General features: G+C 34.7%; 1 long non-coding RNA gene across 4 annotated transcripts; it reads left to right on the forward strand.

Annotated features, from left to right (window-relative positions):
- The first annotated feature begins 24,869 nt into the window (after nt 1-24,869).
- On the forward strand, nt 24,870-60,575 carry LOC109505652 (uncharacterized). 4 transcript variants are annotated; one of them, XR_012139450.1, is made up of 8 exons: nt 24,870-25,465; nt 30,462-30,532; nt 38,256-38,345; nt 49,408-49,457; nt 56,753-59,394; nt 59,969-60,027; nt 60,115-60,187; nt 60,347-60,575. It is a non-coding gene; the product is annotated as an uncharacterized lncRNA (long non-coding RNA). The 4 variants fall into 4 exon arrangements; XR_012139451.1 differs by having other exon boundaries at nt 38,270-38,345; nt 56,750-59,394; nt 60,115-60,575; XR_012139449.1 differs by having other exon boundaries at nt 38,270-38,345; nt 60,115-60,575.
- Nucleotides 60,576-63,932: the final 3,357 nt, after the last annotated feature.

The raw sequence follows: 63,932 nt of genomic DNA on the forward strand, positions 1-63,932 counted from the left end.
ATTGCTTTTCTTTTGGAAACTACCTAGCCATTAGAAATAAAATTAACTAACGTCGGCAAATCCCTTAGGAGAAACCTCTGCCTGGTAACATATTAAAGCATTCCCCAACATTGTGCAGTAAAGAAACATGACACAATAACATGCTGAGAATCTTTCTATACAGCCTCACACAAGTCATAGAAGGTTTGGGTGGCTAGTAATATACCCTTGCGGTGAAACATATGCGTACATGGCAAGCAACTCCAATATAAACACCACCAAAAATGCTTGACTTTTCTAGACACAATAAGCTTCCACATCCAAGAGACACTACAAAAAAATTAATTATTAGTGATGGCTAAACGCCATCACAAATGGTCGAAAAGCCATCGTTAATACTATTAATAACGGAACACTGTCACCAATAAACTATCAAAAAAAAAGTTAGAAGCTGAAAACTATTATTAACGACGATGAAAAAAATCATCGCTAATAAAAGTTAGATGCTGAAGATCATTATTAACGATGATGAAAAAAAATCATTGCTAATAAAATACTAGCGACAATAATTAGCGACGACAAGTTCATTGCTTATAATAATTTTTTAGTTATTTACTAATTTATATTTAAAAAATTTAAAAAAATATATTAGTGATAGATTACATCCATCGCTAATAAGCTATAGCCGTCACTAATAGTTAGCGACAGATTTAGCCGTCACTAATAATAATTTTTTTTTTAAAATTTTAATAAATATATTTACTGAAACCTACTATAGTTAAATTAACAACCAATATATATTTATAAACACTATAACAACTAATAATTAACTATCACCATCATAAATAAAAAATTAATATTATATAAAAAATATGAATTATTCAATTGTATAAGATAACATTGTTCAAATATCAAAATTAAATATATTACATCAAAATTAAAAATAATCAATGAAGATGTTCCTCCTCCTATACATCATCTGTAATAGTAGGTGGATGAAAGCCGGATGTTCTAGCATTCTGTAATGAAGAAAAATAAAATACTATTGATAACTTTACAACTAAATTAATTAAAACTGTAAAACTAAATTAATTGGTGTGCCTTAAGCCTAAACCTTTATGAAGGAATATATTTTGATATACTACTTTGATTCTTGAATGGATTATTTCTACATATTTTATTTGATACTATACAAAATTATAGACACCTCCAGCCAGTCCATTAGATAGTTAGATTAAATTTTAACCCTCTGGATACCCCTCCATCCCTCTTGAAGTCTAAACCGATATGAAGGGATATATTTCGATATACTCTTTCAATTTTTTAATGAATTATTTTTATATATTCTATTCGATAATATAGAGCTATAGACACCCCCAACCTATCTATCAGATAGTTAGATTGAATTTTGATCTCTGGGTACCCCCTTCCTCCCACTTGAAGTCTAAACTGGTACAGAGGGATATATTTTGATATACTCCAATTCTCAAACAGATTATTTCTATACATCCCATTCGATGGTGCAGACGTATCTGTACCTCCAGCTTATCCATCGGATAGGTAGATTGACTTTTGATCCTTAGATCCCCTTCTCCCAACTCAAGCCTAACTATGTGAAGCTTCTAAATATAAAAATTTAAAATAAGAAAAAGATTTATTCATACTGCTTGATTTATCTGCTGTAATGGCTGTGACAACAAGCTTAGCTGATTGTATAGATACAGATCTCAGAGAATCTCAACAACAAGCTCAATCGCGCTACGACGTATTCTATGTAATCTGTCTATACAGTTTAAAAATTCATTAGTGCTATTATATATATCAGTATATATAAAAATATAATAAATAATATTTTAAGTTAATGTGATTTATCTGGATCTAGATTCTAAATAATCCTCAATCCTCCTGACTGATGTATGGCCTCCCACAACTGTAGCTGCTCTGGTACATGACTCAGTTATCGTGTCTATAATAAATAAATAATATAATTAAATTAATAAAAATATACATATGATCAACTAAATATGAGATTAATATAAGTTTAGAAATTTTACCTGTCAGAAAATGTGGTAGTTTCATGCATATATTTCAAAAATTTTTGAATGTAGTAGAAGAGATCTAGGTTAAGCCCTTTTAACTCAACATGTATTAATTAAATCTATAAACTACCCGTGCCTAGATCCATGACATATATAATATGAAATTTAGAATAAGTATCTGAGATCAGATCTCAATAACTTAGCATGGGTTGAACTTCACCGTAGCTGATGATCGTGGATTTGAAGGTTTCTTGAGCAACACATGTATCCGATCTCTACATATACCCACACGAAGCTTCGATCTGATCAGAGGCTTGACGATCTTCCCGAGATGCTAGCTCCTTTGTAGAGATCTTCTCTTGATAGCTGATCTAACTTCTTCTTCGGATCTCACAGACTCTCTAGAGATGAAGAAGAATAAGAGGAGGAAGAGGAGAAAAAGAGTCTCGACTTATAAGAAGAATTTCTCTCAACTCCTTAGGGCATCCAACCTTTGGACTTTTTAAAGGGAGACGAGGTGGTGTGAGAAAGAAATCAAGAGGGGGCGCATCCAAAATTTTGATGCCAAGAAAATAGGAGTGGCATGAGAAAGAAATCAGATCTGATTTTTTCTCACACCAAGTTCTTTCTCAACGCACAAGGAGAATAGGTTGGCGCCACCTTTAATTCTTATTATCCCTTGATTTGTTTCCTTCTTATCCATCTCTTAATTCGAATCAAATTCAAATTAGTTATGGGATAAGGATCATGAGTCATGATGAGATGCCGCCCACCCTTTTGCGCCCTCTCTTTCACACAAAATATTTCATGCCAAACATCATTAGCGTGTGATGCTTTGGTGTGGTAATTAGGGCATGCGCAAGGGAGAAAATCTAAGTTATTTGGGACACTAAGAGTTTTAATTTTTATCTCAATCTAAATCTGATTTGGTTGGACCTAAGGAGAAGAGAGAACCTAATCTAATTAGGAACTAAATCTCCTCAATAAAATCCTAATCCAATTAGGATTTAACTAAATCCAAGTCTTGATCAAATCAGAAATTAATCTCTCTTGCAATTGGATTATCTCATAACTCAATCTGGCTTAATCCAATCAAATCAATTCCAAGTCAAATTGAATCCAATTCAATTAAATTTGATCCGAACCTCATTACTCAATCAAATTGAGCCAATTAATAATTTAATTATTAATTAATCCTCCTATAATTTACTAATACTTAGCGGATTACTTAATTATAATTTTTGCTTAGGATTAATGATCAATCATATTGACGATTTTATTCTTCAACGATTCATAATTATTTATTAACCATCTGATCAGATAAAAATCTCTTTTGTGTATAACCCCATAAGTTTCACTCTGTCTGGTAGTGAGATATATTATGATCTCCATCACAATATCATCGAAACTCTTTTCGATGGATTGGAATAATTTTAACTCTATCCTTCGAGAATTATCGATTATCAAGACGATGCTCGATGAGTCTCACAATCTACCAGTGACACCTAGCAGTATGTAGTGACAATCCAGTGGAATGAAAGTGTTGAACCTATAAGTGTAGTTATCATATGATTCAGTCCTTCTATCATGAGTTTTGACTTGATAAAGCTTATGGAGAACTTGTCAAACTTCCACATCAGTCATATGTCAGATTGGCTCGACTCGAGTTCACTCATGAATCTCATGAAAACTCTTTTTCAGTATTCACACTTACTTTGGCCAAAGACTTTCTTAACTCAGTCTCGCGAATCGTATAGAACTTCTCTTTTTGTACCAAGGTCAATAGATTTTATCTAAGTATATCCTACTCCTAACAGCGAACCTAAATCCACTGAAGCCAACATACAATGCAGGGACTCAAATGGCTAAGAGTCCAAGTTTAGGTGTACTCAAACTCAGCAGTCTCACAGTGAATAGCCAATGCATCACAGGTCAAAGGACCACTCATACCACAGTAGTATCGAGAAGATCACTGACGCATGAGGAAGATCACTGACGCGTGAGTAGACATCCAAGTGATTTCTCATAATGGTTACGCTCAGTGTAAGTTATTTTTTAACAACCACCTGCACTCTCATCCCAGTGTCCCCACACTACAGACTCGAGACTTATTTATCCGGAAGGGAGGTGATCTGTGCATCGATCTAATTGGATCGATCACTGTTCTCTATGATGATCCTCCAATCGAGAGCATTTAGAAATCAACCACTAATAATATGTCTCAAATTTCCAATACCTTGAGGATATACAAAATTATATGTTAATTTTTAAGACAAATCATGGACACATAACACATAATTGAAAATAAAAATTATCTTTTATTAATAATAAATATTTTACAAATACAAACTTATGTCCTAAAATTTCCAAATGTGACAGCCAACAATTGGCTTTTAAGGCACACATTTAACAAACTCTAACTTGACCTAAATCAACTGGCTATATACCTAAGATCCATCTTCTTAAGGTGAGCTTTGGTCTTCTGCTGGCTAAGAGGTTTGATCAGCAAGTCCATTACATTCTATATGGAGTCAACTCTCTGCACCTTGATGAACTTCTTCTCGAGATATTCACATATGATATGAAACCTCCACTCTATATGCTTGGACTTCTGGTGAGACTTGAGCTCATTAGCGAGGGCTATGGCACCGTTATTATCATAGTGCAGTACAATGGCATTTGATGGCATCACACGTAGCTCCGTAATAAATTTTTTTAACTAGAATACTTCCTTAGTAGCTTCAGAGGTGGCGATATACTCGACTTTCATAACCGAATCTACAATGATCAATTTTTTGAAACTCTTTCAGCTAACCGATCCACCATTACATAGAAAAATATACATCGATGTAGATCTTCTATCATTGACATCAGACATGAAGTCCAAATCAATGTATCCTTCCTCTTTCAGCTTCGATTTTTCATCAAAGATTAAGAATAAATTTTTAGTCCTTCTCGAGTACTTAAGAATATTCTTCATAGCTATTTAGTACTCTTCATCTGCATTCGATTAATATCTGCTCATGACGCCCACGACAAGAGCTATATCAGGTTGTGTACACAGCATGGCATACATCAAGCTCCCTATTGTCGAAGTATAAGGGATCTTGCTCATGCGTTGGATCTCCTCAGATGTGTCAAGACATATTTTCTTGGAGAGATGAACGCCATGCCTAAGGAGCAAGAGACCCCTCTTGGAGTTTTCTATGCTGAACCTTTTTAGCACCTCCTCTATGTACATCTTCTGTGAGAGTCCTATCATTCTCTTAGATCTATCTCTATAGATCTTTATATCAAGAATATAGGAAGCTTCTCCTAGATCTTTCATAGAAAATTTCTTTGACAATCATACTTTGATCGATGTCAGCATGAAAATATTATTTCCAATCAGAAGGATATCATTCACATATAATACGAGGAATGTGACAACACTCTCACTAATCTTTTTGCACATATATGGCTCCTTATTTTTGATAAAATTAAATATTTTGATTACATCATTAAAGTGAGTGTTCCAACTGTGAAATGCTTGCTTGAGTGTATATATGGACTTTTACAACTTGTAGATTTTGTGATCACTATCACTGGATGTGAAACTCATAGACTGCTCCGTATAGATATCTTTCTCAAGATATTTATTTAGGAAAGTAGTTTTCACATCTATCTGTCATATTTCATAATTATGATAAGCTGTGATTGCAAGCAGAGTTTGAATGGATTTTAGCATAGCCACGAGTGAAAAGATTTTCTAATAGTCAATGCCTTTGCATTGACTATAATCTTTCACAATCAGTCTTATCTTATAGGTCTCTATTTTACCATCCGAACTAATTTTTCTTTTATAGATCTATTTACACCTAATAGGTATAATACCTTTAGATGGGTCTACTAAGGTCCAAATCTAGTTGGAATGCATGGAGTCAATTTCTGACTTCATCGCTTCCTTCTATTTCTCGAAGTCTATATCTAACATCACTTCATCATAGATTTTGGAATCATTCCTAATGTCCCTATCTCCCATAAGGAATGCTTCCTCTAGATCCTCTATAAGTATACCTAATTATTTTTCAGGAGGATGGAAGATCCTACTTAATTTACGAGATGGAGAAGGTACCACATCTACTGACTCACTACTGGATTCAGTTTTTTAGACTTGATGCTTTTCCAAGATTTTTTTTCGAGCTCAATCTTCCTCCCACTGCATCCATCTTGGATAAACTCTTTTTTCAAGAAGATAGTATGACGGCTCACAATCACCTTGTGATCCTTTGGAAGATAAAAATAGTATCTCATGAATTCCTTAGGATATCCTGTAAAACGAGCCTTAAGTGACTTAGCCTCTAACTTATCCATCTGCTGTCGTGAGGTAACCAAGAGTTGGCTTTTTACCATGCCATAACTCATATGGTGTGATAGAAACGGATTTTAAAAAAAATTATTCAAAAGATAAATAGCAGAAAGTAATGCATGTCCCTAGAGAAAAATAAAAAGATCCGTGAAGCTCATCATAGACTGGATCATATCTAATAGGATCCGATTTCTCCTTTTGGATACCTCGATGAGCTGAGGTATCTCTGAAGGCATCCATTGTGAGACTATATCCTTATCTTTGAGATAGGTCTAGAATTTCCTACTAAGGTATTCTCTTTCTCGATCTGATTGAAGAATCTTTATAGATTTTTTGGTTCGCTTCTCCACTTTATGTCCGAACTCTTTGAACTTTTCTAAAGTCTCAGACTTGTATCGCATTAGGTATATAAATCCATATCGTGAAAAATCACCGGTAAAGATTATGAAGTAGAGATAGCCACCCCTGACCTATACATCGAATGGACCACATACATCGGTGTGCACCAGGGCTAATATCTCAGTGGTCCTTTCTCCATATCCCACAAAAGATAGCTTGGCCATCTTTCCTTAAAGACGAGACTCACAAATTGGATAAGACTCAAAAATTAATGGCTCGAGAAGGCCATCTTTATCGAGTTTGTTAAGTCTATCCTCTTCTATATGGCCTAGCCTAAGGTGATATAGATATTTCTGGCTAATCCTATCTTGAAGTCTCTTAGACCCTATGATATTCACTAGTTACTTATTAATGTTAACACTTACATCCACAAGCAAATGATAAAGACCATCAATCAAAAAAGCACGTGCAATAACTTTATTTTCAAAATAAATTGTACATAAATCTTTATTGAAATGAAAATTATAATTATCCTGTGCCAGCATAAATACAAAAATCAAATTTTTACTGACTACAGATATAAAATAATAATTTTTTAAAATTAAATTAAGTCCTAATGGTATTCGCAGAGGGTAAATCCCGATGGCCACAGCAGTAACTTTTGCCCCATTGTTGACTCAGAGAGCGATTTCACCTTCTCTGAGCCCTCTAACTTCTTTTAGATCCTGCATAGAAGTACACAAGTGAGCACTTGAATCAGAATCTAAAATCTAATTAGAAGAAGAGAAAATCGTTAGATTAGTTTCAATTATGAACAAGTCAGATGTACCTTCAGAAAGCATATTCTTCTTCTTATTCTTCACACTTGCCAAGTACGTAGGACAGTTCCTTCTCAGTATCTTTCGACATTATAGTGAAAATACTTTTCTTTGTCACTGGCCTTCTTTGGAACCCCCTTCTTCGGCCTGCTCTCAGTCCTCTGGTTCTTCATAGACTTTTTCTTCTTCATCCAAGTGGACTTTCTCTTGGAGGAAGCCTGCTACACAGTAAGAACTGTGCTTTTTGAACCTTTCTTCAATGTGCCCTTAGTTGTCACCAACATATTCAATAATTCGAACAAGGTGGTATCAATCTTATTCATATAGTAGTTTATAATAAACTATCCATATGAATCAGGAAGAGATTGCAAGATCAGGTCTACTTGGAATTCCTTGTCCATCGTCATCCTGAGCTTCTGAAGCTCTTCGATGTCCTTGATCATTATCAAACAATGATCATTGATGAACTGTCCATCATGCATCTTTGCTCTGAAAAATCTCTTGGAGACCTCAAAACGAGCCGTGTAACTCTACTCACCACACAACTCTTGCATGTGAGTCACCATATCCTTGGCAGTTCTCATATCCTCATGCTGGTGCTGAAGATCATTGGACATGGACGCAAGAATATAGCATCTAGTCCTATTGTCTTCATCCATCCACTTTTCAAGTACAGTTTGTTGATCAGGAGATGGATGAGCCGGTAACATAGATATTTTCTGATCGAGGATATGGGTCAACTTGTTGAAACTGAGAATGATTCTCAAATTTTTTAGTCAATCTTTGTAATTTATCCCGATCAACTTATTGAAGTCGAGGATATGGGCTAGAGGGTTGGAACTCGATATGATTTTCTGCAAAGAGAATAGTATCAAATGTTTGTACTTGATTAATGTTTGTTCTAGAAATTTTAAAAATAAATAAGGCTACTACTATTTTCTTGAATCTCTCACACTCTTAGGGTGGAGAAATAAAAATTTATATGCGATCGATTTCAAGTGGGTACTACAGTTTCATTGATCTATACATACCTCACATAACAGTTATTTATAAGCACAGACCAATGAGTGGACAACACAATATCCATTACTTCACTAAGTAAGATGCAGCGAGTTCGATCTCTAAGTCCTGTGGCCTCACCTAATAGTTATAGACACATTTCTTAATTAAGTCAGACCCATTATTCACTAGTGGATATAGAGCCATCATTGGATCCCTTACCTAATAGTTATTGGATCCAACTCCATCTCTATCCTGGGATATTTAATGCTAAAAGAGTAGTTATACTTTTTCCATGCAATTGAATCACTGTAACCAGTCGAGAATGATCAACGCCAGAAAGGCACCCGCATCTGTATAATGATGAAAGATCGCTAGACTTAATATTTAGTGAGAAGATTTAGATTTAGGTCTCATCTAAATCAACCATCTGATGTCTAACTGATCAGGTTTAGATCAGCACAATCTCATATTTGATAAACCTAGTCAGCATGGGTAAACTCGAATCACCAAGCAATCTAATTTAATTCTTAATCGACCAAATTGGCCAAATAAATGAGATCGATGGGAGGGTATGCTGATGCTTACCTTAGACACCATTGAAATGATCAAGTAAACATGCTTCCAATTAAAAACTATCAGTCAAGCTGTCAACTTATCTTAGACACTAATTGGTCAATTAAAATTGAACAGGTCGGTCTAGTGACTCAGACTCGGACCATTGAGCCAAAATTCAATCTTGAGTCAATCAATTCATATCAAAATATGAATCGATACGATCAACTATAACTAAACTCGATTTAAGCCTCTTTAACCTAATCTTAATCAATCATTGATTAGGTTCAATCAACAGCTCAAAATCGATAATAGATTCTAATTTGATCTAATCAATGATTCTAATTGTAGTCTAATCACAAGACCCAATTATTCAACCCATACCCTCATGCATAAACATAAAATTTAAATTTTAAAAATAATTTTTAAATTATGTTTCATCACATGAATTAGTGGTTTATGGTCTCAAAATATTTTTAGATCTAAACCTAAAATCATATATCTCATATATGCTGTTTTAGATCTAAACTACAGAATATATATTACATATATAATTTTTAGATCTAAAACTAATATTATACATATCTAATATATGCATAATCAGATCTAAAATTATGATTAAAATATTTTTAAAATATTTTTTAAAAAATTCGTTCATATCATACTAAGACAACCTTTTTAATATAGGGGTTAACCCTATATCAGGATAACTTTATATCAATTCGATGTAAAATTTTAATCATTTTTAATTTCAAATCTAACATCAATGAAGATATATCATATACATCTAAATTTACATCTAAAAAGATTGATTTATATGATTTAAAAATTATTTTCAAAATCAATCAATCTTATACTAGGATAATCTTTTTAATATAGGAGGTTAATCCTATATCAGAACAACCTTATTTCAGTATAAGATTAATTTTAATCAACTCAAACTTTTAGATCTAAATCAAAAATTAGATTATACATATCAAAAAAAATCTGTGGCTCTAATATCACCATTAGAAAATAAGGTAGTTTCATGTATGTATTTCAAAAATTTTTAAATACAGCGGAAGAGATTTGGGTTAAACCCTTTTAATCTAGCATGTATCAGATCAAACCTGTAAAGTACCCATGTCCAGATCCATGATATATATAATCTAAAATTTAGAATAAGTATTTGAGATTAGATCTCAATATCTTAGTACAAGTCGAACTTCATCACAGCTGATGATCATGAATTTGAAGGTTTCTTGAGCCGCACACGCGTCTGACCTCCATAGGTATCCACACGAAGCTCCGATCTGATCAGAGGCTCAATGATCTCTTCGAGATGCTATTTTTCTTACAGAGATTTTCTCTAGATGACTGATCTAACTTCTTCTTCAGATCTCACAGACTCTCTAAAGATAAAGAAGAACTAGAGGAGGAAGAGGAGAAAGAAAGGCTCGGCTTATGAGAAGAATTTCTCTCAACTCCTTAGGGCGTCCAACCTTTGGACTTTTTATAGGCAGAAGAAGTGGCATGAGAAAGAAATAAAGAGGGGGCGTGTCCAAAATTTTGATGTAAGAAAATAGGAGTGGCGTGAGAAAGAAATCATATCTGATTTTTTCTCACACCAAGTTCTTTCTCAATGCACAAGGAGAATAGGTTGGTGCCACCTTTCATTCCTATTATCTCTTGATTTGTTTCCTTCTTATCCATCTCTTAATTTATATCAAATTCAAATTAGTTATGGGATAAGGATGATGAGTCATGATGAGATGCCACCCACCCTTTTGCACCCTCTCTTTCATGCAAAATATTTCATGCCAAACATCGTTAGCATGTGATTCTTTGGTGTGGTAATTAGGGCATGCGCAAGGGAGAGAATCCCAATTATTTGGAACTCTAGGTGTTTTAATTTTTATCTCAATCCAAATTTGATTTGGTTGGACCCAAGAAGAAAAGAGAATCTAATCTAATTAGCAACTCAATCTCCTCAACAAAATCTTAATTCTATTAGGATTTAACTAAATCTAAGTCCTGATTAAATCAAGAATTAATCTCTCTTGCAATTGAATTATCTCATAACTCAATCTAGCTTGATCCAATCAAATCCAATCCAAGTCAAACTAAATCCAATTCAATTAAACTTGATCCAAACCTCATTGCTTAATCAAATTAAGTCAATTAGTAATATAATTACTAATTAGTCCTTCTATAATTCACTAACACTTAGTGAATTACTTAATTACAATGAATTCTCCTATAATTCACACCACTATGATATCGAGAAGATCACTAATGAGTGAGTAGATATCTAAGTAATTTTTCATAATGATCATGTTCAGTACAAGTTATTCTCTAATAACCATCTGTACTCTCACTTCAGTGTCTCCGTACTATAGATTTAAGACACATCTGTCTAAAAGGAAGATGATCCATGCATGGATCTAACTGGATGGATCACTATCCTCCGTGATGATCCTCCAATCAAGAACATTTAGAAATCAACTACTAATAATGTATGTCTCAAATTCTAAACACCTTGAGAATATACAAAATCGTCTATTAATTTTTAGGATAAATCGTTGACATAATAAAACATGATTGAAAATAAAAATTATCTTTTATTAATAATAAATATTTTATAAGTAAAAACTTATGTTCTGAAATTATAAAATGTATCAACCAACAATTGACTTTTAGGATACACATCTAACATTACCAATCGATCACTTATCCTAGGTTGTTCTGTCTCAGCATCTCATCATATTGCCTATACATACATAAGATAAGTACAATATAATAAGTGGTTGAAGAGTTGGAATTGTAATGGATACTTACTCAATATAGGTTTATCAACTGGTGTCGATCCTCCATCAGAGGGATCAGACTCCACATAATATCGAGCATGAAAAGCAGCCACATGTGCATAATATGCTAGGAGAACTGCCCATAAAAAGATGATATGTAAGAAACTAGACAACTACGAGAGCAGACATAAATTAGCAAGTATAAAACTTACCGACTGAAATCGAATGAGTACAGTGAGCATACTTGCAGTTCACAAGCAAATAGTCATGCAAGTTTACCAAAGATAAAGATTTATGATAAAAATAAAAATCAAGAAAAGCAGATAATCTAAAAATTGATCCGAACAAGATATCTGTCAAAACATAAGAACACGTTCAAAATTTAACTCACATGTAATAAAGGTTGTTACTTAGCATCTATAATGTATCAGCAAAAAAATGATTCTCATCCAGCAGTACATGATAATGTGCTAGTTTGCTGGTTTTTTGAATGAAAACAAATTATGGGTAAATTGATAAAAAATTATTTTGAAAACTAAATAGAACTAGATTGTGCAAATTCTTAAAACCCAGAAGATTACCTACAAAAACTATATCACCAGTTGCCACTCATTAGTATAGGATAGAAAAGGTGGAGATTAGCCCCTCCTAGTCTAGAAAATAAAATAAAGAAGAAAACAAAATAATAAAAAAATAAAAATAAAAAAAGAAAGAGGAACTAGCACAAAAAATGTATTACCTTTATAGCAACAAAGATAGAAGTCAAACTCCGTCAGGTGATAAATATTTGTGTCGACCATAGTACCTAATCAGACTTCATCGAAGGTGGCCCCCTAGCACCCCAGCAGGACATTCAGACAAATTCCACCTTGGGGATTCCAAATACCGAGCAGCATTGCAAATGGGGAGGGTCGAGATGCACATCCCGCACACATAGGCTTCGATCGTAGGATGATCGGGCCATGTGATCCATGCACCAGGGACTATCGCCCAAAGTAGTCGGATCGTGCATCCTATGCTGATGGGCTGAGCCAGGCATCCATGAAGGTGGCACCCCCTACCACCTCTGCAGAGCATCCAGGCAAATCCCACCCCGGTGGTTCCAAAGTATCGAGCAGCATTACAAATGGAGAGGGCTGGGATGCATATTCCATGCACAAATTAAATTCAAACATCATAAATTTAAATTCAAACATAAAAAATTGAAAGAGGGGAGAACGACGTGCGGCAACAGCTCCATTGTCATCGCTAATACTCACTAGGGGATGAGAAAAAGATAAGGAAATGATGAGGGTGTGGGGATGGCCGATCCGATGTGGGAACTGGAGATCCAATGTAGAGATTGGGGTAATGTAGGGATTGGGTGTAGAGTTCTGGTGGCACAGCAGGGGAAGAAGGGAGAGGTAGGGGAAGAAGGGGGAGGCAGGGGCGTGGGGACGATGGATTCAGTGCAGGGATGATAGATATAGTGCGAGGACAATGATGGGCAGACTAGGGCGGGGGGATGGGGGCTTCGGTAGGGTCCGACGGTACGATGGAGGAAGAAGGGGGGAGGTGGGGAAGAAGGGGACGACAGATCTAATGCAAGGATGGCAATCCGATATGGGGATAGTGGTGGGGGGACTAGGGCAGGGGGATGAGGGCTCCAACAGTGTCCAACGGTGCGGCAGGGAAAGAAGAAGGGAGGTGGGGGTGCGGGGATGGTAGATCCGACATGGAGACGATGGTGGGGGGATTGGGGCAGGGGGATGGGGGCTCCGACAGGGTGCAGTGGTGCGACTGTCGAAGAAGGGGGGAGGCGGGGAAGAAGGAGGGAGGTGGGGGCACAGGGATGGTGGATTCGATGTGGGGACGGTGATGTAGGGACTGAGGCGCAAGGATGGGGGCTCCGATAGGCTTCCGACAGTACGGCGGGGGAAGCATGGGGATCCAAGGTGCGGGGGAAGAAGAGGGGAGGCAGGTCACGGTGGAAAAAATTCGATCGGAAATGTAGGGTTTTAGAGGTACTATTTTAGTGATGGCAAAAGTGACGTCACTAAAACCGTCACTAATAATTTAAAATAATTAAAATAAATAAATAAATAAAATTTAGAGTTATAGCGATGGTCTTGCCATCGCTAATAACAAAATTTTCATCGCTAATAGATATTTAACCCTTTAATGATGATTTTCTTTTTCGTTATAACAATTCATCAGTAAATATCACTATTAGTGATGGCTTCTTAGCCCTCGCTAATAAAGAATATTCTTGTAGTGAGAAAATATTAGATAAGTCATCCTATATAGAAGGATGAAGAAGTGAATGAACATTGAAAAAGGAGACTCGAGACTATCCCAACAATGCTAATCAACCTAGTTTCCTCTTGCCAAAAGGATACCTTTAATTTGGGTCGTCATTTCAGCCAAAAATAGAGAAGCCAAAACAAATATATCCCACTGCCTACTTGAATCGGTTTAGTTTTAGTTGGTAATATTTAGGCAGTTCAGGCCCAACTCTAATAATTTTTTTATTGCTCTTCTTCACATTCAAATAGCTGCCCATCACCCTCTTCTCTACAATCGTTTCTTCTCCTCACCACCATAGCCGTTAGAACCCCTCATTTTGTCAGGTCATTACAATTCTTCTCTCATCAAATCTCATCTTGCTTTATCTCTTCTTATCCTCACCACCAATGTCTAAAGACCCTTTATCTTGAATCCAAGGACAATAAGCCAATGGTGTCGTTGCTCAGAGGTTGGAGTGGTTGTGATGCACAAGAAAGATAGTCTATCATGCCTTGTAGGGTGTCTCATCTCTTTCAAACCCCATTAACTCCTTATGAAGATTACTTCTAGGAACCTCCTCATCAGGCCCTCACCACATTCTTTCCTCTTTATTATTATTTTCTTAATATTTTCTCATCTTTTAAGTTGATCCCTTCACTTCCTACCATTCTTTGGTCTACCTTGATGGTAAATCCCATTTTCTCTCTATCTCCCCCCCCCCTTTTTTTTGAGATTTATAGTTCTTTTATATGGATTTTTCAAATAAAATCATCAAGAGAACTATCATCTACCGACAATGTCCAAATCTTTTCAACCTAATATAACAAACCTAATGTTGAATCTTCTTAACCCGATAAACAAAATCAAACCAAATTTCTTGGATAAATTTCATTTTGAATTTTATATATTATTAGTTTAATTTTGACTTCGATTTTAGGAAACCAAGTTAAATCAATTTGGTTTCAATTTTATACCAAAATTGGACCAATTAAATGCATGCACACTCCTATTTTTTTGCCTATAAATGAGAACTGTAACTATTTTTTAGTTGCATTATCAATCAATATTAATTATATCTCCTTGAGGACTGAATGTGTTGGTTTTTAAATCCAACATAAAGATGCTTCTAAAGCTTTTTTCCCCTTAATTTATCTTACAACCAATTTGGGCGGACTATAAAAGGTTCCAAAATGTAATTTGACTCAAAGGATTTAGTTGTTTTTTTTAATATTATTTTTTAATATTTAATTCCAAAGTACCGTCGGTTAAAAAATATTTTCAATCTACCGTGCTGAATGTACCATACATAAAATCATGGGCTCAATCCATGATTTTCATGCCAAGTCGGTTAAAACGTGAGTTGAACCCATAATTTCAATTCATTTGGCCAAAATCATGGGTTGAAATTCATGGCTTCAATTTCAACCCATAATTTTGGCTCAATAACCTGACAGTGTAAAATCATAAGGTGCAACTGAGATTTTATTTGAACCCATGATTTCAGGTGAAATTATGGCTACATCCCATGATTTTATTTGAAATCATGTCCAAATAGTGAAATTGTGGGTTCAACCCATGATTTCACTTAGTCTTCGAATTTCTTTTAAATCCCAGTTGAGCCCCTCTTCTCCCTACTTATGTATCCACAAAATCTTCCCAATACATCTATCCCAACCCCAAACCCTCATCCCCACCCTCAAATTGACCTAATGGCTTCAAGAAAAGGTAGAGGCATATCAAAGAAAATAGGCTTCAACTAGAAAAGAAAAACAACCTTCATGTAAGTACGAGAAAGATTTGTTTTGGAATAATAACTGTATTGAAAATTTTAGGTCTAATTTATCTTAAAAAAAATTGCTGGGGGGAGAATAGTTGATTTAAATGGTTTGAGTGATTTTTGAATTAATTTTTTATTTAAAAGAATGGGTTGGCTATCTCTGATTATGCTGAACAAGCTAACCTATCCTAGTTTAGTTAAATATTTTTATAGTAATTTTAATTTTAATAATTCAACTTGTTCTATTATATCGTATGTGAAAAGAAAAATTATAGAGTTTGACTGTATTAGAACTGTATCAAATCTTGGATATTCCATCAAACGATGATAGATATTTCAGTAGTACTTGTTGAAGTCATAGATGTTTAGACTATATTACCTGTAGTAGAACTATTTTTTAGAATGATAGTTTAACTCAAACTGCTAAACCTATTGCATATCCATTACCACTTAAAAATAGACTAATTCATCATATTTTTATATTTAATTTTCTACCTAGAGGAGGTTACACAGATAATGTATCACGCATGGATATTTATTTCCTCAAAATGATTCTTTCAGGTGGTAGAGTTCATTTGCCATATTTAATGATGAATTATATGAATAAATGCTTTTAAAGTCTCAAAACATGTTTGTCCTATGTAGTTGTTATAATTACTATCTTCGAGGCATTTGGTGTCCCTATCACTAATGACAATAAAGTTATTAAGTTCAAACCCACTGACACCTTCAATCATTTATCTCTGAGGCATATGGATATATATTTACCAGTGGGGTATGAAGGTGTATGCCTAAGATACATGAAGAAAAAAGTGATAGTGAAGAAAAAAATCAGCCTACCAACAGAGACCAGCCTAGACATCCCACTCATCATATACAACCTATACAGTTTGATCAGTAATCTTTTGATCTGCACACATTGTCTGCTCAAGTACATGCACTGGAGATATCTCTCACTACATGGGCTGACAGTTTTGAGGTGCGATTGGATGAGGGATTTGCACTGATCGATGCACTGGCTGATAGTATCGAGGTATGATTGGATGAGGGATTTATATGATTTGATTAGTTCGTATCATAATTTTATCATCAGTTCTCTCCACCTCTACAGGACCTTGCAACAGATGATTAGGCTCCCACTTCTGGCTGCAATATTTGAGGCTCCACTCAATGATGCATCATTTTTTTAATTTACTCTTCGAGTAATATTATTTGATCTGTTGCAAGCATATTTTTTTTTTTTTTAGTGCTCACTTAGTTGTCAAATGAAATCATATATTTTGATAAGTTTTATATTGAACTTAAGATTTCTTATAAATTATTATGTTTTCAATTAACACCATCTCAATTGCAGACGAATTTATATGCTGGCGATTAGCTGACGACTTCTTTAGTTTAAGTAATACCATTTCCATGTTAGCTAATTTTAAGATTTTAACAATGCAACCAGCGCTCTTGTAGCACATATGAGTTTGCATTCAAATGTCCATGACTTGCAACCTTAAAAATGCCATGTAGCTCCCAATCACTATAGTTAATTAGAAATAGAGGAAGACCTTCCTCAATATTTCATACAACGCTGATATAGCTTGTCATATATAATCATAGTATGCATAAGTGGGATGTTAGGGTTTTAAGGTTTAGGATTTTAGGGTTTTAGGTTTTAGGATTATCAGATTTAGGGGTTTGGGGTTTGGGTTTTATGGTTTAGAGTTTAGGGTCTAGGATTTGGGGTTTAGGGCTTACGATTTTTGGGTTTAGGGTTTTATGATTTAGGGTTAATACCATTATTCACTGTAGTGGCAGGTGATGGCACTTGCATATGGATAGCCATATGGTTTTTAGGGTTCAATGTTTAGGGGTAAGGGTTTACAGTTTACAATTCTAATATTTAGCACTTTTAGGATTTAGGGTTTAGTTTTTAGGATTTTTGGATATAGGGTTTAGTAAGAGATATGAATACTTAGTAAACCAACAATGACAAAAGGAAAAAAATTTTAAAAAAAATAAAAGCCCAGCCGACCATCATAGATTTATGGGTTAGGGTTTCATGTATCAGGTTTTAGATTTAGGGTTTTGGGATTTAGGGTTTAGGGTTTCATGTATCAGGTTTTATGGTTTTTGGGTTTTAGGGTTTCTAGGCTTTAGGATTTTAGGATTTCATAAATACTTAGTAATCCAACCATCAAAATGAAAAAAATTATAAAAATTAAAAATTAAAAATGTGATTGAACTTGTGATAGATGGAAGGGTGGTCGACCATTCGACTTGGCCTGAGGCAATCGATTGGTCCACTGAGGCGGTCGACTGCCTCAGATTGGGCTAGGCGATCGAGTCCGATCAATCCGAGTAGTCGAGTCCGATTGATTCAGGTGGTCGATCCCCCTTCTATCTTTTGCACAATCTACAAGTTCATTGTGGTGGTCGATCATATCAGATCGAGTCGGGTGGTTGAGTCCGATCGAACCAGGCAATCGACTATCCTTCTATCATCTAGTATTATTGTCTTTGTTCATATAAGGTTCACGGATAACCATTTGTATTTGAAACACTCCACTTGTCCTATCAAATTTTGTAATATTATGAGATGTGACTTCGGATTGGTTGGTGATCACACAAGTTATAGCACAAAAAGTAAATATTTTACCTCTATTTAATGCATCATCTATTTGGACACATCAACCATCAAAATATGATACAAGCTAAAAGAATGTCAGTTGCACTAATAAAGTTACTGGCAGGAAACAAATATTTTTTAGCACTCCATTGAAATATTTAGACAAATTAATAGGATCGTTCCAAATCTTTAGCCACCATCATATGCAAGGGATCATTTTTTATAGAAATTTCATTCAACCACTGAATGGCTTTCGAGTTCCATCGTTCAATTTTTCTCATGTAATTATTAAACTTTGTGACTTATGTTTGTATGCCAGCTCTTTTTATGAAATCTCTTAGTCTTAAATCCCAAAACCTTGTATTGAAGTTGCTCGCTACATGGCGTAGGCAATATACATGATATACATTGGGTGGTTGCTAACCGAGTTGTTCATTTTGCATAGCTGATAATATACCTGCATGCCAATCTGAAATTAGACAGATGTTTCAATGTGATATAACAAAACATCTTGGGCAAGCTAAAAATGAACCCCATGTATCAGTACTCTTCATTTACTACAGTAAATGCAAGTAGAAAATTTTGATTATTTCTATCAACAACAATTGCAATTATCAACTTTTTTCTGTACTTTTCATACAAGAACACAACATCAATACTGATTATTGGTATACAATATTTGAAGCCTTTAGTCAATGGTGCAAAGATCCAAAAAATACGATCAAATATAGTACATGTTGGATCACAGATAAAAGTGCTAATGAAATTGACCCAAGAGCCAAGGTTAAATTTCTCTACAGTATGCAACCACTTCGACAATAAGTCATATGACTGATCCCAATCTCCATATGTCAAAGTCATTACTTTTTGCTTCACCTTTCATAGCTTTTTATAATCGAATATGTAGTTAAATCTATTCTTTATAACTGCACCAATATTGACGATAGAAATTATGGGTATTTTTTACAATATCCCATATTTTATTGACGATGAAGTTCGAATCAAGTTCAAAATAATCTTGAGAAAGCATGGCCGAAACACAGGTATGTGGACTAACATACTGTATGGTTTCAAAAATAATCATACAGCTTAATCACTCGAAGCATCCAATTGCATCCCGACTCCTTATTTTAATATTTAACCATCTAAAGCTTTGGTTCCAACTCAACAATCTTAAATTCATATTGCTAGTCAATGGAATACTATTTTATTGCAATTTGCAGTTTCATGTTATCCACAAAATGGGCCCTTTATGCAACTTGGCACCTTTTTTCTAGGTGACACACTATTCCTAAAATGTAGAAGATATTGATACATCAGCAACTTTCCAATCAATCCTTCTGAATGTCTCAGAAGGAGCTTCATACAATGAAAAATTTGGGTGCTCTACAACAGATGGGTACCCTCCATCATTTAATGTACCGACTTGCTGAGCATCGTCAACCATGTCATCTTTACTTGGCACATCATTTTTCTCAAATATCTGATTATCTATATGAACTATATTGTCAACAATTATGTAAATTGAAGATTATCTGATAATAGTACTTGGCATATCAATGCCCATTGTAAGGAACTGGTCCTCTGTATTCTCGAACTTTGAATCATCGGGACATTATCAATCACATATGGACTAGAGGGTCCAATTTATTCGCTAATTTTGTTCTTATGGCCCTATCAACTACTCCATAATTATCCCGATCAAAGATAGATATGGTATCTTCAATGGATTGCACATCTAGGTATAACTTTGCACTTGATAAATATAGATGCAAACTAACAATTGAAAAGATTATCTTAATATTTTTATCTTCAGTAATCAGAATAGGTTCATACTTTAATATTGTCAGCAACATAACTTATGAATATCTATATATTATAATTAGTCTATTCTTTCTCCTATCTACATGGAAGACTCTGTATAACTTATCCTCAAACTTCTCAAATTTCAATCCATATTTAATTCTAATTATGCTTTAAGGAGGTCCATTGTACTCTATGCCATATGGTTTGTTAATCATAAAACCATTTATATAGCATAAGGCCATGATAGTTTCTTCTATATTTCACTATATATATAACAAATAGATTAACTTTACCATGCTTAGCATAAATACTTCACTAGCATGCATAACATATACAACATATCATTATGGTGATCCTCATTTAAATTACAACTCTACATCGCTTGTTATTCATAACTTGTTTCTTTTAGTTATAATTATTCGTCGATTAGTTATTATATAATCATTGCTATGGAATCAATTTAACTTCACAAATAATATTTTTTTCATGATTTTTGATTGCAATAAGTTGATATATTATTAATATCTCTGTATTTAATGCTAGCTGTTCATACTACCTTTCCCATAATATGCTGGCTTTAATATATATTATCTTTGATAGTATTTAGACCCATAGGCAAAATCATTTGAGAACATCAAATATATATTATGTTATGAAAAAATCAAATCTTTTCTTATAAATGATAAATTAAATAGGTTTTTAATGCAGAATGCACAATTCTAGATTCTAAAGGATAGTGAACAATATTCATATATGCAACATTTGGATCATTATAGGTGTAGATAATATATTTAGTTAGTTTAATTTAACCAAATGATGCTACCATCCAAATTTAAAAGATCATAACAGACAATTCTATCACTTAGGTTAATTTCAAATTAAATAATTTTCGATATAGGTCTTGGCGTTGATGAAAATATTTCAAATATTACTTTTAAGTAACTTTAGATATCTATTAATAAAAATTTCAAGTCTAGTGCAAGCTTTTAAGCTACCAAATAGAGAACTAAAGAAAGTAATTTTGGAGAAATAATACTTACCATGGGAAGATGAACTCGATCGAAAAAGCATGCAGTGGAGGAGAGGAGGGCCAAATGGGAGGTCGGATTGAGACCAGATGGGGGCTAGTTCGAGACTTTATGGGGCCGGATCGAGATAGGCCGGTTCAGGACTGTATGGGGATCAGATCGGGGCCGGATGGAACCCGAATGGGCAAGTGGCAGCTAAATAAGGCCCGGATGGTGGTCGGACAATCAAGAGGTAGGGGGAGGGGCCGACGATAGGGAGCAGGGGGATTGAGATAGGGAATTGAGTGAAAAAGTTTGAAGAAAAGGTGTGGCTAGATGCTCAAGAGGCAGGGGGTCCAAGGACAAGGAGCAAGAGGTCTGAGGGTGGGAACTGAGAGGAAAAGGCTACAGCAGTTGGAGAACAAGAAAGCAAGGGGGACCACGGAGGAGAAAAACTATGCTAGAATTTCATGTTCAAAATACAATTTCACTGAAATCCCCGATGGAACCTGCGATTTCAAATTGCCATCTCAGTAGGGATGGCAATGGGTAGGGTTTGGGTTGGGTAGTATACTACCCATCCCCAAACCCGAACTTAATACCCTATACCCAAACCCTACCCGATACCCAATCGGGTAAGAAAAGAGATACCCATCCCCATACCCAACGGGTTCGGGGATACCCGTGGGTAACCCATTTTCCCATACCCAATCCATACCCGCCCCATACCCAACCCATATCCATCCATTCTATACAAAAAAAAAAAGTAAAATAATTTTATGCATATTATCAATTAAAAATAGAATTACCAATTATATATATACATACATACATACGCACATACACACTTCTAACACACACATACATACATGCATACATATATGCATGCATACATATACATACATACATATATATAATTATATATATATAGAGAGAGAGAGAGAGAAAGAGAGAGAGATCATATATATGTGTGTGTGTATATGTGTGTGTGTATATATGTGTGTGTGTGTGTGTGTGTATATGTATGTATATGTATATGTATATATATTCGGATATGTATATATGTATATGTATATGTATATATATATTCGGATATGTATATATATATATATATATATTCGGATATGGGTTCGGATATTATCCATATCCATAGGTTCGGGTCGGGTTCGGATAGAAAATAGCACTATCCATACCCTACCCATACCCGTACTATAGTTTTCGGGTTTTACCCAAACCCGAACCCAAACCCAGTCAAACCCTATTTTTCGGGTTTGACCGGGTTCGGGTAGGGTGTATACCCATCGGGTCGGGTTAATTTTGCCATCCCTACATCTCAGTTGATCAAAATCATAAGTTGAACCTATAATTTTAGTCTACATGGATTTGAAATCATAAGTTCAATCTACAATTTCAACCAATATGGCCACACCATGGTAGATCCGAAAATAATTTTTGATTGAGGATATTTTTGGAATAAATTATTCAAAAATAATATTTTAAAAAAATTTGGATTTAGTTCGCTCATAACAATATTAGATATTGCAACTGTGGTTCTTTAACCTATACCCAGTTTTTTTTTTGGTAAGACACCTCCACCTGGTTGTAGGTATGCAAAAATACCATAAAAGTAGCCTTTTTTGGTACAAATTAGTCAAAACTCGGAAAGAATGAACTTTTGGTCAAAAGCAACTTTGGCTCCACACTTTTACCAGAAATTATTGCATGCACTGGATGTAAGTATTCTTTGATTAATATGAATAATAGGGTAAATTTATTTGTATGCCATTTATAATAATCGAAGATTTTATCCAAAAAAAACTACTTCACTAGCAGATTAAGCAAGCAGATTTATATTGAGCTCAACTCAAGTTGCACCTCCATTTTCTTTTGAAAGTAGGATTATCTGCATGCCAAATGCAGCTCGTGCCATGTCATTAGTTCATTGTTGATGATTTGCAGGATGGGTTTGATTGAGATTTTCTTGAAGCAATGGAGAATGTATTTATCTATCTAAAGTAAGACCATGATAGCTTTATTAGCGCATTTGTAGCTTCTAATTAGCTAATGAATTACTAGCTAAAATTTTCCGATCGTCCTGATGCATTCACTCTTAGAAAAGGACAGTCTAATAAACGAGACTCCGTGTTAAAAGGGTCACACGTGGCTTTGGCAAACCAAAAGATGACAACAGGGGAAAGCTTTACCCGAGCCACCTTTTATCCCACCTCAACCTCTCCCGCGTACTTGTTGAGAAAATGCTATCCGAATCCCCACCATCGTTCCCCTGCTAGTGTTTTTTTAGTTATAGAATGCAAGTAATTTTTAGCACGGTTTCAAACGGATAATTATTTTTATTTAAAATTTAAATAAATAATTTTTTAATTTAAATTTAAATAATAATTTTTAAATTTTTTATTAGGCCTACAAATGGATCGGATCGGATTGGATCGGATCTTGAGTGATCCCGACCCGACCTGGTTTCTTGATCGGATTTTGATATTGGATCCATACCCATCCTAATAAAAAATCGGATCGGATCGGGTTCATGGCTAAATTTATTGACCCATTGGATCATTCGGGTTGAATCGGGTCTATATATAATCCAGTCCCAATCCATGAAATACGGATCCGGTTCGGATCTAATTCGAATTGGATCGGGTCATGGGTTTAAAAATCTACATAAAGTGGAATTAGAGGTCACATCGACAGCAAAATAGTATGGCCATATCTATCTTTTCATATAGATATTCTCTCCTCTCCTCTCTTCTCACGTCTTCTCACTTCACTATTGATAGTAGATATTGTATGCCATCCCTAAGGCAATAGTAATGTACAACAGTAAACAAGTAACTAGATATTTTAATTACGAACAACTGTAGGTATGTCCCCAGTTTACTTTATATTTGTGGAAGGACTTTTAGAAAAGTTTCGAGATTAGCCGTAAGAATGGCATTTCTTGTGCAGTGTATTAATGATCTTGTGATAGTGTGACAGTATTAAAGATTTTAATAAGAGATTTAAGAAAAAATTTGGGTGAGTCACTCTTTTGGTCCAAGCCCAAATTCTTATTTGCATGAGTCATTCTAACTGAGTTCGGATCTTATATTTGGATCCAGTTCGGGTCGGATCGGATCGGGTCATATATCTTGAGATCCAAATTAACTCAAAAGTCTCCACGGGTCGAGTCGGATCAGATCCAAATTCAGAAAATTCAGATTCGACCCGAAAAGATGAACGGATCAAATTTTTGAACCCGACCCGGCTCCATGGGTCTTTTAAATGGATTCGGGTCGGGTCTAACCGGGTCGGATCAGATGACGGATCAATCCGATCCGTTTGCAGCCTTATTTTTTATAAATAAATAAATAAATAAATAAATAAGGAGAGTATAAAACAAATAAATCATGATGGATGTCCACGTCCTCACGCATCGTCTAAATAAATCCTGCTCCTCCCCTCCTCTTAGGCTCAATTGCCTGATCCCAGATAACCAAATCTGGTCGGCAGCATCTCCTTTGCTCACCCCCCCCTCTCTCTCTCTCTCTCTCTCTCTCTCTCAACTTAAGGATTTCCGGTTACCGGCGCTGCCCAACACGATGGACACATGTACGGGTACATCTCTCTCTCTCTCTAAGTCTTAGCGTCGCCCCTTTAGACACTGGCCTTTTTACCTCAACGCTCCAAAATATCTGTCGGAGTCTTCGTTTCGCCCCCTTCCGATGCTCCGCCAGCCGAGCCATTAATCTCTACCATCCTCCCTACAAAAAACCATAATCTTTTCTCCCCTAATTCTTATCTCGCATCCTTCGTACACTCTGTTCTCCAAGACCAAAATCCCCACCATGCCCTCTATCTCAAAGCTCCAAAGCCCTAATTCTTCTAGCGGATCAGATATCTGATGTCAGAAATATTCCGTGCCTTCCGCTAAATTAATGTACCAGACTCACTCAAGATGGGTCTAGCCAGCCTCCACCTCTCCTCCTGTACTCCACCCCACTTCTCTCTGCACCCCATCCTTACAGTGTTAGGAGTGTGAATCTGAATGAATGTTGGCAGGTCCACCATCACATATAGAAACTTCACTTGCGCTAGCTGATTTAGTTTGGTGCGGGAGGTATTGGAAAAATAAGGTATATATTTTTTTTCATCATATATTTTTTTTATTTTATTTGAAATGAGAAAAGATAATCACATTGTAAAATAAAATAATAAAATAAAAATGAATGGCATTTGCTTTGGACTTTCAAAGCATAAAATTGTCATTTTTCTTTAAAGAGAAATTAGCTGTTTGTAAAATCATCATTTTTTTAAAAAATAAAAAAATGTTCCATATGTTTTAGTAGTAGCTGTGGTTTTGATTATGGCTGGTGTGCATAATTTTTTCATAATTCAGGGCTGATCTATATTAGAAGGCAATGAGTGGTGCAATAAAAATTTTAAACTTTAGGGATATTTACAAAAGTCTTATTTTTTAATTCTTGATTTGTTCTTTGTGATGGAGTAGATGTTTCATCATCTCCATATGTCGGGAAGCATGGAAGAGAAGTTGGTGTTTCGTTCATGATTCATCGTATGTCTCCATACAGTCCTGTATCATTCGATATGGGATGTACAATATCGATCTCATATTAGTACGCTATTTTGTATCATACTGACATTCACTATATTGTCTAGTATCGTACTGAATCACATATCGATATTATAATAAAATAATATCGGTTCAGTACAGTATCGAGGTGACGAACTTTGATTTCGTTATTGATGTTCATCGATGGTCATGGAGAATGAGATCGTGACATTTCTTTATTGGTGTTTGTTGGTGGCATGTGTCAGTGGCAATGATGGCATGGTTTGATTGGATTGATATTCTTAGGTGGATTGTTCGTCGTTGGATTAATTTTTCAGAGTATATCTTTCCTCCATTTGGAACACTATTGCGGTCCACTGATCACCAAAGGATTATCTTCTTTGAATGGATAAAAAGAATCTTATACTTGCATTGATGCATCATTCCCATTAATTTCATTCATCTTGGAATTTATTAATTAAGAAAATGGTTTAAATTGCAATCGTCGAAATAAAGTCCTTGATACAACCATTGGTGTACTTAATCTCAAAAATACTCATATTTCAAACTTAATTATGAGTATGTTGTTGTTTGAGTGAGTTGGACAATACGTGTGAAATTGTGGATTCGAGGACCATATGATAATGATCTTTCATGAAATTATGGATTGAATCCATAATTTTACTTTGAAATCATGAGTTCAGCCCATGATCGATCTCTTTGCTCTCCACTTCTCTTTTTTTTCCTCTAGTTCGCCCTCTTGTTCTCCTCTTCTTGTGGTTCCCTTGTTTTATTTTCTCAATTTTTTTTCTTCTAGTAGTCTTCTTGTTTCTCTTTTCTCATTTTTTTCCCTCCATGTGATCTTTTTATTTCCCTCTTCTCATTTTTTTCTCCTCTCCAGTGTGGTCCTCTCTTTCCCCTCTTCTAATTGATCCCTCCATGCTCATCATTTATTGTGTGCTCTTTGTTTTCTTATTCTCCATGTGGTTCATATGGTCCCCTCATTTTTTGTAAGTCATCTTTATTTATTTTGATTTTTTTTATTTTTATAGTATATTAAATTTAGTTTGATGTTTTGAATTGTTTTTGTGTTTACAGTTATATTTGTATATTTGATTAAGAATTATCTTTTTATCCTTCTATTTATTATTATTATTATTATTATTATTATTATTATTATTATTATTATGTTTTGGTTTGTTTTCATGCTTAATTATATTTATGGTCTCTTTGATTGTTAGATGTTAGATAAACAAGATTTGATAAAACATGCTTTATTAAGTTTTTTAATTTTTATGTTTGGTGAGATGTCAAGTGAGGCATTAGATAAATAAAGTATATTTGATCTTATGGTAGATATTTACATCGAAGAAACCAAATTTAAAAATAAAAAAAATAGCTTCTTAGAATTTAAAAAAATTTAAAAGTAGTAAAAATATATATAATTTTTGAGTATCCTAATTTGATAAAGTCTCTGTTGTGATAGGCTATTTGGATTATAAATTTAATTAGTCTAATCCCTCAAGTGGTTGATCTCATTTCCAGTGATATCCTTAGAAAATTAAGAGTTCTAATGATATAAAGTTTAATTAAAATATCGAGTTTATGTGATCTTGCTTGACTATTCAGGGTTACAAATGAATTTTTTTTTAAGGTTTGTAGTAGTGGATTTATTTTATACTATTTTAGTGTTGTATGTTTATTTGAGCATGCTAAGAATGATCATAAAATCCAACTTATTTAATATATATATATATGAATGGTGATTTTATGATGTGCCCAAGCTGACATACTCGAAAAAAAGAAATTCATTTGATCTCTTGATTAGACTTTTAAAATTTCTCATCCCTTCATGATGGGCATATGTAAGTTCATTTGTAATTTATATTTTTTTCTTCATAGTATATCTAAACTTACTCTTTTTATTGTATGTGTAATGAAATATGGGAGAAACTATCATGACGTTATGCTATATTAATGGTTCAATGGTTAATGGATCATATGACATTGAGTACAATGGACGACCATAAAAGGCTATTTGGATTAAATGGAATAAAATTTGAGAAGTTGGAGGATAAGTTATATAAAGTCTTACATGTAGATAGAAGAAGAAATAAAATAATAATAATATATAGCTATCCACAAGTTGTGCAACCAACAGTATTAAAGTATGAATCTATTTCAATTATCGAAGATAAGGATATTGATAGAATCTTTTCAATTGTAAGTTCATATCCATGTTTATCTGGTGTAGAGTTGTATCTAAATATGCAATCCATTGAAGATATCGGATCTGTTCTTAATTAGGATGATTATGAAGCAGTTGATCGGGACATAGGAATGACAACTCAAGACAGTGAATAGTTTGTTTCCTTTAGTCCATACATGATGGATAATACTCTAGCGAACATCAATTTGAGACATATAGAAGATCCATTTCCCTGCGGTTGATAATAATATGTCATAGATTATTATTAGACAAACTTCATTTTATACAATGGCTGATGATATGATTCATATAGATAATCAGCCTTTTTAGGAAGATGATGTGCCAAGCAAAAATGATATTAAAAATAATGCTCAGCAAGCAGGCATATTATATGATGTAGAAAGAATATGATGAAGGAATTTTACATGATAGAAGTCCCAAATTTTTCAGTATTTGAAGCATCTTCTAAAATGCTGGTTGATTGGGCAGCTGTTAATGTATCAATATCTTCTAGTTATAGGTAGTATAAGCTAAGATTAGCAATATGTTTACTTAGAGTTGTTATATGTTGTCCCACCTTTAAGTAAACTTAAGGGTTCACAGTTGAGTATGGTGTAGTTAGGAGTAGTTCAGTGAATTATTGCCTGATGCTTATGACATACCTATATAGCATTATGCTAGAACATATATTTTGTAGCTGATAAGAAGATGTCTATTTATAGACAAATCAAATAACATGATGCATATTATATTTTTATCATTATTTGAGGATTTTGATTCTATGAGACACTATATATGGAGTAGTGCTGGTTTATTATGGTTGTACAGAGAACTGTATAGGACAGGAAAAAAAGATGCACATGATATTGTGGGATCTTCGATTTTACTGTAGGTATAAGCATTGGTTATGTTTCTATATATAGCTTAATATAGATTAGGTCAGCCTATTCTAGATCCTATTATGAATTTGATTGATGAAGGCGCATTGCAATGGGGTGTGCTAGCCATGAGGTAAGTAATAAAAATTGAACATTAAATTTCATATCTAAGCATACTTGAACATTATGTAACTCACTTATGCTTTGGATGCAGAGCTGGAGAGACACTATCTCGATAATAGAAGTGTCCACCTATTTCTGATGACGTATCAGTGCCATCTTGATCATCAAAAAAATGATTAAGTAAAAAAATAATTACATATATTATAATTACGTTTGATTATCATGTTCATATAAAGATGATCTGGCAGTTGTATACTCCTGAGATCCTTGTAGAGGTATTAGATTATTGCTTTAATGGATAGGATATATAATGAAGTCGGGTGCTACTTTTATATTTCCATATCGTAGAATGGCACTATGCTAATAGAATGTTGTGCTTGTTTAGGATCCGAAAGTTTATTCCGGTCGATTGTGATACAGATGCTAGGTTGTATTATATCGACCTTAGAAGATGAGTGGATCAAGATTAGAGTATCACTCATCAGCATTTTGTTCAGTTATGAAAGAGTCGGCGAGATCAAGTCATAGATGGTGCACCGATTGATGGTGCTATAAATTTTTATCTATATGCAGTTTTACTGTCAGGTCATCCATGGATTCATTTGTTGTACTAGTATAATATTTGACTATTTGGTATTAGTTTAATTTTATTTTTTTACTATTCTTTATATTTATTATTTTATTTCATAATTTATACAATACATGAAAGGGAGTTCTTTGCTTTCCAGTGCGCCATGTGTTGCCTCTTGGAGCATATACATGTCAACACTTGGTTTCTGAACCCCCCTTTCATCATGCCTTATGCTAACAAAGGGTGCGACGGAGAAGTTAGGAGGGACGGAAATAGAAGAGTGGAGAGTCAAATAGATATCTTGTATGAGAGGAAAAAGTACATACTGATCGATGATATAGGTGAGACAGAACAGGAATAAAGATGCTACGTTTCTCATTTTAGAATAGAGAATGAGGGAACTTACAGTGCCAAGTCAGCATCCATGCTGGAGTTGTAGCTTACCTATTATGGAGAGGGGAAGAAAAAGAGAAAGGGCATGTAGATTTGGAAGGGATGTAACATCGGTGTGTCTTTCTTTTTTATTATAGGATAGAGGATTAAGAAAAGAAATCTAAATGCTTTAATTGGAGGGAGAATATTTTTGGGGAAAAAAATAAAAAAACATTGATGCCAAGCATGGTTTATTTTATCGATTTCTTTTGGTGCTTTAGTGTATATATACATGGGAAGGTTCAAAGCCTCATTCAAACATGAGAACAGCTGAATAGAAAAGAGGAGGTCGAAAGTTTTTTTTTTCATGTGGGTCTATTTTTGATTATTATTTCTTTTTCATCAGGCTTGTGGAGGATTACAAGGATCGAAGAGGGTAACAACAGAGAAGAAATTAAGGAAAGGAAGCTAGAGAAGGTGAGTTCCCTCATCAATTAATTTTTTTCTTCACTGTAATATCAGAAACACTATTCTATTTCTCATTAAGAATGTAGGAGGATTGTTGTCTATATTTTGGTAGCCTTGTACTTCTTTGTTCATAAATATCGTGTGAGAGAAGAAAGGGACAAAGGGTTGCTGCTATGCTATGGTAGCTTTCCTCAATGTCCATATGAAAAAAAAAATGCCCCAATTGCTGTTGAGATTTGGCAGCCTTCCGATGAACAAAAAAGGGAAGGAACAAAGAGTTGGTGCCATATTATGGTAGCCTTCCTCAGAAGAAAAAAAAGGTCATGATTGCTATTGATACTGAACTTTAGTAGCCTTCGAGTGAACAAAAAAAAAAAAGACATGTATGTGTTTTGACTGATTGGGTTAGGGTTCGGTGAACAGAAAGAAGTGGATGGGTTAAAAGGGGTAAGGAGAATACAGGTTAATGGGTTTAGGGATGGACCATGATCGAATCCGAACAAATCGGTTAGCGGGCGCATGAAACGGGTCGTGGGTCATTCAACTAATAGGTAAATGGATCCAAACAATGCAGATTCGAGTTGCTGAGTTAGCGAGTGCGACAGTCGGGTTATGGTTAATTAGGTCTGTGGGTTATTGAAGTCTGGTTAGGGTGAGGGTCACAGATTCGGCTAGGGTTAGGCTGGAGATTAGGATTCGATTAGGGTTAGCTATTCGGCTAAGGTTAGGGTTAGGGTTAGGCTTAGGGGAGCTGGTTATGGTTCGAATTAGGGTTAGGGTTAGGGTTAGGGGCTAGGTTAGGGTTGGGGTCCGAGTTAGGTTTGGGTTTCAGGTTAGGGTTGCTTTTTCTCCTGAGGGTTTGTGTTAGGATTAGGGCCTGGGTTAGGTTTGGGGCTTCGGTTAAAGTTAGGGTTAGAGGTAGGGAAGGTTGGATCGGAGAAGAGAACCCAAAAAAAAATATAGAAATAAATCATCGAAAAGAGGAATGAAGGAATGTATTTTGGATCGAAAAGAAGAGGGAAAAAGGAAAGAAAAAAAATAAGTACAAGATTATGGTTAGGGTAGGGTTGCAGAGAAAGTTGTATCGGAGAAGAGAATAGAAAAAAATAGAAATAGATGGTCGAGAAGGGGAAGAGAGGAATATGGTTTGGAGATAAGAACTCTAGCATGGGTTAGAACAAGATGCAGAGCACCTTGGCCACTCACCATAGGGTTGCTTTTGGAGGCATCGTCCTCCATTGTACTATCTCCATAAGCAAAAGGCAGTAAGGAAAAAGAAACCCAAACCGACGTCAAGACTAAAAAAATGCAAGACAGCCTATGCCACTCTCTCCACCATCATCCCCAACCATAGAACAATCCTTGGTAGGGAAAATCTGGGGAAGGAATGGGAAAGCAGAGGAGAGGAGAGCTTTGGAAGTGGTGGCAGCAGTGGATAAATAAGAAAGGGTTAGGGTTGAAAGAAAAAAGAAATGACCGTATAATACTATCAGGTTCCTGGTGCATAGAAAGAAAAAAAAGGGTAAGTATATGAGGGCATCCTCATAAAAATTGTATAAGGAAGCCGTTTTTAAATTAATAGGGTACATAAAAATTTTATGGGGGCAGTAGTACAAATTTTTTTTTTTTAGTGTCTCGATGCAGATGGTCCTATAATTTTTTTATAAGTGAATTAACTACATTTCTAATTTTTTTCCTTCAAATATTTTTTTCTTCTATTTAATTTTTTTTAAAAAAAGAATGTATACGATTTGATTTATTGTGTTCCTTTCTTCTGTTTAAATAAATTTTCACCTCTTTTTTTTGATTTTTGTTGTTTAATTTCTCGCATGAGATATAAAATTTTTGTTTCTTTCGTTTAAGATTTTTTTAAATGAACATAAATTTGGGATAATAATTGTAGAACAATCAGCTCTTAGCCTTCTCTTTTATAAAGATTTTTTTATGAAAAACTGGTTTAAATTAATTAATCACGGTACTTATGAAGTAAAGGAACTATAGGTCTTTTATTTATTACTTAACCTTTTATTCTTCCAATTATGTATTCGGATTAACGAATATTAATTAACAAGATATTTTTCAACTCTTTTGTGGATGTTTATGATTCATGAATGTTTATATAATTCACACACAGAATCACTATTTTTTATAATGTTAAAAGTATTATGCATATATTTTTCAAACATACAAAAAAAATTTTTGGTTATCCAAAAAATTTTAGTACTTTCTTATGAATTGCTAATTTTAGTATTTTCTGTAATTGCAGAAATAGATTTAATAAAAATTTCTTCTAAAAATTTGCTACAAGAGATCACTATAAAATTAGGCCTTATGCCTCCTATATATGGCTTAGAATTACAAGATGACTGTATATTGAAGGTCTATTTTAATATTACTTTTGAGCGGGGTCAGGAACCAAGGGATCAGCATTTTGAATACAATAGGGTATGGAGATGAACAACACATACATAGATCGAGTCTGAGAAAGCAGATGAGTTTGCTATAACCGAGTTGAAGAACTATTTTCATTTGAAAGTTGAGGATGTAAATTACCTGGACAAAGAGTATTATAAATATCTATATGAGATTATCGACGTTGCTCATGATGGTTTGTAGGTGCAACATAGGAATCTACAATGCTATAATAATTTAGTGATGGAGAGGTGTAAGTGACTTGGATCCAACTACAATGCTTTGTAGGAAGAGGTCGCTAGATATAGGAGAATATATCATCTACATTTTAAGTCATCTTTTGGGGAAAGATCCATTGAGTGTTTATTGTTACAGTGTGTTGTATGGTCTTGAATGTATCAGTTTATCTTTTGAATTTTGTTGGATTGATTTTGTAATGCTATGGCATATCTTTTGGGACAGTAATAATATATAACAATATACCTATATAATGATGTAAAATAAAAGATGGAGTATAATATACAATATATTTTTTTGTCAAATATTCTATGGTGTGCATGCTTTTGAGTTTTCTCTTTTCATTTGCACTATATTGATCATAATTAGGATACATTTTAAGACAAGAAGAAATGCAATCAAAAAAAAAAACCCGTTCATTTGCTGACATCTCTATTATTGATGTTTGGAGGATGGTTGGAAATAGATATTATAAGTAATCACTTTCAGATATGATGTATATCATTCATAATGAGGATATATTTAGATAATTGATATGAATTATGTACAGCGCGTTTGGTATATGGGTGACCCCTAAAAAGTTATTAATTTTCTTAAAGTTTTTTAAATATTATTTTTTTAATACTTATTTCCCAATTTATCCCCTCCCAATCTTATTTTCCAAAATACGGTAGAGGTGCTGAGTCGGCTGCCACATCGCAAAATCGTATTTTGAACCCATGATTTCAAGATGTCATGGCACAAAGAAATTGATGCATGGCGCTGGTTTTTAGAAGCTTTGAAATTGTGGCTTCAAGTCATGATTTTAGACCGAAATCATGACTAGAAAATGTGATTTCAGCTTGGCTCCCCATGCGCCTTCTTGGTTCAACCAGGAAGCTTTGACTAGTCTCCCACCACCTCAACCAGCTTCCTTCCATGGTCCTCCTATGATCGGCCTCGTCCCCACCCAACAGCCCTCATTCGGTCCCCCCTTCTTGCGATCGGCCTTCACGCCCCCTCAATCAGCCTCCTCCTTGTCCTGTGACTAGCCTTCACCCCCTCAATCGGCCTCTTTTCCATCCGGTGATCGGCCTTCGCCCCCTCGATCGGCCTCTTTCCCATCCCGTGATCGACCTCCACCCCCTCGAACGACCTCTTCTCCATCCCGCGATCGGCCTCCACCCCTTCCCGACCGACCTCCTCCTCCTCTTGCGATCGGTCTCCTTCTCCTCCTGCGATCAGCCTCTGCCCCTCCCCGGCTGGCCTCCTCTCCCTCTCATGATCGGCCCAGTTCCCTTCCCTCTTGACGTGGCCCCCTTTCCCCCCAGGACTGGCCTTCTTCCCTCTTGCTGTGGCCCCCACCTCCCCTCGGATCGTCCTTCTTCTCCCTTGCCGTGGTGCCCCCTCCGAGCGACCATTGTTCCCCTCTTGCTGTGGTCCCCCATCTATCTTCGGTATTCTTCCCAGTCTCTGTAAGGCCCTATCTCCTCTTTTTCGATGTGTTCATTGTAGGTAACTTAATTAAATTTTTTATTTATACTTTAATACTTAATGTATAAAAATATTTTTTTTGAAGTTGCATGTTAGTTATTCTTTGTTGTTTTGTTAATTTAGAAGCATGCATGTATATTTTTTTTATTTCCTGCATGAAAAGATAAGTAAAGAATACATGCAATGCTCATAATTAAAATATATAAGTAAGTTATTTAAATTATCATCAAATATACCACATTTCATTAAAAGGTAGGTTTTTATTTTAGCATATTGAAGTAAGTAATTTTTAATTTTAGCAGATGCAAAATGGATATATGTATGCATGTATGCATACATGTATATTTGCCTGTATATATGTATATATGCAATTCTATTTATGTAAGTATATGTTTGTATGTACGTATGCAAGTGTAAATGTATGTTTGTATGTATGCATATATATGTGCATGTAAACCCTCTAAAACAGGCATATGTAAGTTTGTTTGTAATTTATATATATATATATATATATATATATATTGATAGCATAGCTAAATTTACTCATTTTATTGTATATGTAGTGAAATATGGCAGAAACTGTCACAGCCTTATGTTATATTAATTGTTCAATAGTTAATAGACCGTATGATATTGAGTACAATGGGCGATCATAAAAGGCTATTAAAATTAAATATGGAATGAGATTTAAGGAGTTGGAGGATAAGTTTTATAAAATCTTTCATGTAGATAGAAGAAGAAATAAAATAATAATAATAATATATAGATATTCACAAGTTGTTCAACTATTGGTAATAAAGTATGAAGTTATTCTGATCACCGATGATGATGATATGGAGATAATCTTTTCGATAGTAAGTTTCTATTCATGTTTATTCAGTATAGAGTTGTACCTAAATGTTCAATCCATTGAAGACCTCGAAGATATTTATGATTAGGATAATTTTGAAGTAGATGACCAGGATTTAAGAATGACAATGCAAGTCGGAGAACAGATTGCTTACTCTAATCCATACATTATAGTTAATGTCCTAGCGAACACAAGTTTGAGACATATAGAGGATCAGTTTGCTATGGCAGATGATGATGTGGCACAGAATATCATCAAACGAGTATTACTATATACAATTGCCGTTGATACAGTTTATGTAGATAATCAATTTTTTTTAGGAAGATGATGTGCAATCGAAGATGGTATGGAAGATGATGCTCAGCAAGCTGGTACATCATATGACGTGAAAAGTCCACATGATGTTAGAAGCTCACTTGATGTAGAAAATTTAAATGATATAGGAGTCCTAAATTTTTTGGTGTTTGAAGCTTCTTTTAGAATATTTAGTCAGGTTGATTAGACAACTGCTAATATATCAATGTGTTTTGCATTGCAAGTATGGTGTAATATATGAAAAAGAGGTGAAGAGATATATAAAGGGCTTCGTTTCGCAGATAAGGTAGAATTTCTACAGTAAAACAATATTCAATTTGATAGGCATCATGAATTCAGGGTTGTTGAGTCGAAGTCAAAACTATGGGTTGCTAAATGTAAAAGTAGAAAGTCAGGATGTCAATAGATGCTTCGAGCAATTAAGCGATATGATTATTTTGAAATCACATGATATGCTGGTTCGGATACATATTTATCTACTATTTGCTTTTTCAGAATCATTATGGGCTAGACTTTAATTTTATCGCGAATAAAATATGAAATCTGATGAAAAAAGTATCTCTAATTTTTGTTGCTAGCATTGGTACAATATTAAAGTATAGATTTAACTATATGTCTGGTTATAGAAAGTTATGGGATGCGAAGAAAAAAGTAATGGCCATGGTATTTGGTGATTGGGTTAAGTCATATGCATTGTTACTGAAGTGGTTGCGTGCTGTAGAGGAATTTAATCCCAATTTTTGGATTAAATTTATCAGCACTCCTACAGATCATCCATCATGTGCTATATTCAATCATGTTTTTTGGGCATTTGCACCTTCCATTGAAGGGTTTAAATATTATCGACTAATGATTAGTATCGATGCTACATTCTTATATAAAAGTATCGAGAGAAGATGATGATTGCAATCACTGTGGATGGAAATAATCAAATTCTTCCACTTGCATTTATCATAGTAGATGAAGGGTCTATAGATACTTGGGGTTGGTTCTTAGCTTGCATGAGAACTTTTGTTACTATACATTAGAACATGTCTGATTTCAAATCAGTTTGCTGGTATATTATCTATAGTAGAAAATCAGTTTCTTGATTGGCAACCACCACATGCATTTCATGTATATTGCTTGTGTCATGTAGCAAGCAATTTTAACATGCAAATTTGGGGTTCAAAACCAAGGGATATGGTGAAGAAATCTAGCATGCAAACACAAATAAGAAAGTTTGAGAAATATATGAGAAAAATTGAAAACTTAAACTAGAAGTGGTTCAATGGCTAAATGAATTTCTTTAGATAAATGGACTCTAGCACATGATGGTGGCCAATGATATGGAACGAAGAAATATATGAGAAAAATTGAAAACTTAAACTAGAAGTGGTTCAATGGCTAAATGAATTTCTTTAGATAAATGGACGCTAGCACATGATGGTGGCCAACGATATGGAACGACTACTAATTTGTTGGAGTGCTTCAATGGAGTGCTTAAAAATGCTTGCTTTCTATCAATAATTGGGTACAATTGATATTCTTCCACCTTATATTATATTTTGATGGTCGCCGTGTTCAGGCAGTTGATGTATTAGAAAGGAGTGAAAGATTTACTCTTTTTGTTACGAGTCGTGTAATTGCCAAACAATCCAAAGCTACATCATATAGTGTTATAAGATTTAATAGGACTAGCGGCATATTCTAAGTGTAGATGGCATTGCATGGGCCTTATATGAACAAAGATAACAATATGTAAGTGATCAATATTGCACATATTGATTTAATTTTGATTTGGTTATATCTAACAACTACATAGTTAATGTTTTTATGATATACAGTGTAGATAGTGAGACTTTCGGAGCGTATGTATACGTATCAGAAATGGTAGTACTACCATTTGTCTTGTTCACATATCATGGCTACTTGTGCTCATGTTGCAATTGATTTTTACTGCCATGTTGATCAATACTACACCCTAAATGATTACCATCACAGTTACACTCGCAAATTTCATCCCATATCACATCAAGAATATTAGTCACAAAGAAACAATGTGTGTATTATAATATCAGTGCAAGAATAGTTACGACAGAGGTACAGATCATGTTCCTCGAGACTACCAAATGAAATGGATTGGCGGGAATCCAGCAATAGGCCTACATGTCGAGTTTATGGAGAGGAAGGTCCTGACAGATGGACATATCCAAGAACGAGAAATAGAGAATAATTTCTATCTAGAAACAATGCAATTGTAATATTGTATCAAGTAGAATAGTACTAAAACTATTTCTTTCTGATAGGCAATTAAATGTCAGACATAAATATGTTGTATTAAGTATATTTGTAATTAAAGTATTTCTTGTTCGATGAGCACTATATTGTAATGCAACCAATCGAAGTTATTAAATTGAATTTATTTACAAAATATTTCAAGTGAATATTGTTCAATGCTTGTAGCATATCATATACAGGGATCCAAGGCTAGTGGATGATTTTATATTGTATGACCAGACTAATCATTGATCATCTGCAGTATGGGATGGTCAGGTATGTATTTATATCATTAACATCTTCTTCAAAAGGTTTATTATATTTATTTAATTTTCATACATCATTTTTTATTTGTTATTGCAAGTAATCGAGGTTTCTCACATGTCATCGAAGGGAGCTAGCATTGCATAGTTCAATGCCACTGGATCCATGCATTATGTCGCATCTACATTAGGCCGGATTTGATGGATTACGTCACGTTGGATTCATATAGGTTTACTAATAGTTGATAACAACATTTGTAGAGTAGTGGCAGCCAGAGATTTACATTTCATGTATCTCAGAAAGTGAACCATCACATTGCAAGATGTCTCTATCTAGCTCAGATTGTCCATTGATAGACTATCAGTGACAGGTAGTACATAACAAATTTGGTGCTAGATTTGTTTGGATCTATTAGGTATTGTCCCACTTCCAAGTAGACTCTAAGGGTCGTGGCTGAGTATAGTTTGGCTGTGAGAGTAGTTTAGTGAGTTATCCTTGATGTCGATGAGTTAGCAATACGGCGTTATGCTAGAGCATATATTCTACAGCTCATGGGTGGATATTTGTTCATAGATAAATCTAATAATTTGGTGCATATTATATTTTTATCTTTATTTGAGGACTTTAAGATTGTGGGACACTATTAGTTGGGGTAGTGCTGGTCATGTGTGGTTGTATAGAGAGATATGCAGGGCAAGTCGAAAAGATGCCCATGAAATAGTCAGACCCCTGATATTATTATAATTGTGGGCATTGGATAAGTTTCCCTTTATAGCATCACAAAGATTAGGTCGGCCTATTGTATATCTTAGTATGGATCTTGGTGATGGTGGTGGATTGCGAGGTGGTCCATTAGGCATGAGGTAAACAATAAGATTGAACAATCATTATAAGTATATATGAATCGTGTCCAACTGACATATTCTATTATATGTATAGATAGAGAGATGTCTTTTCGATCATGAATATATCGACTCGTGTTCTCAGTGCATGTCGATATCATCTTGATCGATAGAGTACGGGCTAGATAAGCATTACATATGTATCTCTTATTTAGTAGAAGTGTGTTTTTTCATTAATTTATGTCAATCATTTATACTTCATCTTTTTCATACATAATTGATATGGCAGTCATATACTCTCAATGTCATTGGACAGCTACCTGATTATTATTTTGACGAACATGATATATGGTGTGGGTGAGTGCCACTCATTTGTTTCCATATTGTAGAGTGGCATATTTCTGATAAAGTGTTGCACTAGTTTGGGATCCAGCAGTCCAGTCCAGATGATTGTGATATGGATGCGAGAGTGCATCGAATCAATCTCAGAGGATGGGTTGATCAGGATTGGGGCATTACTCATCAGCATTTTCTCCATTCATGGTAGAGCCATCGAAACTACATTGTAGATGGATCTCCAATTGATGGTACTATGGACCTCTATGATCTACACATGCAGTGGTATCGGTGCATCACTCGACAGTTCATTAGTTGCAGTGGTGCTACATTTGATTACTTGATACGTTCATTAACGTAGTTTCATAACAATTTTTGGATCTTTATTACTTTTCTTTGTATTGGTCATCAGTTGTTTATCTGTTATGTTAGGGCGATAGCTTGGCCAGGATACATAATCTTATTCATCCAGAGTCGATATCTACATCCTCGTATGCCATCCAGGATATTTGCACATCCGTGCTGCATGCCGTCAACGAGCATAGTCATATCTCTATGCATGTCTATTCTCATAATCTCGAGATAGGTCAGGAGACTTCTTCAGTTTTTGGACATTCAACATCATCCGAACCACCTCCTCCAATCTGGCATAAATGAGGTAGTCGATGACATACTATCTCTCTATTTTCGATGGCAGAGTTTCCTTTATATACTCCGTACATGTCATCGGCCACATATATGCATGACGATGTGAGCCAGTTCGTCTCTATTTTGGAGGCAACTATGCATTTTGAGTATGTGGTAGACAACATGACCGATGAGGGGCCTTCATATCATGGTGACTATACAGGTGAGAAAGTTGCATAGGAGCTTTCGACCTATAGTTAGAACCAACACATCGCCAGAAGCAATCTATATGGACAAGGAGACAGCCGCCATGTAGGACATGACTTGTATATATTATATGACCCAATCATGTTTTTTTTTATTTTTTTATATCACCATTATATTTCAGATTGTACTAAACTTAGTTGTGTTGGTCTGACTTATGATATTTTTTGGCATTTTCAATGAGCATTGGATCATAGGGATTTATGCGTATGTATGCCAACGTTGTACATAATCTCGAAGCCCATTAATCCTAAAATCGAAACAACTAAATCAGAAACCTAAAACTATAAATCTTACACTCAAAAGCACTAAACCTGAAAACCTTAGCCCAAAATATGAAAACTATGAATCCTAAGTCCAAATTTTAAATAGTGAATCGAAATCCTCAAATCATAAATCTGAATCCTTAAATTCCAAATTTCGAGCAACACTAGTTGGGCATTTAGTGGTAGACTTGGAAAGTCCGATCGATGGAGCCTGATTTGATTGATCGATTTGGAATGGCATGCATATCTGATCGATCAGGAAGAATGATCGGGATCGATCGGCCTTCTCAAGTTACTGCGATCGACCACTACAGGGGCCAATCGACCAGGAACTTGGGATAATACTAAGGCCGATCGATCATGAAGATTGATCGAGTTTGATTGGCCTTCTCGAGTTTCTATAGTTGAATGCCATAGGGCCAATCGACCAAGGGTTTTGTAAAATACTTTGATCGGTCGGTCGATCAGGGGGTTTTGATTGAGATCGATTGGCCTTCTTGGGTTATTGCGATCGATCTCTATAGGGGTCAATTGACCATGGGGTCTTGCCATTTTTTCCAGACCAGAGGCATTGCATTGCACAACAAATTTTGTTTTAATTTTAATTAATTTTATTTATAAATTTTTTATGTGATAACCCTAAACACTAAACACCTAAACCCAGAACTCTAAACCCAAAACCCTGAAACTGTGAACCTAGACTTTGAATCCTAAAACTGTAACCACGAAACCCTAAACCAAGAAACCCAAAATCCTTATTTATTAAATAATCACATTTTATACAATTATGATTCTATTAATTTATGGTTTAGGGTGATATTTCATCTCATTCAGATGGGGGGCACTACATTGCACAATAATTTTTTTTAATTTTAATTAATTTTATTTATTATTTTTTTTATGTGATAACTCTAAACACTAAATCTGTAAGCCTAGAACTCTAAACACAAAACCCTAAACCATGAAACCCAAGTCCTTATTTATTAAATAATCACATTTTATATAGATTATGATTCTATTAATTTAGGGTTTAAGGTGATGTTTCATCTTATTTAAGAGAATCCACATAAATTTTAAGATATTTAGAAAATCAATTGATTCTTTCTTTGATGTTCGTAATATTCTTGAAGAAAGACAATAGATGAAAGGCATTGCATTATGGAGATATCGGAATAGAAACTTCCAGTTCAAAATAATCCACTAAATAATACATGATTTCATTTTGCAATTACATAAGTCATAACAAATGATACATGTGCTTAACACAGACTACATAATTCTAAATACAAACAAAAAAAAAAGATCAAACATCATTGGCCAAAGCATCATGTACTGCCATCAAAAGCGAGGGCCTAAACATCCATTGGAGGGTCCTGTGGTGGCAGAGAAAACTAACGATAAAACTATTGTGCGAACGGATCAAATCGTGCAAATCCCTCATCTAGACGTCTCATCAAAGATAGCTCGAGTGCATCTATTTGAGCAAAGAATGCTTGTAGATCGGATGACTGTTGATTAAACTATGTCGACTGGCTAGGCAGAGCGGCAATGATAGGCTGCGTAGTTTGAGCGAGGTGCCAATGTTGGTCTCTATCAACAGGCTCACCTTCTTCTATATTGTCTCTTTCTTGTTAAAAAAAATATCTCGAGATTCAATCCTTAATAAGCCCAGAATGAGGTCCAAGATAAAAAATGAAATCCAACGAGCTTAAGATCAGTCCAAACGGAGTCTAGACGGTGAAGATACGCGCGAAGGGACCCACGGGCTGCCGGAGGGACCCACAGGGCATTGTAGTTCGGCGGTTGCATGGGCCAGCCCAGGTGCATGCGGGTGCATGCGGGCTAGCCGCAGGCGCATGACCTTGGCCCAACGTGGGTGCCCAGGCCCGTTTATCCTTCGCGGTCCATGGTAGACCACGCTCTGTCACGACTCACAGGCCGTGCGTGGATTGGAGCATGATCCGATGGCCCAGAGCGCTGTCGGTCATGATTAGATGGTTCAAAACACTTCTGGGTTTGATCAGGAGTTAAGGAGGCATGATTGCATGATCAGATGGTTCTAGTTCGAGCCAATCACGATCGGACAGTCCAGAAGGGTTCTAGTGTTTGATTTGAGCTTAGTATCCTAGAAAAATACAGTTTTGATGATTCTGAAGCCTATATAGCTCCGATTGATGAGTCATTTTTTTTATTGGGTAGCTAGTGATGTCTTAGTCATGCAAAGAGACTTCAAGAGAGATTTTAAAGAGCTTTGTGAGAATTTTGGAGCCTCATATTGAGAGATCTTTGCACAAGAGTTGAGTGGCAAGTTTTTCTTGTATTTATTTGATTTTTTTGTCTCATAGTGAAGCTTGTATGCCCCGTAGAGGTAGGCTTGAGGCCAATCCACGTTATCTTGATTTGTTTGTGGGGTTTTTCTCTCTTTCTTCTTTCTTTCTATCCTAATAAATGGTGTCAGAGTACAATAATTAGTATCAGAGCTTGGTTGTCGTGGACAAGTGGTACCAGACGATCCAGGCAGAGGTGGTATTGATCGAAATAGAAGATGGAAAAAATAAACACAATCAGGATGGAGATCAATCGATTCAACGAGAAGAGCAATTTCTCCTTCTAGCAAGCGAAAGTGAAGGATGTGCTCATCCAACATGGGTTGATCAACGCTCTCTTATACGAGAAGAAGCTGACCACTATGGAGGAAAAGGCCTGGGAGCGGCTATAAATACATACGGTGAGTACCATCTGCTTGTATCTGGTGGATAAGGTGGTGATTCATATACTTAGCAAGATTTTTTCGATGGTATTGTGGTCGAGCTCGAGGAGTTATACATGACGAAATTTCTCACCAACACTCTCTTCCTATGGGACAGTTCTACCAACTGCAATGGATGAGGGACAGAATATGCAGGAACATCTTAGCCACTTCCAAAAGATTCTTACCAATCTTCTCAGCGTATGTGAGAAGGTTAAGGAGAAGATCAAGACGTTGGTCTTGTTAGCGTTGCTTCCTCCTTCGTATGAGTCCTTGGTAACTGCTTTTTTAGTAGAAAAGAGCACCATCAAGATGGATGAGGTCACCGCAGCGATTCTCTAGAATGAAGTTCTCAGACGAGAGAACCAGGCTTCGAGCTTAGATGGTGGTAGTTCAGCTTTGATGGTTTCTGGAGGAGCAGGTAGTAGCAGACGGAGCAGCAGAAGATTGTGAGGAGAATGATCCAGGTCCAAAATGAGGGACTCCAACAAAATTAGGTGCTACCGATGTGATGAGTTAGATCATCGTGTCAGAGATTATCCTCAACTTAGAGATTGGATGAGAGCTACTGTAGCAACAGCCAGTAGCGAGTCAAAGGATGATATCTTAGTAATATCTAATGAGGTATCTACTTCTTTCTAGTAGTAAATTTTAGATTCTGCATGCACTCATCATGTTTGTTGTAGAGAGGAGCTATTTGACTTTCTAGAGAGCAGTGAGGGCACTATTCATCTATCGGATAGATCGAACTATGCGATTAGGGGTACTAGGATGATCAGTTGGAGGACACATGATGATGCATTGAGGAGATTGGGCAAGATCTGATACATATCCGATTTCAGATGGAATCTTATCTTTCTAAGCAGACTGGATTCAAATGGCTACAGGTGGGTAGCTAGTGATGGAATCCTGAAGGTTATATGCGGCGATAGGGTTATTCTGGAGGGGGAGAAGAGGAGAAGAGGATATTATTATCTGATGGAGAGTCCAGTATGAGGTATAGCTTCAAAAGCCAGAGGGAGCCCAATGCGAGATAAAGCTCCAGATGGAGGTGGATCGGGCACGAGATGTCAGGTTCAAGAAGATGAAAGGCAGCATCGCAGAGTGAAGATCCTATTGCCACAGGAGATTTTTTTGAGTAGATCTTTGATCAGAGTGGACACAGCCCATGATGGAGATGGGATCAAGCAATCTGGCTCGACTCCCACATTTGCCCATCCATGAGATAGCAAGCATACCCTAGGACATGGGGGCGAGATGGATTATAGACTCTCAGAGACAGATAGAAGTCAAACATCGAGTCGAGGTAGAGATTGTTGAGAAAGGCACCTTAAGAACCAGTCTACAATAAGCCTAGCATGAGGTACAGGATGAAAAATAAAATTCAATGAGCCTAAGATCAGTCCAAACGAAGTCCAGACGGTGAAGATATGTGCGAAAGGACCCACAAACTGCCAGAGGGATCCATGTGCCACTAGAGAGACCTACGGGCCAGTGCAGGCCGACGGCTACATGGGCCAGCCTAGGTGCACGCTGGCGCATGAGGGCTAGCCACGGGCTCGTGTCCCCAGTCCAGCATGGGCACCCACTGCCCAGGCTCGTTTATCCTTCACGGTCCATGGTGGACCATGCTCTATCATGGCTCGCAGGCCATGCATGTATCGGTGCACTATCTGATGGCCCAAAGAGCCATCAATCATGATCAGACAGTCTGGATCACTTTCGAGTTTGATCAGGAGTTAAGGGGGCTTGATTGCATGATCGAGCAACTCTGATTCAAGTCAGTCACGATCAAGCGGTCCAAAAGGCTTCTAGGGTTTTATTTGAGCTCAATATCTTAGGAAAATATAGTTTTAGTGAGTTTCGAGCCTATATAGCTTTGATTGATGAGCTGTTTATTGCATTGGATAGCTGATAACATTCTGATCGTACAAAGAGACTTCAAGAGAGGTTTCAGAGAGTTTTAATGAAGGTTTTGAGGCTTCTTGTTGAAAGATCTTTGTACATTGAGTGATGAGTTTTTTTTATATTTGTTTGATTTTCTTTCTCTTATGGTAAATCTTGCACGCCCCATGGAGGTAGGCTTGAGGTCAATCCACATTATCTTGATTTGTTTGTAGTATTTTTCTTTCTCTTTTTGCTTTTTTCGTATCTCAACAAGTGATATTAGAGCACAACATTTCTTCTTCGTCCACATCAGTTATACACCTCGATACCTCATTGGTAAATATATATCCTATAAGGTTACAGAGGTGCAATGGAAGGTTGGATTTTAAAAAATTTCTTAATGAAACCAAAAGCTACCAAAACCCTAAACTCAAGATCCCCTTGTTGATGCCAACCAAGGCTGTAAATAAAAAGGTAGAAATAGGAAGCATACCTTCTTAATTCTGATTTGATGATGAAACACTTCCTCAAAACACTTCCAACGATGATCTACATGGGACTGGATTAAGGAAGCACTCCTTTTGAAACTTTGCTTGTTGAATTCTTCTTCTAGAATTCATTAGCCTTTCTATGATTAAAACTTTCATAAATCTTTTCTTTAGCCTCTCCCTTTCTTTCTCTCTATTAGTCCTTCCTAATTCTTTTTCTAAGCCCATGTCTTAAAATGGCAAACTTGTTTTTAAAGAAAGACTTTGTCTTAATAGGAGAAGGAAGAGAACTGCTTAGACTTCAATGCCTTGGACTCTCGGATGGGGTCCCTTTTCATAGTAAGAGAAGAGGCACCACAAAACCATCGCATCCCAAGTCTACACACCCCTTCTCAAATTTTCTCCATAGAAAAATGAGTTTCCTCAAGCAGAAGGACTCCAAAAGGCATGCCACATCTCATCAGAGAAACTGATACATCTTTTTAGCATCAAAAAAATCAAATATACAACTTTCCACCATCAAATAAACATCCATCTCTGCCTAGTGGCGTTGGATCTGATCCAGAAGCCCATTTGATGGGCATGAGGAGAGGATGAGGGGGTGCCAACCAATCTTTTTTAAGCAAAAGGACTCTTGGTGCCACCTATCTGATTTTCCTCACATCTCTTCAAGAAAGAAAAATATTCTTTGCCATTCCAAGTGAGGCATGGACTTGGTCAATGCCCCAAGAGGCATGGAAGAGGAGAGAGAGGATCAGAGACCCATAAGTCCTTAAGTCCTTCTGCACGCCAAAAATATTTGTGCCAAACATAAAGAAGAGTCCCCATGTGCCATGGATTCTTCATTTAGGCACTCAACAAAGGCTAGGAGGCACCATCTGATGGCTGCCTCTTCCTAGCTCAACCTAATCTAAGTCCAACTTAAATAGGTTAGTCCAATAAACAAGATTCTTAACCAAATCCAATTGGCTAGGAATAGGGTTAGCCAACATATGCTAGCATGCTAAATAGCAATCCAATTAGAATCTATTGATCCTAATATAATTCAAATAAATTTCTTGATCAATCCTTAATATGTATGACTCATTGGGTTCCACATCTAGCTAGCAGTAGGTCTACATGCATGTTGACCAAGTTTAATTGGAACCCTTCCAATCGACAAATACATGTCAACTCAAGTTAACTAATTAGCACTCTTTCTAATTGATTCATGAATTAAACTCTTTAACTCATGAGAATGTACAAGACAAGATTGACATCTAGTAATATGTCATGCCTATCCGAAAGATAAAAAAATTGATAGAAATCTCAAATATATCTTTTAATGGCAAGTTATCCTTGCAATTCAATCCTTCGATCATCCTACATCTCCAATATGTTTATGAGTGTGGATTCATGTCAAACTCAATTATATATTCATATTGATTATCCATCAATCAATGATAACTCTAATGATAAAATATTAGAAACTCTTTCTAATTTTCATCTTGCTTTCAATAAGGACTTCTTGAGTTATCTAGAGATGATAATATATAGGATGATATTTTCTCTTACTAAGAATGATTGATTCCTTATTCACTAACTCGTAATCTTCATATATATTCTATCATATTTAGAATATCCTGTACATGACTTAATCATGAATGAGTATGAACCAAAATATAGATTCATCCATACAAGGTATCATGATGGTCTCAGATTTAAAGACAACTTATATAACTTTCATTGGAGAATCTTCTTTTGACATGTAAGTAAGACTCCATAAAATATTCTTTCGGTGGATCAATTTAATGAATACATTCTCTAATGAGCATCCACATCCTTATATTAGTATCTTCACACAAGTGATTATGAGATTAGGCATCCTCTCCGTCGAGCATATATAGGATATGGCAGTCTATCTAGAATACTGATCTCTGACTCAATGATCCAATGACTGAGAATATTTTAGATTAGGATTTTAAAATTTTAGATCTCATTGGTATGATTTCATCATGACCCTAAAATCATTATTCTAATCTATGGAGTTTATTATAATCTTAAAGATAAATAAGATGCAGTAAATAATGAAATAAATTATCTTATTTTATTCATAAATAAATAATATCATTATATGAGTTAGAAGATAACACAGAAAAATTTCTATCGCATCAACTATGCGATTGACTTGCAGGACACTGATCTTTCGTACCCTATACACCTCAAAGATGAGTGATTGTGGATATCAATGGGTCTAAGCTTAATAATTTCATTATCATTACTAATAGGGACATTAAACACCTTGAAGATAGTAGTTATGATAGCTCCATAGGGTAAATAAGATTTTATATTTTGAAAGCATTCATTCATATAATTTATCATGATATGTGGCAACTTAACCCTACCACCCGAAAGCATCATTTGTAGGAGATAAATATTTAGCAACGATACATTATCTCTATGACCTCCTCTAGGTAAAAAATTAAAAGTAAAAATATAATAAACGAGTTGATTCAACAAAAGCAATGCGTGTGCACTAAGTTTAGCTGTACCAACTAAATTGTTATCCTTATAAATATTTCTGACAGAGACAAGATATTTTAAAACTTGATGACTCCAACAAGTGATATTAAATTATTCATCACCATCTAACAGAATCTTCAATATTTGATCAAGCATACCAAAGTCAAACTTAATAATCTTTTCTTTAATATAAGATGAAATAGAACAATTTGATCTATTAAAACTAAAATTACTATAAAAATAGCTCACTAGAGTAGGATAGGTTGGCTTGTTAAGAGTAATTATTGATAACCAATCCATTCTTTCAAATAAAAATATGATTTGAAAATTACTAAAATGATCTAAATCCACTATCCTTCCTCCTACAACTTTTCTATGAGAAAAATTAGATCTAAATTTTTTTCTATATTCATTATTCAAAAATAAATTTTTCTCATATCTACGTGAAAGTTGTTTTCCTTTTTCTACTCGATTTTTTTTGCTTTTAACATATCATCTCTTTTTGAAGCCATTGAGTCGATTTGTAGGATAGAAGAGGATTAGAATTTAGGATGCAGATGAGAGTTTGTTGGTGGGGATAAGTTAGAATAGGTTGAAGGGGAATGAAAAATCTGTAGTTATAAGCCCTGAAATTGCATGTAGAAGATGCGATTGCATGAAATCGTATGTTCAAGATGCGATTTCATGAAATCATATCTTCAATATGTGAGTTCTATTCAAGAAATTGCATCTTGAACATACGATTTCTAGTTGGCATGTCGCATTATCTTGAAATCGTGGGTTCAAAATGCGATTTTGCGACATGGCAGCCAACTCAGCGACTTTACCGTATTTTGAAAAATAAGATAGGAAGGAGAATAAATTTGGAAATAAGGATTTAAAAAATAATATTTAAAAAAAATCTAATTTTTTTGAATCATATTAAAGGTGGAAAGTTCTGCCATAATTATTTTTTTGCTTATATCTTATGCTTATAGTTATTTATTTATTTGATTGAAAAGGATTGATCAAATGTATATCAATATCATTTTCTTTACTACTTTTTAGTGTCCATGTTACATGTGACTTATGATAGAATATATTTAATACAAACTGCTGAATTTTTTTTGTTAGATTGTTGTGGGAACTAAAACTACAATATCGTGTGCACCCTTCTATTTCAGGTACCATGCAAATACACAGTCATATATTTATGTCCACTTTATACATCATTCTTTTTATATCGATACTTATTATAGTTATAATATTTAATTATTCAAATTTTTAATTTTTTTTCTTTGCTTTGCATGTACTTTGTATTCTGTTAGTTAGAAAGTATAATAGAACATTCTCAAAATCTAGACACATTAGAGTGAGAAAAATGAACATCATTGCTAAGAGAAGAGCTAGAAAAATTGCCAGCTATTATAATCGTTCTTAAGATATTGTTAGAAAAAGGAGCACCATACATATCATTTTTCATTCAACTATTAATGAATAAGGAGATGTCTATATAATTGGCTATGAAAGCTTCTGGGATACACCTACGGTTTTGAATATCCAAGTAGACACAAACATACATATGGTTGAACTAGATATCTGTACTACAACTCCCTCTAGACATTCCAGTAAATTGTTGAACAATAGGGTTTTCACCTTCTTCAATCCGACCTAAAATATGTTTGATCGTATTCCTGTTATTGTGTAGGTATATACAACGAACTATTAAATATTGAAGAACTTAAACATAAATGTCCATATTGTGGAGTTCTTTCTTGGTATGAAGAACATGTAAATAAATCACATGACATATCAATTCCTAAATTTAGTCTATGCTATCAAGAGGGAAGAATATATATTTTATTACTTAAAGTGACATTGATTTTTTTGGATGGTTTATTAGATTATAACAGAGGAAGGAAAGCTTCGAAGCTTTGCAAAAATATTAGAGTATATAATTCAATGTTTGTATTTATTTCAATAGGAGCAAAGGTTGATAATGAGATTAGTACTAAATCAGATCCTTACATTTCTAAATCCATGGTCAAAACCAGCATAAAATGGATTCGTTGTTGCCAGTTGATGAATAGAAACCAAGATTTGTATAGCTATATATATATATATATATATATATATATATATATATATAGAGAGAGAGAGAGAGAGAGAGAGAGAGAGAGAATGAAATTAATAACAGAATTACCACACTAGGTTCTATAATGATGCATCTACCATTGACTATGAAATAGTATAAGGATTGATGAATATGTTGACCAAGAAAATAAAATTATCCGAGCTTTTAAAATGGCTAGAGATCAATTTAAAGAATCTAATTTCTCATCCATACAATTAAGATTAATAGAAAAATGTAACGATGGCACTGCACGATACTGTATGCTTTCATATTTTGAAATAGCGAGTTTAATAGTTAGTGATCTTGGATAGATTGACTATCATCATGATATCATTATTGAGCATAAAATGGAAGGATTGAAATGAATCAGTAATCTACAATCTAGCTTCATGCCTATGTAAAGTAATATCTATTTTATTTTCATTTGATGAGGATGGTTATAGAATAGATATAAAATATGAAGATTGTCCTCATAAATGTTCAATTATAAGACAATGTGTAACAATGAGAGAATTTTATGCTTATAGATTACAACAAAGAATGAATGAAGGGATAATATTGATAAAAGAAGATAGATTATTTCAATAATATATAGTGAATGTTTTCTCATGCATTGAAGAAGAAAGATTGGCTTACATCAGAAGAAATTAAAAACACTTATGATCATAAATTTGTAAAGATATTAAAGATGTAGTTATGTGATGAGATGTTGATGGACATGCAATTGAAAAAAGAATATATTACTATTAAGTTTTATTTAGAGTCTAAAATATATGATCCAAAATTATCAAGATACAATGATAATTTGTAAATATCATACACATCCCGATCTTTTCATTACATTCATCTATCATGTACAATGACTTAAAATCTAAAGAGCTTTGGATATCATTCCTTGTCAAAAGTCTGAAGATAGATCTGATATCACCAGCAGAGTTTTCAAAATTAAAGTGGAGGAACTGATACAAGATATCACCTAAAAAAATATCATTTCAAAAAATCAGTTGAAGATGTATTGTAATTTATTATGATGAGAAAATAATATCTATTTATGATTAATTTATTAACATAAATTCTTCTTTTAGTTCTGTATACAATAAAATTTCAAAAATGAGATCTTCCACATGTTTATCCTACTATGGCTAGATTTAGAACATAAGTACCCAACAGCTTCGGACATTGATTTTATAATATCTACAAAAATCCTAATAAAAATAGCAATCAAATTGGATATGAAATAGTTAAAAAATGTATGATGTATGGACCATATGGACCTGCTAATTCAAAATCGCCATGCATGTTGAAAGGACATTATTTCAAATATTTTTCTAAAAAATTTTGGCCAGAAACAGCGATCAATGAAAATGGATTTGCTATTCATAAAAGAAGAGATGACGGGTATTATATTATGAAGAGATGGCATTATGCTTGATAATAGATATGTTGTTCCCCAAAATTTAAGTTTGTTAATCTGTTATCAGGCTCATATCAATATTAAATGCTACAACAAGTCAAAAATAATTAAATATCTTTTCAAATATATTAATAAAGGTATAGACAGAATAAGAACTATCATTATAGAAAATATGATAGTAAATATAGATGCTAGAGAACAGCAGTATGAATAAGTTAATAAAATAAAAACATATTTAGATTGTAGATATTTATTGTCATATGAAGTTAGATAGAGATTATTTCAGTTCTATATATATTTTGGAGAACCAACAGTTGAACGACTGGTTCTGTATCTTTCAATGACACACACTGCGACTTATCATGAAAATCAAAATCTAACAAGTTTACTTAGCCGACAGAAGGGAGATAAAATCATATTACAAAGTGGATAGAAATAAACAAAATATGCAAAGATGCAAGGGACTTAACATATGCCGAATTTCTAATGAAATGGGTGTGGAACCCTAAAGATAAAATATGTACCCAAAGAAAGCAGAAAAGTTAGATTGGAAGAATTATCTACATACACCTAAGCTCTAATGAATTATATTACTTAAGAATATTTTTGAATGTCATTGAAGGAATAAAAGCTTATGATGAAATAAAAATTATAAATGGTATTCTGCATCTAACTTTTCAATCCACATGTAATGCTATTGGATTATTGGATGATGGTAGAAAATGACATGAAGCATTGAGCGAAGCTTGTTATTGGGCATTATCATCTAAATTAAGATAGCTTTTCATCACTCTAATTATTTATTGTGAGATAACTGACCCAAATAAACTACTAGAAATCCATTATAAACTCTTTGGACATGATGTACTTTGTAGTTTAAGAAATATTTTAGAGATGCCAAATCTGCATATTTTGAAATTTCACTTAAAAAATTATATTTTGATCAAACTAAAAAAATTATTCAACAAAAATTGCTGCTCTCTTTCAGATTACAAGCTACCGATACTGAATAAAGTTATAGTGGAAGAAATTACTAATAGATTATTGATGAAAGAATTAGATTATGATATATATGAAATATAGAAAGAATATTCAAAATTATTTGAAGGATTGAACAAAGAACAAAAAGATATTTATGACTCTGTATTAGGTTCTATGGAAAAAGAAAAAGGCTATTTATTTCTTGTCTATGGTCTTGAAGGGATTGGAAAAACATATCTTTGGCAGATAATTATTATAAGAATATGTTCGGAGGGATAGATTGTTCTAAGGGTAGCATTTTTGAAAATCACATCTTTATGATTTTCAAGTGATCAAACAGCACATTCAAGATTTAAAACTTTTATTCATGTTGGCAATCACTCAACATGTGCAATAAAAAAGAGGATGCAACTTGCACAATTAATTGGATCTACAAGCTTAATAGTTTGAAATAAAGCTTCAATGAATCATACAAACTGCTTTAAAGCACTTGACAGATATTTGAAAGATATGTTATAGTCCGACAATCTAAACATAGAGGAAAAATCATTTGAAGATAAAATAGTATTGCTTGGAGGAGATTTCAGATAAATCTTTTTAGTTGTTGTTGGAGGTAGAAGAGTTGAAACAATTGATGCATCAATAAATCAATCATACTTATGAAAATATTTCAGAATCTATACATTGAAAAAGAATATGAGGCTGCTTAATAACGATGACAATGAGGAATACAAAAAAATGTTTAATATCTTTGGTGAATAGGTTTTAATTATTGGTGAGGGGAAAATATCAATATTTAAATTTTGTGACGAGGAAGAGGAACCAAATTTGATTGAAATTCCGCATACTTTTATTGTAAAGGTAGATGGAGATTATATAGAACGTATTACTTCATAAATCTATAAAAATTTCAAAGAAAATTATAATCATACATATTTAAAGAAACAAGCTATCATTACACCTACAAATGCTATAGTTGATGAGACAAACATATATGTGCTTTCATTGATGCCAGCCGAGAAATAGATTTTCTTAAATATAGACACAATATTCAAAGTATCAGCCAACATGATTGTAGAAGATATTCTCTATCTCCCTGAATTTCTAAACACTTTTAAATTCAGTGAAATTCCAAATCATGATTTGAGATTGAAAATAGATATTTCAATTATGCTATAAAAGAATGTCAACCAAGGTACCGGACTCTACAATGGAATCAGACTTCTTACCACTAAATTGATATCAAAGTATTTAAGGCAGTAATAATCATTGACAAGCATATCGGTGAGAAAGTTTGCATCCTCGGATCATAATGCAGGTCACAAAAACAAAATGGCCATTTATTTTTAAAAGGAGGCAATTTCTAATAAGGCTTTTCTGTGCAATGACAACCAACAAAAATCGAGAGCAAACATTGCAAAAAATTGGGTTATACTTATCCAAACCAATATTTTCGCATGGTCAACTTTATGTTGCCCTTTTACATGTTACTTCACATGAGGGTCTTAAAATTCTCATGAAAAATGAGCATGATATATCAGAAATATTTACAAAAAATATTGTTTATATAGAGATTTTTTGTTTTGATTTGCCTGTAGATACTTATTATTGATACTGTTTGTTTCGCTTGTTAACCTATATAGCTGCACTAATATTAAACATAACCATATCATCAAATAAGATAAAAATGGAAAAAATAGAATACAACTTATTTTCATAGTTAAATTTAGAAAAATATAACTGAAGAATCAAAGTCTGAGTTTCGCATTTATGGGACTCGACAAATCCCAATATGGACAATCAGTTGATAAGTATCGACTATATCTTACTTAATGAAGAGGTTAGTATCTTTGATCTTCAATTTTCAAATATATTTTTATATAATGAATGATATTCTTAAGTTTATGAATATTTGTACTTTATACAGCACTCTATGATTCAAGCATCTATTCAAAAGGAGGATGTTTTTCACTTCAAGAATTTGCTTATAAAGGGAAAGATTTATTTCTTTGAAAAATTTAATGTTGCCTCAAACAAAAGAAGTTTCAGAGCTGCTTTCCATTAATATATTATTTACTTCAATAGATGGATTAACTTACAAAAAGTCGATGACAATACTTGTTTTATACCACTTTAGAAATTTTATTTTATCAGATTCAATGAATTGCCCTCCATAAATTACAATGATACATATTTAATGGGTACAAATTTGCATAATAATGTTTGATATCAAAAATAAAAATATCTCTTTCCTTCGTAGATGTGATAGGATGTGTTACGGCTCTCAAAATCATTAAAGAAATAGATGTCAGACAAAAAACTATCAAAAAAAAAACATAGAAATAGAAGATTTAGAGTAACAAATCTAAATTTTGACCTTTTTAGTACGACAATCTACACTGATGATTTATATTTTCTCTTTTTTAATAGATTTTGATAAGCTAAAAATACTATCCATCGATAATAATACAGTGTGCAGAAAGCATCAATCATGCTTTGGAAAAAAAATTATGAAGAACTCAATGAGCATATTATTCAAACAGTGGAACAGGCTAGTCCGATGATTACTATTTTGACAAGCATGACTGTTAGGATGTGTAGAGGTATATTCTTTTCTATAAAAAAAATTATTCTCATAAATTTCAAATAATAGTGGTAGAATATTAACAATATTCTATATATACAAATAGAATTTGTCTATCCAGTTCTTTAGCATCTAAATATTATATAGATGCATAGATTCCTGAAATACAAAATAATCAAAATAGATTCAATAAAATAGTATACTATCTTGTACACTAGGAAAATAGAATTTATATATATTATAACTTATGAATTCATAGTGTGATCTTATAGGCTGAATAGAACAATAGTCGCAATTGCATTTACAGGAGAAAAGCAAATTGTGTCTATTGATCTCACACATGAAGCAATAATAAATAGAAGAATAATCAAAGAATTACTAGAGATGGATCTGCAAACTACTTAGGTATAGTACTGAGTGTAAAGAAACAATTCAAAAATACCTTCCTATGCATATTGTCCTGCATCAAAATTTCTTTTCTTTTATAGGTGGCGAAATTTACATGTAGAGCAAAATTGAAAGTGATTAATACCTCCTATGGTTGGTGGGACAAAGTATGTTACAATTACAGATCCATAATCAAATCATATGATGATAATTTCTGGTGTAACTAATATAACAAAAATGATCAGCCTCTAGTGCCATGGTAAACAAATGATACTTTCTTCCATATTATATTAAAATATTACAAAAAATCATATAATTTGTTCTTCTTCAAAATGAACATATTTTCCTACTATATAAAGTTTTAAGGTACTAGTTGAATGTGGTGGCCAAAGATCATACTATTAATACGAACTTCGTCATATTTAGAAAACTAGCTCAATAGTTAATTGGTATATCGGCGTTTAATTTTGCTATAGATCCAAGATCAAATAAATTTGTTCTTCTGAATGGTATAAAAAAAAAAATCTTTCATACCTTCTGTACCTTTCAAATTATACCTGATATGTAATATATTGAAAGTGATAATTGTAATTTTTGAGTAATAAAGATTTTTTAGGATAGTATTCTTCTGATGGATAGCTTACATGAAGTTTTCAGTGCCGAATCTTTTTCACTGCAACTTCCAAAAGAAGTAGTGATTCCTACTTCTAAAAAATACATATATTCAAAATCTTTCGGTAGACTACTCCAAAAACATCTTCTCTTGCAATCAGATACAAAAAAAAAATTCTACTACATAAAAAAAATTCTTCCTTTTACAGAGAACTAGAAACACCGCCACTCAAGAAAAAAATTTTGCATCAGCTAATCTAATATCATCTAACTAATTTTCTTTTTTGATATTTCTTGCTGCCTTTGTGATAATATAGCAACATTTTTTTTCAAAATACTAATTCAATATCTATTTTTTGATTAGCAGCACAGCTGAGGAAAAAAAAGGTGGAAGAAAGTTGATCTCTAACTTTTTTGATGAAACTGTATATTCTTCCTCCAGCTAAAATTGTATATTTTCTTCGTCCAGCTAAAACTATATATTTTATTGGAACCCGCCGTATAGCGTGGGTCTCTTGCTAGTATTCATTATGTGCTCATTTATATTAGAGTGACAGTCTTGTGAGGATTTATGATCTTACTTATTCAAACTCTGTATCCACATCCAAGCATGCCATCTAGAGGATATGCATATTAGTCCTCCATATTATCAATGAATATAGTTGTATTTCTATGGATATTTACGATCATGATCTCAATACATCAGACGACATTTCTTCACTTTTTTGTCATCTATCATGATTTGGAGTGTCTCCTCTTGCTTTGTATAGACAGGATAGTCGACAACATACCACCTTTCCATTTTTGATTCTAGAATTTTCTATGTTCACTCTATACATATCATTGGCCACAAATATGCATAATGACATATCTATTGAGGAGACTGCTACATATTTTGAGGATGTGATAGATGATATGAACCATTAGGGAGTTGCATATCATACAAGAGGTTGTATAGTTGAGGGAGTTACACAGAAAACTATCATGCAGATAGAGCAAATACAGAGGAACATGAGGAACTGAGTGAAGTTGAACCAATATATCATTGGAAGTAATATGCACAGAGAAAGAGATGGTCATGTGGGACGTGATTTTTATGCTTTATTATATTTTTGTACTATATAGACTTGATTCTTTCTTATTTAGAAAATAAAAATATTTTATTTTTCTTAGTTAAGCTTGCAGGCCTTGTGTAGTTTTGTTCTACAGATATTATACTGCAAACAAGATATTTTATAAGAATTATTAAGTTTAAGATAAATTTGGTTAAAATATATGATTTCATTTGAGAACTATATGAGTTATAAGAAAAGGAAAATATGTTTACAATAAGTCAAATTATATTACTTTAAAATAAATTAAAAAAGATGAATCATTATCGAGTATATTGCAACTAGTAGTTGGAGCCTAATCATCTACTAGAAGGTTTTATGATGGCCGAGAGAACTGATGATAAAATTGTTATATAAATTGGTCAAATCATGCAAATCTCTCGTCCAGACATCTCATCATAGATGCCTCAACCTCGTCCAGTCGTCTTGTCATGGATGTCTCCAAAGTGTTAGTTCGTATGTTGATCTGTGCTATGAGAGATATCTCGATCGAGTATATCTATTCGAGCAGACAATACTCATAGATCGGGAGACTACCAATCAAACTGCATATATCGGCCAGATTGGGTTAGGAGGATAGGCTGTGCAGGCTAAGCACGGTGCCTAGCTAGGTTAGTCTTTATCGATAGGCTAACCTTCTCCTCCACTATGACTTTCTTCTTCATGCATCTTAGCTATACACCTCCATATCGTATCAGTAAATGCATATCCCATATGCCTCAAAGATGAGTGATTATAGGTGCTAGTGGGTTTAAGCTTGATAACTTAATCTTTATCAGTGATAGAGACATCAAAGGTCTTAAAGATAATAGTCATAACATCTCCATAAGATAAGCAAGATTTTAGACTTTGAAAGCATTCATTAATATAAGGGGCCATTTTTGAGCATATGATGATGGCCATGTTTCAATCGACACCACTTGATATATGCATAGTGCTACATCTGCAATAGATCAAATTGTACAGCCTTTATTGTGTTGGTTTTATATCACTAGATTAACACTTAATCACTACGTTCGTAGAGCGGTGGCATCTGGAGATTCATACATTTTACATGCCATATGGAGAGTGTACTATCATGTTGGAGGATGCTAGCATCCAGTTAGGTTTACTAATTGATGGTTTTTCAGTTATAGATACTACATGCTAAGATTGACGGCATGTATACTTTGATTTAGTAGGTGTTGTCCCACCTCCTTTGGGTTTATTAATTAACAGTCTTCCGGTTATAGGTAGTACATATCAAGATTGATCATAGGTATGCTTTGATTTGTTAGGTATTATCCTACCTCTTGATAAACTTAAGAGTTTCTGATTGAGTATGGTATGGTTAGGACAATAATTTTGTGGGCTATTCCCTGATGCAAATGTTATAGCTGTATAATGTTATGCTATGGCATATATTTTGCAGTTCATGGGAGCATGTCTATTTATAGATAAATTAAATAATCTGATGTATATTATGTTTTTATCACTACTTACCAATTTTGGGACTACAGAATACTATAGTTAGGGTAGTAGGGGTCTAGCTTGGTTGTACAGAGAGCTTTATAGGATAAGTAGGATAAATGTACATAATATCGTAGGATCTTTAATTTTACTTCAAGTGTGGGCAGGGGATAGGTTTTTGTTTATAGCTTCCTATAGATTAAGTCATTCTACTGTAAGTCCTATTATGGATTTAACTAATGAAAGTGCAATACCATGTGGTCTGCTAGCCATAAGGTACGTAATGAAGTTAAATAGTAGTTTTCATATCTAAACTATTTTGAATCATATATAACTCACTTATCCAATTTTATTATGCAGGTAGAGAGATACTTTCTTAGTGACGTAGATTTCTATCCATGTTTGGATGATATATCTGTACAAGCTCGATCATCTCAGAGCTGAGCAGGTATAATTATAATTGATTTACATATATTATAATTATGTTTGGAACGACTTTGTTTAGAATGCTTATATTTAATTGTATTCATAAAATGGTTATATAGTAGCCATATACTTCTGAGGTTCTTGTACTTCTATCAAATTATTGCTTCAGTAGACAGGATATATAGCGATATCGTATGCCACTTTTATATTTTTATATCGTAAAGTGGCACTACACAAACAGAGTGATGCACTAATTTGAGATACAGTAGGCTATTCCATTTGATTATGACATAAATTCTAGATTGCACCATATCGATATTACGAGACGAGTCAATCATGATGAAAGCATCACTCACCAACAGTTTGTTATGCTCTAGAAGAGTCGACGAGATTATATTATGGACGGTCTAGTTGTTGACAGTATCATGGACTATTATAATCTCTACATGGAGTGGAACCATCGCTTCACTCATCAATTCATTTGTCACAATGGTGCAATGTTTGATTATGTAATAAGAGTTTAATTTTATTTTCTTATTTTTCTTAATATTTATTATTATTATTCGTATTGTTCATTACTTACTTGTCTATGTTAGGGTGACAGTTTGGCACGGATTCATGATCTTGCTCATTCGGACTCTATGTCCACATCCAGGTATGTCATTCAGGAGATATGCATTCAATCCTCCATACTGTTGATGATTATGGTCGTATTTTCATGGATATTTATGATCATGACTAGGGTACCTTGGAGTCCACTCCATCTTTTCCGCATCCATCATTATCGAGAGCACCTCGTACTTTACACAGATGAGGTAGCTGATGACACACTGTCCCTACATTGAGTCCATATATGTACTCGATCAAGTACATGCATGATGATTTGACCTTGTTTCAGTCCATTAAGGAGACTGCAGCATATTTTGAGTATGTGGTGGATGATATTAGTCGTAAGGGAGTTTCGTATCATGCAGGAGGCTATACATATGAGAGAGCAATACAAGAGATTGTTGCATAGATAGGGCGTGGAACTGAGGAACATCAGGGTCTGAATGAAGCTCAACCTATGGATCATCGAAAGCAACCTGCAAGACAAAAGCGATGGCCGCCATATAGGATATGTTCTTTTTTTGTTTTGTTGTATATATGTACTACATGGATCTGATTTTTTTCTATAAATAAAGTTGTATATTTTTCTATAAACTTGTGGTATGTTGGTCTTTATTTTGTTACTTGTTATGCAATGTTCAGGTCTTGACTTGAAAGTATGTACATGATATGTTGGTCCATTGTCTTGCTCTCTTTCATCATGCTAAAATCTTGCCACATTATATGCATGTGTAAGAAATTTATGGACAAATCATCAAATTTCAAATAAATTAATGGAAATCATCAAATGTATAAGAATATTCTCAATATATACAGTACATTAGAGGCATGTATTGAAAAAAGGAGAGGTAGATTACAGGATGCAGATTTGAAATCCAAAATAAAAAAATAAAAAATAGAAAAGATCAAATATTCACATAGATAGCTATATGAAGTTTCACGTAACTTTGTAACTCTATAAATATGTATCTGATATCGAAAATAAGCATAAGGCATGCATAAACTGTAACTAGAGAAGTAGTACGTAGTCTAACCCTAATTTGGTGCCGATACATGTGGAAAAGATTTTCGTTCAGCATGTTGATATTTAGTACAATCTCGATATTATATGTTGTTTTGATACCTATATGATATGGTATGGCTGATACGCTCTAGCACTTACTGGTGTGATGTATTATGAACTTAATTGTAAAGAATCTTTGTTTTGCTTTCTTTCAGTTTGATGAAGCATTTATATATTTAGGTATCGAGGAAAATGAAGCTATCGCTCAGTTAAATACATGTAAAATTAACCCTATTTAATGAAGTAGAACTTCGTGGAAATCCAACAAACCAGAAAAAATTCAAAAAATTGCAGTCGATCGGTCGGGGTCGACTGCATTCAAATACATAAAAGGTGGTCGACCAGTCGAATCTGTCAGATTCAACTGCCTGAGTAAAACAAGCTACTTCTCAATGTACAAACTATACAAGATGTGTTCTCCCCAAAACTCATCATCGGCCACCAAAGCAGATCATAGAGGACAAAATGACCTCGTAGCTGAGTTTCCATTTCTCGCAACTTTTAATTGAACTTTGTTTTTGATGCATGACAAATGGCCAAGATAGCATTTTGGAAATGCGTTGGTGTGTAGGATCATGGTTACTATAACTATATTTTCAATAATTGATTCATAGGTTTGTAGTTAAAACAAAATAAAATATGACATTTGTTTGCAAAGAATGGATCAAACTGCGAAACTGAATCGTACTTAATTGCTTCTCTAGTTTGTTTCAAACCGATTTTCTTTGCAATAGGTTTGGTTTCAGTTTGTAATATTTTGGCAGTTCAACCCCAACACTAATTTTTTTTATATTTGTTGGTGCAAAATTCCGCCGACGTCGGAGAAACTGGAGTCGAGGGGATTGCATCCATCGTCAGAACCTGCAAAGAAAGTCTAAACCGGAGTTGGAGGTGCTCCGACAAGACCCTCCGACGCTCAAGTCAGTACTCTGCCTCAACAGAAATGGAGCACTCAAATAAAATTTTAGCAGAGTTTCGAGATAGAATTTTTAGCTTAGAGAAGAACGTATCTGGGGATCCTTTTTTATAGACGGAGAGCGTAACTGATCGACAGCGACGTCTGTAACCGTCTTGTAGTGGGCCATTCGTGGCCACGTAGAGTTTGTTGCGAAGTGTCAATGGGCCATTTAGAGCCACGTGGAGTTTGTTATGGAGAGTTGAGTGGTGTCCGTTGTCGCGACTTGCCAGAGAGTGGTGGGGCCATATGGAATCTGTTACAGAGAGTGGAGTGGGGTAGTGGTCATTATCGTAACTTGCCAGAGAGTTCGGGCCTGACGGCTGAAGCTCGGCTGGGACATCTGATGGAGCGAAATGGTTCTCTGTCTAAGCAATCTAAGAGAGGCTCGGATGTTTTCGAGGTTACTGACGAATCCACTGTTGTCGGGTGCCTAGAGCACTGATGCTGCGGTTGAAGTCATCTACTGTAGAAGCTCGGATGGAGACTTTCTGTTGGAGAAGTCCAGTTTCATGAGAAATCTGGTAGAGGGTCGACCGACCAAAGAGTTCGGAAGGCATTGTAGAAGTTCGTCTACTGGAGAAGTCTGGAGGATCCTGTGGAAGTCCGATTGACATTGTTGAAGTCTGGCTAGCGCTGTTGAAGTCCGGCTAGCACTGTTGAAGTCCGACTGATGCTATTGAAGGTTGATGGCTGGAGAGATAGGGAAGACACTGGAGGCGGTCGGCTGTTGTAGAAATTCAGCTGCTGGAGTCCATCCGTTGTAGAAGTTCGTCCGAAATCCATCCGCTATGGAAGTTCAGACGGAGTCCGATTCTTGTAGAAGCCTGAATGGAGACCGCTTATTGAAGAAGTTCAGCTGAAGTCCGTCTATAATAGAAGTTCGGAAGGAATTCGCTTATAGTAGAAGCTCGGATGGAATTTGCTTACAGTAGAGGTCCGGAGTAGACCGCTTGCAGTAGAAGTTCGGAGTAGACTGCTTGCGGCAGAAGTTCGACTGAAATTCGGAAGGTGGTCGACCATCGTAGAAACTTAGATGGAGTCTGATTACCGTAGAAGTCCTGCTGCTGAAGAAGCTCGGTCATTGACGAAGTTCGAAGTAAAGTCGATCGTGGCTGGAAGAAGTCTGGAAGAGATTCGGAGAGTAGTCGATCATTGTAGAGAATCGACTGAAAGTAAAGCCCAGAGAGCGTTTGGAGCAGTCCGGTAGATGAATGGAGGAGCCCATTATTGGAGAAGTCTGGATGGTATTATGGAAGCTCGGACGGTCGGGGGAGTTCAAAAAGATGCCACACAAAGTCGGAAGCTGGAAGGGCCCTGAAAGGGTCGGCCTTTTACGAACTTCGGTTGGGGTTATTTTATACCCAACACCAATCCCCCTACTTTTGAGTTTGAGTTTCGAATGAAGAAAGTACAGAAAAATTTTCACAGTCGAATTTGCCTCCCTCGATTTCCGTACTCGGTTGCTTCCAGATATTTTGGCGTTTGGTGCACTGGTGCTGGAGCCTTTTCAAATCGTGGTGATTCGAAAAGATTTTTTTGAAATTCCTGCTGGAGCATTACTCTAGGTACGGTGCAATAATAGTTCTGCCAGTTGCCAGCCGCTTTTAGCCACCTACCATGGTGAGTGGGACACGTGGTGGTTGTAGATCGGTCAGAGGAGATCTGCAATCATTGTTGCATCGGACCTCGTCGCTTATTTAAATCCGCCTCCCTCCTTTCAGGGGTCTCACTTTGCCTGAAAGTTTCTTCGGTCCCTCCTTCTTCCTGAGAGTTCCATTCTTCCCCAGCATCCTTCTCAGCTTTAGACGTTCTTCGAGTCATCCCCATCTCTGCATCCTTCGGACCAGCCTAGGTTAGTTCCAGAACTCTCCCCCTATATTTTTTTCTTGCTATTCTTCTTTCATTTTTTCTCCTTTACATTCTGCCTGTT

This window comes from Elaeis guineensis, chromosome 3, assembly GCF_000442705.2.
Source record: "Elaeis guineensis isolate ETL-2024a chromosome 3, EG11, whole genome shotgun sequence".
NCBI classification, from domain to species: Eukaryota; Viridiplantae; Streptophyta; class Magnoliopsida; order Arecales; family Arecaceae; genus Elaeis; species Elaeis guineensis.